Source organism: Rutidosis leptorrhynchoides, chromosome 11 (assembly GCF_046630445.1).
Source record: "Rutidosis leptorrhynchoides isolate AG116_Rl617_1_P2 chromosome 11, CSIRO_AGI_Rlap_v1, whole genome shotgun sequence".
NCBI classification, from domain to species: Eukaryota; Viridiplantae; Streptophyta; class Magnoliopsida; order Asterales; family Asteraceae; genus Rutidosis; species Rutidosis leptorrhynchoides.
The window spans coordinates 370799613-370871701 of record NC_092343.1 but is presented as its reverse complement, the minus strand read 5'-3'; the positions used below and the strand labels follow the sequence as shown (position 1 = coordinate 370871701).

At 35.4% G+C, this 72089-nt stretch overlaps 5 protein-coding genes across 5 annotated transcripts; 2 read left to right on the top strand and 3 right to left on the bottom strand.

The window, feature by feature from the left end:
• Positions 1 to 10304: 10304 nt before the first annotated feature.
• LOC139875937 (F-box/FBD/LRR-repeat protein At3g26920-like) lies at positions 10305 to 11304 on the bottom strand. The gene is made up of 3 exons (XM_071863234.1): positions 11188 to 11304; positions 10917 to 11069; positions 10305 to 10574 (listed from the first exon to the last, which is right to left on the bottom strand). Exons 1-3 carry the CDS (start codon positions 11302 to 11304, stop codon positions 10305 to 10307), a joined length of 540 nt encoding a protein of 179 aa, XP_071719335.1.
• Positions 11305 to 11343: 39 nt separating this feature from the next.
• On the bottom strand, positions 11344 to 12192 carry LOC139875936 (putative FBD-associated F-box protein At5g50270). Its single transcript, XM_071863233.1, has one exon. It carries the CDS (start codon positions 12190 to 12192, stop codon positions 11344 to 11346), a length of 849 nt encoding a protein of 282 aa, XP_071719334.1.
• A 25161-nt stretch (positions 12193 to 37353) lies between these two features.
• LOC139875935 (uncharacterized) lies at positions 37354 to 38115 on the top strand. The gene has a single exon (XM_071863232.1). The coding sequence runs from the start codon at positions 37354 to 37356 to the stop codon at positions 38113 to 38115; it is 762 nt and encodes a 253-aa protein (XP_071719333.1).
• A 174-nt stretch (positions 38116 to 38289) lies between these two features.
• LOC139875934 (putative F-box/FBD/LRR-repeat protein At5g44950) lies at positions 38290 to 39300 on the bottom strand. Its single transcript, XM_071863231.1, has one exon. It carries the CDS (start codon positions 39298 to 39300, stop codon positions 38290 to 38292), a length of 1011 nt encoding a protein of 336 aa, XP_071719332.1.
• A 6278-nt stretch (positions 39301 to 45578) lies between these two features.
• Positions 45579 to 47447, top strand: LOC139875932 (F-box/LRR-repeat protein At3g59190-like). Its single transcript, XM_071863230.1, has 4 exons — positions 45579 to 45733; positions 45790 to 46501; positions 46693 to 46857; positions 47172 to 47447. Exons 1-4 carry the CDS (start codon positions 45579 to 45581, stop codon positions 47445 to 47447), a joined length of 1308 nt encoding a protein of 435 aa, XP_071719331.1.
• Positions 47448 to 72089: the final 24642 nt, after the last annotated feature.

The window sequence follows — 72089 nt, the reverse complement described above, 5'->3', positions numbered from 1 at the left end:
GTGTGCATGCCGTCAACATTCGTTGTAAAGAAAGTTTGTCTTTTAAAAACGAATGCAATGTTTGTAAAATGTATCATATAGAGGTCAAATACCTCGCGATGTAATCAACTATTGTGAATCATTTATAATGCATACGAACGGGTCCTTTCAGTTGGTATCAGAGCGGTGGCCTTAGCGAACCAGGTCTGCATTAGTGTGTCTAACTGATAGTCGTTAGGATGCATTAGTGAGTCTGGACTTCGACCGTGTCTGCATGTCAAAAGTTTTGCTCATCATTTTTTTCAGAAATTACCTGCTTATCATTCTTAGTCTAGACACATCTTATTACATTGATTTCATGAATAGTGTATAGACAAAATTCATATCCTAGCGTATCTGCTAATTCATATCTTAGCGTATCTGTTACTGTAAACTTTGCCTGACATATTTCGTAAATTCCTCAGTAATCTACGAAACCTTTTGCCCTATATAATTAGAATACCACCCGATAGCCGGAAAATCATTTCATATCGAAATATTCTTTATTCAATCGTACGAAATGGAATTCGTCATTAGTTCAAGTCCCTCGGATTCCGAAATGGAATCCCACTCAAGTTCCGAAAGCAGTGTGACCGGAATGGATCAACCAATTAGTCATCATCTATTCTGGATGAATTAGGGATGGGTTCGTAGTCTCCTTAATTATTGGAGACAAGAAGAAGGTGATCCCTTCCATCCACCACATTGCCCTCTTGGCGAAGAACCTGAAACACTTACCGGCGAACCTATCCAAAACACCATTTTCTCTCTTATTTCTAGAGTATCTCGTCACGATTACATACTACACCAAATTCTAGATTTTATTTATCAGCTCGTCCGAACCGACAATCACCCTGGTGTAATAGAAGAAGTCAACGAGCTTCGCGCTCGGGTAGTGGCTTTGGAGAATATGGTGCAAAGGTTACAAACACCAGCAGCAGCACCAGCAGCATAAACAGTACCACCATCAGCAACACCAACAGTACCATCATCACCACCAACAACAACATCCACATCCCACACCACAACATCACAATCTGTATCTCAAACATCAACGTCATACGCCCTGTAAATATCCAGGAATATCAACAACAACAAACGATGAAGTATTAATTCATAAACTTCATTGAAGAGATATCTCTGCGGCAGTTATGTAATCTCCAAAATCTTAGAGATTATTTAATTCTGACCGTAAATCGGATGAGTGAACGGAGATGGTAGAGTAGAAACTTTGATCGAAATGGTGTATACAAGCTAGAATTGTTTTACCAACAGCATCAACAGGACCGTAGCATCATCAACACAGTCAGTATCATCAGTATCGTCAGAATCAATAGCACCTGTAACATCACAAACTCTGTCAGTTCAAGAATCATTGTGGACATCATTACGAATCAACAACAAATATATTGTATCAACGAGTTATGAAGTATTAACTCATTTCCAATCGAAAGATTTATATGTATATTTTATATGTATAAATTTTTAAACCATAATAAATCTTCCCGTACTAAGCTATTATGTGTGAATCTTAACTACTCAGTTAATTCATATTACAAATATGCAATGATGTATGTCCTTCGTTCGCAACTTAACCATCGTTAATTACAATCTCTGTCTCAATTCAATAAAAATCCAATTCATAATAAATCAAGTGTATTATTCGAATATATGTTTGATTTTACACTTTCATCATCGATGTACTCGAAACTTTTCAAATAACATCATTCGTACCTTGCGAAGTTCACAAGAATTTCACGAAAACCAACAAATAACAAAGTAATGATTAATAATTTCAATATTATTGAAGAAATACTTATGCAATTTATAAAGTTTTAGGGATTACTCAATTCTAGTTCCAACCATAAAACAAATGAGTTTAATTTAATATTAACTCATTAAATCTATATTACATCTAAAGAAAATATACACATATATTTTCATAAAGACTGTAATAAACTTCTTTTGTAAAAAATATTAATTGTGAAATTTTTTTAACGGGTAGGTAATACCCGAGAGATATATAATGTGATGACCCGGAAATTTCCGATCAAATTTAAACTTTAATCTTTATATGTGTTCGACACGATAAGCAAAGTCTGTAATCTTGAGTCTCAAAATTTTTGAACTATTATGATGTATGCAATTACCCTCGACTATTCATGACGATTCACGAACAAGTAATTGTAAATAAATGTAGGTATATATCATAAAATAAAATAATAAGATACAATTTTATAATTTAGATTAAGTATGTAAAATAATATACAAAATAATAAGTAGATATTAAAATAAAGCTATATAAAGAAGTATTCATATAATATATGATATAATTATTATTGAATGTAATTGCAAGTTGAAATATTAATATATATCTAATTATAAGATAAAATATAGATAATATATTAAAATGGTTATGGATATCATTATATATATATATATATATATATATATATATATATATATATATATATATATATATATATATATATATATATATATATATATATATATAAAATTTGATACAATTAAATTGTTATACTATTAAGGTTATAAAAATAACCATTTCTATCTAAAAATTATTATCATTATTACTTTTGTCATTAATTTTATTCTTATTGTTATTTAGATATTATTATCATTAAGATTATTATTATTCTTATTCTTATTAGTATAGGTATTATTATTATAAAGACTTAATATTATTATCATAGATTATGACTATTACCATTATTACTATAATTATAAGAAAATAATACAGTTTATTATTATTATCGTTAATATTATTATTATTATTATTATTTTCATGAATATTATTATTGTTATTATTATTATTAATTATTATTATTAATACAGTTAATAATTATTAATATTAATTATATAAATTATATTTATATACAAAGGAAAATCATACGATCTTATTTCCTATAACTATCAAACTGTTCTAGATTGATGCTCCTGTATTTGATTTGGGTACCAAACGAACTCAATTACAGATACAACAAAAATCAGTCACAATCAAGCTTTATTTTCCTATTCTCTTGTTATTTTTTTTTCCTTCTGCTCGTACGAATATGACTCAATGTTGTTACAAGTCTCAATCCAATCACAATACAAAACAAAGTTAGTACAACAGATCGATTAACTTTAATTTTTTTTCTTGTCCTTCTGATCTTGCTGTGAGATATTGTCAACACACATATATTAAATAACAATCAATCGGTTCAAGTTGTTGAAAAGGATTCGATCTCCACCATTATTATCAATCTTTCACTGTTTTTACTTATTGCTATTGATGAATTTAAAACTGAAGAATCATACACTTACACATACATGAAACCAAACCAACCTTACTAATTCACAACAATCGTCAATCTTCAAACCATCTTGATCACAAACAACCACGATCACCATCAAATTGTTTATGCCATTACTTACTGCAATACCGTGTTTTTCTTTTCCTTTCTTCGTAAACAACTTCCAACGAAACCATCTTGCCTCGTTAGCGTACTACTTCCTGTTTTCTCCAAACCAATTCGAATTGCCACCTTCATCACCTCAATATATATATAGATACATATGCATGCTTTACATATGTATATTACCACCACCACGCCTATTAACAGAAGCTGCAAGTGTGCTGTTTAAAAACTTCGATACCCAATTAGACACTCTATTAAACCACTCTTGCTCGACAACTTTTAGCCATCTTCACAAACCATCCAATGCTGACTACAACCTTCACCACAGGCCACCCTACGATCTGCTTATTGCCAATGATTCGAACCATTCATCCTTTTCTGTTTCTAAGTGGACTGCTACTGCCACACTTTTGATATATGAAGAAACAAAGAATTCGATAAGAATATAAATAATGATGAAAAGGAAGGCTAAAGTTTTGGGTGCATGTAATTCCCTTTGTGGCCGACATTCTACAAACCAAACCTCACTTGATTTATTTTTGTGAGGTGTTTTAATGATTGGAAATTCCTTTTGAATCGTGTAAACAAAACATAAAGGAAAACAAATTGGAATCCTATGGTTACAGCGAAAAGTATGGCCGACAAAAGCAATTGAATAATTGATATTATTTTATGATGAAGATAAAGGGAATGAGTTGTACATATTTGTGTATCTATATCTTTCGAAAACTCCAACCCAAAAGCCATCGGAGTATTTTTTTTTTTTTTAAAGAAACATTTCATAAAAATGGGTAGAAATCGAATCTCTCACTTCCTAATTGGGCCATTACTTTTCTGTATCTATTGGGTCGAATTCTAGCTATAATGGACCGTCACTTTCTGTTTACCCTTTTGGCCGTGACCCAACTAAACTTTCTGTTGGAACTGAACCCTGGCCGTAATTATTTTAAGTATAACTGGAGCTAGATGAAGATAATTATGATAGCAAGATGGTGGTGAGATGATATGCGTAACATAATGATGATCCAGGTTATGCTCGTAAGATGATAATGATTAGGGTTAGGTTATGTTATATTGATGATGACGATAGGTAAAATGGGTTTCGAATTCTTTTGATCAATTTAGGAATGAGTAGAATTAGGATTTTGATGATAGAGGTGAGTTTATGATGATGTACATGATGAAGATGCTCGACGATTGTGATGATGATAGTTATAAACGATGATGATATATATATTGATACATGAAATCACGGTGGGTTTGATGATATACATGATCATGAATAGGATATGATTATGAGTATGTCATGATGATAAGATGAAATGATAAAAGATTAAAGATGATAAATTGGATTGGTTAAGTAAGAAGAAGATGAAGAAACAGAAATAGAGTATAAATACAATTAAAATCGCTGATTATAACAGAAAGAAAGAAACAGATGGTTGGTTTGGGAGTGTGTCACGAGAACGAGAGGTTGTAGGTTCGAAACCATGCCATGGCAATTTTATTTTTAATTAAACAGAACTTACATGGGATTGTATCTGGGCCTGTTAATGATTGGGCTAGTGTTATTGAACTTCATTTAGTTATCTAGGGGACTTGTTACTTGGGCTTAGGACTTTCAAGTCCATTAAAGGTATATTGTTTTGTTATTATTATTAATTGTAGAATTATATTATTATTATTATTATTATTATTATTATTATTATTATTATTATTATTATTATTATTATTATTATTATTATTATTATTATTATTATTATTATTATTATTAAAACTATCATGTTTATTATCATTATTACTATCATTATTATTATTTTCATTAACATGAGTTTTATATATAATATTATTATTATTACAGTATTATTATTACTACAAACATAATAACATTATTTACATAAATATTTACGTATAATAAATTTTGATTTAACGATATAATACTAATTATATAGAGATATATATGTATTAGTATAACTATAGGTATAAATATTAATATACAAAATAATTATATATATAACTTTTGAAATAACAAATATATTACTAAATTAAATAAGTAATATATATATAAACTAGTTTGATTATTATTACATGTTGATTATATGTGTTAATATATACATAAATGATATAGGTTCGTGAATCCGAGCCCAACCCTACACTTGTTCAATGTCGTCATATGTATTTTTACTACAAAATACATTATTGTGAGTTTCATTTGCCTTTTTACCCTTTATATTTTTGGGACTGAGAATACATGCGCTTTTATAACTGTTTTACGAAATAGACACAAGTAAATGAAACTACATTCTATGGCTGAATTATTAAACCGAATATGCCCCTTTTTAGTCTGGTAATCTAAGAATTAGGGAACAGACACCCTAATTGACACGAATTCTAAAGATAGATCTATCGGGCCCAACAAGCCCCATCCAAAGTACCGGATGCTTTAGTACTTTGAAATTTATATCATGTCCGAAGGAGGATCCCGGAATGATGGGGATATTCTTATATTTATATTGTGAATGTCGGTTACCAGGTGTTCAATCCATATGAATGATATTTTTGTCTCTATGCATGGGACGTATATTCATGAGAAATAAAAATCTCGTGGTCTATTAAATGATGGAAATGATTATTTTATGTTAAACTAATGAACTCACCAACTTTTTGGTTGACACTTTAAAGCATGTTTATTCTCATGTACGAAAGAAATCTTCCGCTGTGCATTTGCTCATTATAGGGATATTACTTGGAGTCATTCATGACATATTTCAAAAGACGTTGCATTCGAGTCATTGAGTTCATCAAGATTAATATTCAGTCATTTATAGTTAGATATATTATGAAATGGTATGCATGCCGTCAACTTTCGATGTAAGGAAATATTGTCTTTTCAAAAACGAATGCAATTTTTGTAAAATGTATCATATAGAGGTCAAGTACCTCGCGATGTAATCAACTATTGTGAATCGTTTATAATCGATACGGACTTCGTCCGGATGGATTTGGACGGGTCTCTTCAGTTGGTATCAGAGCGGTGGTCTTAGCGAACCAGGTCTTGCATTAGTGTGTCTAACTAATAGTTGTTTAGATGTATTAGTGAGTCTGGACTTTGACCGTGTCTGCATGTCAAAAGTTTTGCTTATCATTTCGTGTTAAAAATTACCTGCTTATCATTCTTAGGGAATCATTTGATTATCATCTTAAGTCTAGACACGTCTTACTGCATTTAGTGCATCGATAGTGTATAGACAAAATTCATATCTTAGCGTATCTGCTACTGTAGACTTTGCCTGACAGATTCCGTAGATTCCTCCGTAACTTATGGGATTTTAGTATTATATATGCATATATAAATTATGTATTGTAGGGTACTAATCTACATCCTATAATCTATTTCTTATCGAAAATCCTTCTTCTGATCGTACGAGATGAATCCCTCAACCAGTTCAAGTTCGTCGGATGCCGATAACTATTCTGATATGGATTTTCACTCAAGCTCCGAAAGCAGTGTTACCGGAATGGATCAACCGATTAGCCATCATCTATTCTGGATGAATTGGGGCTGGGTTCGTGGCCTCCTCAATCATTGAAGTCAAGAAGAAGGTGATCCTTTTCATCCACCACATTGCCCTCTTGCCGAAGAACCTAAAGCACTTACCGGCAAACCTATTCGAAACACCATTTTCAACCTCATTTCCAGGGTAACTCGTCACGATTATATTCTATTGACAATTCTAAACCTTATTCATCCGCTCGTTCCGATCGACAATCATCACGGAGTAATCGAAGAAGTCAACGAGCTTCGCACCTGAGTAATGATTTTTGGAGAATATGGAACAAAATTTACCAGCTTCAGCAACATCATCGGCACCAACCGTACCATCAGTAACAGCACCAGTACCATCAACAATCCATGCCTCAACATCTCATTATGTACCTCGAGTATAATCATCGTTCTACGTATCGTTCTACATCATTTATCTTCGTTCGACATGGCGATTATGTAATCTCTAAAATTTTAGAGATTATATACTCTTGTTCTAACGGTAAATCAAATGAGATTAATATTATATTTATATTAACTCATTAAATCCATGATTACATCTGAAGAAAATATATAAGTATATATATTTTCATAAGGATTGTAATTAAAAATTCTTTTGTACAAATTGTTAATGGTGAAAATATTTTAACGGGTAGGTAATACCCGAGGAATATTTAGGTTTCACATTAATAAGTTACACTGTACATCCTTCGAATCTGATTCAACAGTCATTTACTATCCTACTTACATCCACAGATATACGTATCCGTTCACCGTAGAATAATCAATTTCATTCAATTTCATATTTAGATTTGACCTATCAGAATCCAACAAGTGGCACAATGAAGAAAACATTGGACAAAATAAAATTTGTTAGAAACAAACAAATTAATTATGAGAAATTTTGTTAAGAATCCACGCTAACTGTTCCTAGCTAACTGTTCCTAGCTAACTGTTAATTCCATATTACATTTTAATTATCGCAATTTATTTTATCGCAATTTTAATTCTCACAATTTTATTTATCATCATTTAATTTCTGTTATTTATTTTTACGCACTTTAAATATCGGGACACGTATACAAGGTTTTGACATATCATATCGACGCATTTATATATATTATTTGGAATAACCATAGACACTCTATATGCTGTAATGATCGAGTTCGCTATACAGGGTTGATGTTGATTCTATAATAATATATATACTTTGAGTTGTGATCGAGTCTGAGACGAATACGGGTCACGATACTATTAATTAATTCGAATATTATATATTAAATTATATATGAATTATTGGACTGTCAACTGTGGACTAATAACATTGGACAATTAAAATGAATTAAAATATTGATTATAACATATGAAACTAAAAAAAAAAAAAAAAATTATTCTTCAAGTTTGCCACTTGATTTTCATCTTAAACCTCATTTGTATCTTGACAATTATAATCTGCATTTAAACTTTTCGTGATTCTTGAAAACACCTCAGTCGGGAGGATGAATCAACCGCATTTCATCTACGGAAGAAAAGATTTACGCATATAATTATGCACCTGAAAAACTCTCGGAACCTGTGTAAATTTTTAACACGTATCTGTGCTAGCTTCTTTGACATTGTTATTTCTGAAAATAACAACGCAATTTCTTTTCAAATTAGCCAATTTTGTCACAGCTCCAGCAAGTCAACTTCGATTTTCATTCGGATTAGCCTTATTATAATCTTGATATATATGCGTGCTCTTTTATTGTTACCGGGGATCCTTTTATATCCCACCATATTATCAGTAGACGTACCAGCAACCTCGTTGCTCCTTGACTTAAATCTCTCCGACAAATCAATATATTTATCTATTGAAGTCTTATCATATACTCATCCGCATCCTGTAACAAGAATTGCCATACCAATTACAGGAAATCAGCAATCAGTATTTTGAATCTCATAACATTTCTACATCAACAGTTATATGTATACATATAACATTTATCTCATAGAATTATGAACTTTCATTCTGAAATTCTAAAAAGCACTCTAACTTACGAATCAGATCTTTGAGTTCTGAAAAATGAATCGAGCAAACCATGAAGGAGACCAAGGACAAATACAAGGACCAAACCCTGTATTTAAAAAATCCTGATGATTCTGTTTCTGATGAAATCTTTAGTGAATACCTTACTCCTTAACCGTGCAAGGATTCGGAGCGCCGCGCAAGTATACCTTAAAGAAAAAAAAATCCATGGGTAAAGAGCGTTTCAAATTAAGATAGTAAAACACATGTTGTAGTTGAGGTTACTTGTGACCCCGGGAAGAAATCCTTGATCTGATTAGGATGTAAAATGCACACATACAAACCATTATCTTATGTATTGAGTTTAAATCTATATCCAAAAAAATTCCAACTTGGGTGTGATTTGTTTTTGTGATCCTATCCATTTGTTTATACGATCTACCAGCTTTTTAAAGCCCATGACATTAACCGTATTAAATAACGTCATTACACACACACCTTATTCAATATGCGGATTCTTTAATAACACCAAATAAGTAACAAATAACGCAAGTAGAATAGACGTTTTGAATAAAAATATCTAACAAAGTCAGGTTCGAGTTTGTTGTATCACCATAAGTCTTTCCTTCATGTAAATGAAGATATATGTAATAAATATATAAATTCGAAACCTTCCCTTATCGAGGCATATTATATTGTTGCGTATCTAATAGGATTAGGATATGCCTTGATCCTATTAGATACGCTACATTATATATATATTTTTTTTTTGAACGGCGATTTTTTTTTGATATCAGTAGATCATTTCTTTCAAAGACCCTCATCATTTGCACGTAACACACACGTTCGGACGGAAACCCGAACCCGATCGACGGTACCCGGGAACACATCCATTCGGGCAGTGGTTCCGGGTAGGAGTCCGTAAACGAATCCGGTAAAACCACCTTATAGGGTCAATATATACCACCATTATTGGTGTTCAATTGGTTTAAAGAAAATCATGTCATCCCTAAGGATCGAACCCATGACCTCTCCCTATCCCATGACACAAACTACATGGGGAGAACCATTGGGCTATGCCCGCAAGTTCCGCTACAATATAATATGCCTCGATAAGGGAAGGTTTCGAATTTATAATACTCTGATATTAGGCATGCCATAAAAATTATCTTTCATACAAAAACCAGATCCACATACAAGGTAAATAAGGATGTTGTAAACGATAGTTCAAGTAATCTATAGTCGAAATAAATCTTTAAAATCTAATACAATCAGAAAATATGAGAATTACAATGAGTATCTTGGATAGGCATCAAATAAATTCGATCCGACAAAATTTGGAGCCACGAGAGAACTTCAATATCTCTTCACGCTTCTTATGACAGATGTTAGGAGCGCTTATTGTAAGCGTCTCCAGCTTTTTCGCATTATTAAGCAGATACCTTATAAATGCAAACTCTTCCCAAATAACAGCATCAAAATTAAGTAATACGATTGCTTTCACATTAGAAAGCAAACAAGTCGCCATAGGTGTTGGTAGGTTGCATTTCTGATTGTAAATCTGATCAATACATAGAAGCCCCTAATGATAAACAAACAAAACAAATAATTGACAGTGAGAACACATGCCATTATTGTGAAAACAAACGTCGATAGGTTTTCTTTAGTGGACGAAAGATGTAATTTATGTTACCAAAGGATAATCATTTTTTTGCAAAGTGAACTTGTAGATCTTAGTAATCATATCAGTGGTAGTATTGTGTTTACTCAAACGCATATACGAATTCCAAAAAATAAAAGAATGAGATAAAAATTGTGTCTCCAAAATTAAACATAATAATTAGCATATCACTTATCCTTCTTCTTCTTCTTCTTCTTCTTCGTGTTATTGTTTATATTAAGTTATAGGCGGAGATGAACTTACATCAGAAAAGGTAATATGCTCGAGATTAGGCATACGGTCTAAAAGATCTAGCAAAAAATTCCACTCCCAAGAACCATTGATACCAATCACAAGCTTGACTAAGTTTGGGAATCGGGGTCTGTTCCTGATAAAAATGGGAATAGCAATTAAACCCTGCAGATACCCAACATTAGACGTACGTCATCATCATAAATTTAAATTCCCTACACAGTGGTTACAATATTAAAGATATGTTAGATGGATTCAAGTCTATACAGATATGTGAACGTACCCGCATAGTTTGACAAGTCAATGTTAATATCCTAACTGACGAGAGGCTTGTGATGAGTTCCAAAATGCGAGTAGAAACATTGATGTGAGCTTCCACTAGAGATAACGGCTCCGTCATAAGGTAGTTTGTTTTGACATGATCCAGTATGTAAATGTATTAAAGGTTAGGAGCATCAATGATGACAAAATGATTCGTGACATTATTGATACACAATATCGTTATTCTCTTCAAAGACACTGAAGAGATCTTAAATGTATCAAAGTGATTATCCTCTACAGACACATTCTTCACAAGTAATTCTTCTAGTACAGGACATAGAGAAATTAGGTTCCCCAGGGTATTTTCGTTGGAGTAAACAATAGATATCAGATAGATATTTTTCAACAGCGGAAACAACATGCCATTACTTTCAGGCACATCCAACACGAATTTACCTTTTAATGTTAACTCAGTGAGGTTATTACAGTTGTTCAATATATTCCAATAAATCTTAACACTATAATGACTTAAATTAGCTGCCAACCTAAGCTCTAGTTGTTGAACTTGACAACGAGTAATGATACGAAGCCAATTAAGCACACGATTGCAATCAAAGTCCTTGGATAAACAAAGAAAAAACTTTTGAATTGGCTTACCATGACGAAGAGCTAAAGCCTTATCTACTGAATCATTAAACTTTTTAACTTGTTTATTTGGCGAAGAATCATAGCTATCAATCTCTTCATAAAACTCATTCTCTTGTTTGTTATAAAGGAGAAAAGGCATAACGAAATAGAAAATTGGTAGAATTTTCCAGATGTAATTCCACCTCTTTGATAATATGCACATGCGTTTGGCAGCACGAACATCCGGGATCAAGGATATGATTTTTGTAATGAGATCATTATGTAAATTGCTGAAGATATCTTCATTTTCTTCTTGTTTGATTAAATGTTTGTTATGAGCAGCAGCAGATGATGAATGTTTTGTCCTTTTGGACACAACTTCTCTTGATTGCATATTCATGTGGTTAATTGTTGAAAAACTTATAATTAGGGGGTGTGATTTGATCACTGCAGTTTGTAGGGTAGGGTAGGGTTTGAGAAATGGGGATTTTGATAATTTGATTCTATCGTCTGATCGCAAGATGAAAATGAGATTTTGACAATATAGAAACTTGAGTCAAATGTTGTCTTGGTCGAGTCCGTTATCAAACATGGGCTGTAATTTTAGGGCCCACTTACATCTACGCAAATAGAAACCATTATTGACTCATTTACTTTATGCATATATATGTTACCAAGCAAACAGAAACCCAGAAATAACTGCTGTGATGTTTTACGGATATAAGTAGTGAAGCATCACCAAACCACAGTATAAAAAAACACCCAAAATTGATAATTATCAACAGCATCTGGATGATGCTACAAACGAATTCAATCCAACAGAAATTGGAGCTGCGATAGAAGTTGAATAACCGCTCACGACTCGCCAAAACACTTGAATGATCATTCAGCAAACTACACGACTTGGGCAATTGGGAGCGATTATGGAGGCTGATGAAACCATTGACGACTTTGCGACAAAACTAGCATGGCATGGATTAATAGTCTTATAGCCTCTCTCGATGACAGTTTTCTTGTAAGAAAGCTATTTGATTCGATCCCAGACAAATACCTCATCAATAGGACAATATGTGGACACCATACCATTTAAAGACGCAATTGGACGACTCAAGGCGAATGAAGATCATTTGAAGCTTTGAAATGGTGGAACAAGCATTGAAGGTAGTTTGTCACTTACCAAAAAAATGATGGTCAAGCGTTGCATAAATCTTAAACGAGAGGTTGTCAATTAGGAAGAAGAGGTTGTGGAAACTCAAATTATGATAGAGGTGGCCGAAGTGGAGGTCGTGGTAGAGCAATTGGAAGTTGTATAGATAGTTGGGGATCTTCTCAAGACAATGGTAACAGCCGAATTAAAAATTAGAAACAACTAAAATGTTTCAACCACAAAAATTCCAGGCACTATGCATCTGAATGTAATGCTTCAAAATAAAAGGGAGAAGTAAATCTTGCTCTACACATGAAGATGAACTAACCTTTCTGATAATTATGTTCTGCCACAGTATCCCAAGATCAAATATCACCAAACAAAGTTAAATTCGATGATGGGAAAAGATCTAAAGATCGTAACGTATAAATCTAGATGAATAATGAAGAAAGTGCCACTGAGACGAATGAGACAAGACTTTTCTGACAGTTTCATATGGTGGTACTACGATAATCATATCGAAGAAGCAATAATCGATACTATATTATAAAAGTGAGTTGAAGCTGATGTCATTATATGTTTCAATGAGTTGTACTAAGTGCATGTAAGAGTTGTAAATGAGGGTTTGATGATGTAATATTTAATTAGAAGTTAATTAACATAAAATAACAAAATTTCCTTCAAATTTAATGTTTCTTTAAATTTAATATTTTTAACACACAAGAATTAATGCTCAAATGCACGCCTCTTCTTTCTCTACAATCTAATTACCTATCTCTTTTCTCTTTTATATATAATAACAAAATGTAAATTAGCTCATGATTTGGATTCAGTTTCGTAATCGGTGAGTTTAAGTTTCAGTTTCTTCTATCTTTATATGTTGTTATTCATGATTTGGATTCCATACCACACCTCATTTGGTTGGATAATGATGCTTATTTTTAATTTTTAATCAGGATTTGTGGTTGTGGAATTCTTTTCAAGAATATGTGGATATTCATCAAGATTGTATGTATTCATACTCTCTCAAACATATAAATTATTTAACTATTATTATCTATTTGATTTGTGATTTAAGATTGATGGTTTGTGGGCTGAATGCGCTTCAAACAGGCATTGCAAAAGTGTGCAGATCAAAGAATTATAAGTGGATGAACAATGATCCTATCTTCCATTTCAATAGCCACAATTTCGATTAATAGGTACCATACACAACTGACTATGTACTGTATATATGGCTTATTTAGGACAAAAACATATGAAATTTGGGACAAAAGTCCATTTGGGCGTATGTTAATAGGTGCCATACAAAACTTACTATGTACCTTTCCATTTGCACTTTGGAAATGTATTATACCTGGATTACATCGACAGTTTACATACGGAGGCTTAAGGATCAGTTTATATGAGCCTGTAAGTATATCATCGGTTTTTTAGGTTATGAAGTTATTTAGTGATTCACTGATCCGGGATATATAGGCTTCACCTTTATGTGCTGATCTTGTGTGCCTCAGCTATTGTTAGTGTATTATATTTGAGATTTTTTATTGTACAGGTCAAGGCCTTTTGTGCTGGCGGCATCATCCTCAGTGACATTTCTCTCTTCCAGAAAATCGTTACTGCTTTGATTACAGGTGTGTTATTTGAAATTTCTTCCTACATTGTTGCTTTTTTTTTTTAAGTTAATTGAGCTGATTTTCAACTACAAAATTGATGCAAGATACTACCTTGGTAGCCACACGGAACACTGAATGGGGTGTTGTTTGCTGTTAATATTTGGTCATTAACATGTAATATGCAAATGCGGGATTCGAACTACAAAAATAGCAATAAAATATGATTGTTGGGTTGAACTGTCTAACAAGTTTGTATGTGGAACCAAATTAGACAGATAGACCAATAAAGGTCCATTATGTGATTTTATGGATAAAAATGACCCCTAATTAGCATATATCTCATCCAACAGGTGCTATCGCAATTTCATTTAGTTAAAGTCCGGCTTCAAGCGGAAGGTAAATTGCCAAATGGAGCACCCCGCCGCTACAATGGTGCTCTCAATGCTTACTACACCATACTCAAGGAAGTAAGTTTTTTACTTTACTGATCAACATTAGATTTTTCTACAACTAGATGTAGACAAATGGGTGGGTCGGGTGAGTTGCTTAATGGGTCAAGTCGGATATGGGTCCAAAATATCAAGTTCTTAAGAAAATCTTGTGTGCCTTTTAATGATTCTTACCAATTCATTTTTCACCAATAATCTAAATTGAATAAATTAATTTGAGAGGTTTATGATTTAAAATCACACTATGCACTACTTTCAACCCATTCCCATAAAGATATACCTTTTTACTGTTTAACTGTGACCTTGGTTGACCCGTTTATAAATGGGTTGCAATTGCCACTTCTACTTAGTTTATTTACTGTTTCATGTACTTATACACCATAAACAGGAAGGACTAGTGGCACTCTGGACCGGTCTGGGTCCTAATATAGCTAGAAATGCTATTATTAATGCTGCAGAACTCGCTAGAAATGCTATGATTATCATGATGTATATTCAATTTATAGATGTGTGATTATTTAAATAGCGAAAAAAGTCTTCGCTTAAGTTAGATAATCTATGAAAACTTACGATTTACTTGCTGAAGTGTACTAACATTCAATGAACTGCTTCTTATGTACAATAATAACAGTGTGGCCCTATCTTTGAATTTATGGGTAATTTAAATATATACGAAAGAAATACATCTTTGCAATGGAAGGATCCATCAGTATATGATCAGATCATCAAGAGTTTATCAAAAGATAAAATGAAACTACTTAAAGAGGGAATGGACCGCATGAGACAAGTACCATCTCTAAAGCCTATTTTACAAGAGTTAAAAACAGGTGGTCATGATGCAATAAAGAGGTAGATATAAGCTTTTTTATATCACTGTTTGTATGCATATTTGGTCCAGTTCCATTTTCTTCTAATTTGAATGTTGTTGTTGTAGTTTTTTTATTCGTATCTGTTCATCACATTTAGCATTTTCTTTTGTTTGACTCTTGTGTTTGAGTTTGACTAAAATTAGAGTACTTGAATGACAAAGATTTATATGCAAAGTTTGTTGACGCCTCTGGGATACTTCAAGTTAACAAAGATGGCTTTATTCATGAGGCTGCTAGGTTTTTTTTAATCAAGGTACTTAATCATCTTCATTTGATACTTAACCCATTCATTCACATATGAATGGGTTGATTCAAGTAACCTTTGTATTCCAAATGTAAATACTTACATATGATGTTCAATGGAACAAGTTAAATTTTTATATTTATTTATATTTTCAAGCAATTCTTTCTTACATTCATGAGAATGAAGAGCATCACTGCAATTACATTCTCAGGCTGCGTTATGTGTAATTTGCTTATGTTATGCATTGTAACTTAATGCATGTTCTGTTTTTTTGTCTGATTTTTTAGCCATCTGTTTAATATTATTAGATGGAAAGACATAGAAATCGGAAAGTTAGGCATGGGTTATGGCTTATTGCAACCACCTTAAGTGTCTGAGGTAAAGCAAAATTCAGTTTCTACTTCAGGTTTTGTTGCTGTTAAAGACCTAAAATTGGAGGAGATCAAGTTCATGTAAGTTTGTTTTAACCTTTTGACTATTTTTCGTATCTATTAAGTGAAGGTTTTGAGTATTAAATTGTCAACCCGACTTAATATTGTTACGTTATAAGGATTAAAAATAGGGAGAAACAAAGGAAGAAAAACTTTTAAGTGAAGAAAGATATACCACAATTACCAGTGTCAAGTGGGCACCTGATGGACGACGCATTGCTGTAGGCTTTAACAATTCCGAGGTCCAGGTATGGGGTGTTAATACCGCTACATTGGTACATGTTTTCAGTATCACCAATTTTGTGATTTTGTGAGAATGTAAAGGTATAGATTAATTTAATGTGATGATTAAGTTTATATTAGTTTAATGTTATGAGGGGATGAATTAGTAAAAGAAGTATATGAAGACTTTGTAATTTGAAAGGTGAGTTTTTATTACTTGAAATTGTGTTTTGTGTTTTTGTACATACAATTTGGAAGGCATCAAGTCTATTTATAGGCTTCAATGGAGACTTCCATTTTTATCTAGAATTTTCTGATTTTTTTGTCTAGCTATCCTTCTATCACCTTCTAGTTAACTTCTTCTAAACTATCTTATAATTAATATCTAATGTCACTTTTAATTCTAGATTAGTCTAGAAAAACATTAGTATCTTAACACTCCTCCTTAATATTTTTCGGTGTTACTCCGAGCATGTTGCGTAGGAACTCGAACTTGGGTCTTGGTAGTGCTTTAGTGAAAATATCTGCAATCTGCTCTTCGGTCTTGCAGTACTTTAATTCAATATCTTTCTTGGCTGTGCTTTCTCGCAGAAAGTGATACTTGATGTCAATGTGTTTTGTTCTACCATGGAACACTGGATTCTTTGCCATCGCGATCGCGGACTTGTTGTCGCAGAATATTTTTGTAGCTTCATCTTGTTTCTCGCCCATGTCTTCTAGTATTCTTCTAAGCCATATAGCTTGATTAGCTGAGTTTGCGGCTGCGACGTACTCGGCTTCGGCTGACGATTGTGCCACCGTTTCTTGTTTCTTTGATGTCCATGAGAATACACCAGATCGAAGTGTGAATGCGTATCCGGAAGTACTTCTCATGTCATCCACCGATCCGGCCCAATCACTATCTGTGTATCCATGAAGCTTCGAGTCTATAGTGGGATTGTACCATATTCCATAGTCCATGGTACCTTGCAAGTATCTTAGTATTCTTTTAGAAGCTCCGTAATGTATTTGAGTAGGGTTTTGCATGTACCTGGATAGCAGACTCGTTGCGTACATGATGTCTGGTCTTGTTGATGTTAGATATAGTAGACTTCCAATGAGACTTCTGAATCTTGAAGCATCCGCTTTCTCCGATCCATCTTCTTGTCTCATCTTCTCATTGGCAACTAGTGGCGTGGCTACGGTTTTGCAACCGTATAGTTTAAACTTTTTCAGGAGGTTTTCTGTGTATTTCTTTTGACAAATGAAGATGCCTTCATTTTCTTGACTAATTTCGATGCCAAGAAAATAGCGCATCAATCCAAGGTCGCTCATCTCGAACGTTTTCATCATGTCTTGTTTAAACTCTTGTATCATTCTCTCATTGTTCCCCGTATATATAAGATCATCGACATACAAGGAAATAATGAGAGTGTCAGAGTTACCTTGGGTTTTGATGTAGAGTGTGGGCTCACTTTGACTCCTCCTGAATCCTGAACTTGTGAAGTAGCTGTCAATGCGACTGTACCACGCACGCGGTGCTTGTTTAAGTCCATATAAGGCTTTCTTGAGCTTCAGGACTTGGTCTTCTTTTCCTTTTTGAATGAACCCTTGTGGTTGCTCGATGTATATTTCTTCTTCTAGAAACCCATTTAGAAAGGCTGATTTCACATCTAGTTGGTGAATCTTCCATCTTCGTTGAGCAGCTAGCGCCACAAGTGCTCGTATAGTATCCAGTCGTGCTACAGGTGCGTAGGTTTTGGTGTAGTCGACTCCTGGTTGTTGTGAGTAGCCTTTAGCTACTAGCCTTGCTTTGTGTTTTTGTATAGATCCATCAGGGTTGAGCTTTGTTTTGTAAACCCACTTTACTCCAATGATTTCTTTATTTTCAGGAGGATCAACTAACTCCCATGTGTTGTTTTTCTCGATCATTCTTATTTCTTCGTTCATAGCAGCCACCCACTTTTCATCTTTAGCTGCAACTTCATAGCTTTCAGGTTCTATAGTTGTGAAGTTGCAAGTCTCGTATACCTCGATTAACTTTTTGACTCTTTCAGGTGTTGACTCTGGACTTGATTCGTCTTGTGCTGAAGGTAATGTTGTCGACGGAGAAGTTGGCGTAGTAGGGCTCATTTCTCCTGTGCTTTCCTGTTGTCCAGAATGCTCCGTTTGTAATGGTTGTTCAGTTGGAGTTTCCATAGATATCCGCGGCAGATATGTTTGCTTTTCAACTTTGTCTTTCTCCCAGTTCCAAGAAGCTTCTTCGTCAAACTCCACGTCTCGGCTGATCACGATGTTATTGGTCTTCAAGTTATAGACTCGGTAACCTTTTGATTGTGTGCTATAGCCCAAGAATATTCCCTTCTCTGATTTTTCTTGGAGCTTGTGACGTTTCTCCTTTAGAATATGGATGTAGCAGATAGATCCAAATACTCGCAGATGTTTCGCCGACGGTTTCCTTCCACTCCATGCCTCTATCGGAGTCTTGTTTTCAACTGCTTTCGTTGGACATCGGTTTAATATATATACAGCCGTGTATACAGCTTCAGCCCAAAAACTGTTTGGAAGGCCTTTTCATGTATCATTGTTTTGGCCATTTCCATTACAGTTCTATTTTTACGTTCAGAGACGCCATTTTGCTCAGGGGCATAACCAACAGTGAGTTGGCGTTTAACACCTTCATCTTTGCAAAATTTATTGAATTGTGTAGAGGTGTATTCTTTCCCTCTATCACTCCTTAGTGTTTTTATATAATGGCCACTACTCTTTTCGACGAAGTTCTTGAACTTCTTGAATATTGTAAATACTTCTAATTTTTCACGCATGAAATAAACCCACGTCATTCTAGAATAATCATCGATGAAGAGAATAAAGTACCTGTTTTGGTTAAGTGACGGGGTTCTCATTGGTCCACAAACGTCGGTGTGCACCAGCTCCAGTATACCTTTCGCTCTCCAAGCTTTGTCACGAGGGAAAGGTTTTCGATGTTGCTTGCCCATCACACAGCTTTCACACGTGTCGGTGATCTCTTCTATGTTAGGCAAGTATCTCATCATATTCTTCTGTTGGAGGATTTTTAGTGCATGAAAGTTAAAGTGGCCAAATCTTCGATGACATAGCCATGATTCTTCAACTTGAACTTTCATGGCTGTGTCTTGGATATACTGCCAACGAAGCGGAAAGTTGTGGTTCTCCATTGGCACTTCGGCTATTAATTTATAGTTATTTTTCTTGTCACGAATAACGCATGATTTGTCTTCGAAGAGTAAAGAGTATCTGTGCTCCATCATTTGACCAACACTTAGCAAGTTACTTGCTAGGCTTGGTACTAGAAGAACGTCATTGATAGATCGAGTGACGTTATTAGTTTGAACAGTAATAGTACCTTTGCCTTTAGTATCCACGAGTTCTCCATTCCCTAACTTGACACGGGACTTTACGGAGGTGTTGATACTCTGAAATAGCTTCTCATCTCCTGTCATGTGATTGCTGCACCCACTGTCGATCAACCAAGTATCGTCCCTCTGTTTATTTGTGACATGACAGGCATAGAATAGCTGATTTTTGTTCTCCAGTATATCTTCACTTTCTTCCGTGAAGTTAGCTCGATGATTTTGTTTTAAACGGCAATCTTTTTCTAGATGTCCAAATCTTCTGCAGTTATTGCATTGTGGCTTCCCTTTGTGGAAACAATCTTTCTCCAAGTGGTTTGTCTTTTTGCAGATACCACATGGAGGATAGTTTTTTCTTCTCTGATCAAACCCGGTTCTGGGTTTTTCTCCTCCTCTCGAATTTTCTTCATAAATTCTTTTCCCCTCATTTTTAGATTTTTGAGACCTTAATTTGAGTTTAGACTGAAAGGCAGTTTCGAGTGAGTTTTCACTACGCCGACTCAGTCTAGCCTCATATGCTTCAAGAGAGCCAATTAATTCTGGTACTGACATGATCGTATTTTTCGGTCATACTGATAAATATCTTTTCTACGATCCTTTTGTCAGTTATATTATCTCCATAGGCTTTCATTTGATTTACTATTTCTTTGATTCTAGAGTAGTAGTCTTTAACGGTCTCGCTCTCTTTCCTATTTAAATTTTCAAAATCCCGTCTTAGAGTTAGTAGTTTGACGGATCTTACCTTGACGTTTCCTTGAAATTCTTCTTGAAGGATCTTCCATGCCTCTTTGGCTATCGTAGCTCCCATGATTCGTGGAAAGATAGACGGTGTCAAGGCTTGTTGAATGTACCCAAGAGCAGCAGCATTTCTTACAATATTTTTGTTGTATTTTTCTTGTTCTTCCGCGGACAGAGTTCCGACGTCCTTTGGAGTTGTAAACCCGACTTCGACAATATCCCACAAGCTTTGTGCTTGGAAATATGTCTTCATTCGGATACTCCAAAAATCATAGTTGTCGCCATCAAAGATGGGGACGGGAATATTGTATGTACCAACGGTAGTCATGGTGTATTCGAACAACGCCCAACACGGCTCTTGATACCACTTGTGAGAATGTAAAGGTATAGATTAATTTAATGTGATGATTAGGTTTATATTAGTTTAATGTTATGAGAGGATGAATTAGTAAAAGAAGTATATGAAGACTTTGTAATTTGAAAGGTGAGTTTTTATTACTTGAAATTGTGTTTTGTGTTTTTGTACATACAATTTGGAAGGCATCAAGTCTATTTATAGGCTTCAATGGAGACTTCCATTTTTATCTAGAATTTTCTGATTTTTTGTCTAGCTATCCTTCTATCACCTTCTAGTTAACTTCTTCTAAACTATCTTATAATTAATATCTAATGTCACTTTTAATTCTAGATTAGTCTAGAAAAACATTAGTATCTTAACAGATTTGCACTCTCATAATGACATAAACTAATTGTCATCTCTATAATAACCAAAAGCAGAACCAATTCTAATGTGTTTGTTCTAATAATGATGAAGGGATCCTGAGGTCCAGAGGGTATAAAAAATGAGGGTGAACTTGAAGGGTGATGAAAATATAAAAAGCAAATGGAGTGTCTTTAAAAGTACCCATGTTTCGCAAATCACAGGTATTTCTATGGCAAAATATCTTGACCTGCAATACAGTGAACAAATAGATTAACATTAACCAAAAAAGTTCAAAAGAAAATAGTCTGGAACAATAGATGATTTGGGGAATTCGACATTCATATATTAGTCGTGGTGAAAGCAAATGATTTTTTCATGTATTTCAGTTCAGGTCAAAATGGGTCGGCCTGGAAAAATGAAGGAAGGTCAATCACCTATATTGATGTCAGACATGGTTGTAGAAACGTGTCTTTATTACAAACCTGTTATTATTTGTTTGTCAATGGTAGAAATCTCTCTTTATTAGAAATCTGACTTAATGTACATTTTAGCTACCCTCAGAACACATTTATCCTATTGCAGGTCCAGACCATGAACTTTTGGTCGTGCTTACTTCAAGTTGAATGATAAATATGAGGTTTTAAGCATTTAAAATGATGTGATGCGGATGATAAAGCATCAAACGAAGAAGTACGCGGTATGAGTTTTTTTTTTCTTCAAAATTTCTATCTTTTATAAACGGCTATTGGATCTAATTAAGGTGGTAAAACTGATCTTGTGGTTTGAAAATTTGTTAATGGTTTTCAGTTCTATTTGTTAGTGGCCCAGCCAACATTTTTTTTCAAAGTTATCCCCTTACTATCGTATCCATCCTTTCTCATTTCTACCTAAAGGAAGTCATGAATATTAATTAGATGGGAACTACCCTGGGAACTACCCTGTCTGGCCCAGACAACATATTTGATAGAGGTCTTAAGTTGGATTGAGGTTCGAAAAACTTCAGCCCAAAATTTTTAAGTCGTTATAAATAACTACCGTCACTATAAAATATGTATCAGTTCCAAATTATTTTAATTGTTTTGAATAAATGAGTTAACTTTTTCAAAAAGATTTTATGTACAAAACTACATTTTGGTGGACTTTTAACCTACCTATATGACTATTTTGTTACAGTTATTCTTAAGTTATTTATTCTTATTACAAGAAAATATGCAAATTGCCTTAGTATTAGAAGTTTGCCACGAGCTACATTTGGCTAATATTATTTTGTCCTTAGTTTTTTTATAATTTAATGTTGTTAGTGGTTGACTTAAACCTATACTAGCACATTGTATATATTCGGCTAGATTAGCTTGATGGCAAGTAGACAAATTCGAAAGGTTTCGGGTCAGAGTAGTAGTATCCCTATCGACGATGCAATTGAGGACCGTGTTGATGTCAATGCATTTGTCGTATCTTCGAGGAAAACGGTTGTTAGAAATATGTTAAGATATTGTAAACGTATGTCTAACGTCCTTATTCAAAATTTATCTACGACTGCTCGCCTCTGCGTCTAATACATTATTGCATGAATCGTTCGAACATGTGTGTTGGTGATTTGTCATCCAATCCTACACCAAGTAATTAGTTACATGAATCTATTTTAGTTTAATATTTTCTTATTATAATTGTACTGTATTGTTTTGGATAATACAGCTCGGGTCACAAATGCTATGCCAACAACGATTATTACTGATGTTGACTGTCCACATTCTAATGACACTGGAACCTCAGCCTCTGAAGGTAATACTCTTTGTTCAGAACCAGATGGGTGCTTTTAGATATTCATCGTTGAATCTTTATCGTTTTAAATATGACAGCTCTACATTGTCCGAAGATAATCTTGAGATGACCAACAAAAATCTTGAGATGACAAAGACGACATCCTTTTAAATATGTTTCGAACCAGTTGGTCAACATACATTTACATTTTATAATATGATTTACAGAAGTAAAGTGATGGTATAACTGTAATCAAAATGATGAGAGGTCATTTTGATTTGACCCGTTTGGGCCAAAAAGTGTCAAAATGGGTGATCGTCGGTGTTGACATGTTCACTTTATCGAGTTATATAACTTTTTCAGCTTTAGTGTTTTAAAAATAATTATTATTGGCATATTTTGGTTGAAATAGGACATTTATAAACCATTTGGGTCATACGCGCCTATTTTGACCCATATGTGTGATTTTGAGAAACGAAAGCCACTAACACGTCGGAAATGTCATTATAGACTTATGGTATCAATTAGGTCAGCCCAGATGGGTTGGTACAATTACTGAGTAACTGTACCAGTGGTAACCATGTTAATTACCTTATATAGGGAGGCCATATTTATTTCAGCCTTCTTATAAACTTTAGTATTAGTATTATTTTAGTTAATTAGTAGTGGGAAAAATGGTTTTTATAAAATATTAGCTACAAATAAAGCAGGTCAAATGTTACTATATTACATTTCCATAGCACTCTTCTAACATTTTATGATATGAGACTAAAGTTGCTAGATTTCATTATTCCATCAATCAATAATATAGAAAGTAGGATTCATGTAATTAAGTTCTCATGTTTTGTCATTATGAGTGGTGTTAATATATAACTGATATTCACATTACACATTTGCAATATAGTCCCATCTAATTTTTTTATAAAGAAGGTGATGCATGAGCTTATTTGTTCTCAATTATAGGTTGTTTCTTTTTATGTATCCTTTAAATTATTTAAAGTTATATTCTTTATGTTCATGTTAGGCATGGTCCATATCTTTTATCAAAAATAAAAAATAAAATAAATAAAATTAATTTAAAGACCCGAGTTAAATTATTAGTAGCAAAACTGACTGAGACGTAAACAAAAAATTGCATATTACATTGGAGCTCAAAGACACGTTGGCGTGATCACTCCATGAGAAACGCAGGTAGGAGGTGCCGTAAAATCGAAATCAAAGACCTGAGGTAAAAAAAAAAAAATATCTTACATTCAAATACATTTCACTGCTATCTATTTACCCTTACTACATTTACTAACAAAAAAGAAATATATATATATATATATATATATATATATATATATATATATATATATATATATATATATATATATATATATATATATATATATATATACAAAACAGTGACAATATCATCGAAGTCACTCTTTGGAACGAGAACATAAGTAACTTCAAAATGGCATCTTACGAATCCGTGTCTAAGCCTGTCATCATTGCTATGAGTTCATGCAGGGTGACATGTGATTAACTAAGGACTAAGACTAACAGTAGCACATGTTCAGTTTATATGGTTTGAATACATAGTACTCATGTAAACTATAAATAATATATTTAGTACTATTTTACTTGAATATGATAAAAGTTGTTATTTCTTCACAATTTGCTAGCCGTGGTGTCGAAGAATATAGAGTCAGTGGTTCTTCAGTGGAAATGTTCTCCAGGTCGATATATGATGCTAAACGGAGACCGAGATAGAGAGACAGCGTTATTTATATAAACAATCAAAGGTATGTTATATTACTTTTAACAAATGAGTTTACTTTCATTTTAGTCATTTATTATGAGAATGTAGAAATGGATGGATCTATCAAAGATCTAGAAATGGATGGATCTTGAAAATTCAACCGCACAACGCAAGATGGTGGTTTAGCTGAAGTGTGTAGTACATCGAACTTGAGACCAAATTTTAATGATCAATTCCCGTTTCTTCCGTACGGTAATATCAATTTTGCACAACCAAAATAAATGAGGACTGACACATCATCAACGACTATGCGAGGGTTCTTGGATTGTGCAACGAATTGCAACTTTGAGATGCCTAGAACTGTTTATGATGACAATATGGGTCATGCTTGGAATCATGAACCCGGACCTTCAAATCTTTCCATGATGGATGCAAACACGTACTCTCAACCACAAGTAAGATTTTAAAAATAGGAGTAATATTGTTTATGCATATACTTGAAAATGGTTCGATGTGTTTGTGTTTTATCTTTATAGGGTGAAATGGGTCGAACGTTACCTAAGTGTATTCATATAGCTTTGAACGTCCTGAATTAATATTATTCTATTAAACGAACTTTGTATTCTTTATCCTGAAGATCTAATATAGGATGTAACTGTTTCTATAAAAAAGGAAAAAAATTAATATTGGAGTAGGCAAGATGGGTGGGTCGAAATAGAAGCGGGTTGTTGGCTTAAAACATGAACCTATAGGTTTTCGACGTAACTAAAGTTTTATCAGTGTATGCTTATTTTTATGTGAAAGAGTCACGAATGAAACTAACACCCCTCTTGATGAGATTAAGTTGGATAACTTGGTTTCAACATTTGTTGACATCTTCACAACCCCCATACTTATACTCTAGAGGATGTACATATCTTTTTTAAAGTAAGCAATGTGAATGAACATTTTAACATATTTGTTTTAACTATTTTAATTTATATGTTTCGTGCAGGTCATGACCTGCGTTGTTAAGAGGTAAGGTTACTTTTGTATTTGATTTTCGGATCAAAACGTGTAAGTTGGCAGGGACACGCTAACCCTGTGTGCCGTAGCACCCACCAATCCCACCCCGAAAGAGACATGTGCCGGCATAGTACCTCCTCCCAGGTACCAACTTTTCTATTAATAGTTTGCCACATGAGATATCATCTTGAAAGTTGAACTTTTCTACAAGCTTAGATAAGTAATAAGTAAATAAAATGTTAAGATGTTTTTGTTGGAATAAGGTGTGTGAGGTTTCGGGACATCACCCATTAATAGTATATGTGTGAACATGTTATCTTGAATTCCAAAAGTAGAGTGTATTTATGAACTTAATTGATGCAGAACGTTCCATTTTATGAATATTGTTACTATACAACATATCTTTTGTAACTGTAGATATGCATTTTTTGGTACTACATTGCTCAATAACTATAGAGAAATATTATCTGAATGTCGAGGTTAATACAACAATTGCAAAATAAAAGAATTATTCACATTTACTCACGTAAAACAAATACTTGCTTAATCCAATAAAGTAGCCCCGCGAATTCGCGGGCACTAAGCTAGTTCATTTTTAAAATAAACTAATTCGTTCTCTTCTTATGCATTCCACTCATTATTTTTAATTTTTCTAAAATTTTCAAATTTAATCAGAAAGTGGGTGGAGATCCAAATTATCATCTGGTAATATTTCAGTTTCGATTTGTAATTTTTATGTACTATTTCTTCTGTTTTTTAACAATTGCCCCATTCAGAGATTTTTAGGGTTTAAATTCGTGACATTGTGATTAAAACATTACATATTAATCGTATCTTGGATCTTCGATTCTATATTTCGTAGTTTAAATTCCAGATGTGTATTTTTGATTGGTAAATTTTGGGGGTTTTTTCTTGATTTTGTTAGTTTAGGGATTATAAGGAGATCTTACTTAAATAGGTTTACATTTTATCATTAAATGGTAACGATAAGTGTAATTAGATTGTTAAGTTTCTCAATTTTGTTATTAGGTTTGATCTGATTTATTAATGTAATTGATTTATGAATTATACATCTTCAGTAATATGTTTTGATGATTAATTATTTGCTTGAAATTTGATTGGTAAGAGTTTGATAATTATTATGGTGTCTCTATAAACTTAAGGTTTTCAACTAATCTGATCTTATGATAGTAGTTGTGTTTTTTGACCTCAAAGTTTTAACTTAGGTTGATCAATTTTGAAATACATCAACTTTGAATCATCTTAGTCATAAAGAACCATGGAAGATAGAAATAGTCACAATAGCTTACATTATATTTTTTTTTGTGTTTTTAGGTTCTTTGGCGTAGTGATTCACATTTGTTGAGATGCTCATAGTTTCATTTTATGCTGAAGTTTTGTTGGCATGTTTTTAGAATCTATGATGATTAGTTCTTATCTGTATGATTTCTTCTATCTTTGAAGTTTCCGTTAATAATCTGTATGAACTAGGTCCTAGGGGGAGTTTGCTGGTGCTTAAACGTATAAGTCCCTAGTTCGTAATATATTACGATGTTTGTTCAGTATGTGTATGTTAATAAGTCCGTGTAATATGAACATCAAATGTAAATAAACTTTAGTCATGTTTTTTTGATTGACTTGTATGCTTTACATGTTTATTTATTCCTAATTTGATCAAATATATTCGTTAAAGTTAAATCTAAAGTTCTGGTTCATTCGCACGAATGAACATTTCATTCGTATGAATGAAACTCATCCGCACGAATGAGTGGTCCATTTATATGACCAATCGTAAAAACTGAAAGTTTGGACAGTATAAATAAGAGCTACGAGTTTCATTCATGGGTTAGACTTTTCCACAAACCCTTGCTGCAAGTAAATAGTCTCTAATTGTTCCCAAGCTTTAGGTGACGAATAACAACTTTAGAAATATTCTCATATCATCGTCCTATGAACATATTGTCTAAATCGGTTTCAAACTTAAAGATTATTCGTTAAGAGGCTTACTAATTAGGATTCTGCACTATTCACTAAATAATCTTTCGATTCGATTCGTATACTAAGTCTTACACACGGTTTTCTTAATCACACTACAAAACTTTGGCTAACTTCAAACTAATAAATGACTAGGTAGAGAGTATGTATATATATGGCCCTCTCATACTCCCATACAATTAAACCTAAAGGGCCAAGCCGACACCTATTTGGCGTAGTTCAGCCCAACGGACGTTTTAGAAAATTAAAACATGAATTCCAGTTTAGTTCAATAGACGCGTAGGTTTTCTCTTAGAACTTGAACACCTGCAACAATATATAAGACATATAGTTATAAGACTACGAAATCTATTTAATCACTTTCACATGTAATACTTCGCTGCGAAAGCTTATAATCTCAATACTTCGCTGCGACACCTATTTGGCGTAGTTCGAGTATCTGTTACTCTTGATAGTTTTACTTGGATTGTATAATCGAAATCCTAGATATGATATTGGCACTGCTAATTGCTAAATACTGATCAAGAATTTGATAATTTAGATTTGAAACAGGGAATTGGTCGAGGTCTTATTATACACATAAATGTTTAGCATCTTTCAATTTGTTTAACTAGATCTCGTTCTATATTTATTTGAATATTAAATATTATTTACCAATTTAGAACCTTCGACCAAAAATGTTAATAATCAGCTGAATAACGGCCTGAGAATTATCACTATTCAACAGTTTCTATTGACAAACAATTTTTCCAAAACTAGACTGCTACTAGAAATGAAACTCATGAAATACTTACACAAACCTATATTTATATGCGTGTTTTGTTCATTAGTTACTTTAATTTGGTACTCCACTGATCAAAACAGATTAGGGTTTAAGTGTGTCACTTCTTAAAGATTTGAAAAAAAAAACAGATGAATTTGTTCAAACAACCGTACGGTCTTATTAGGGTTCATGAAATTCACGAAATACTTAAACATACTACTTTTTTTCTTACTATTTCAAAATAGCAATTGGGATTTACTATTTCATAAGCAAGTAGAAAGGCCAAAATAAGCGTCAGTACGTATAGAAGATGAAAATTTCATGTCTCGATATATATAATAAATGAAATTCTCAAGGAAAGAAGTAAATATTCTCAAAAACTGCCTTCGAGAATTATAATACGACCACCAGCAACATATCCCTCAAGGAAATGTACAAGAGGATCATTTATAAACATTTCCAAATCTTAAAATGTGAAAGCTTAAACTATGTTAATATCATAAAACAATACACTTATCGAAAAAGGATTCAATCAATGTAGCGAATAACATGACGACTTCAAACGATCTACAATCCTTTATATATCATTATTAGTTATCAAAGCATCCATGATGAGAAATTTTCCATTTTTGTCCAAAAGGAATAAAAAAAGAAAAAAACTGAGTTTTCAATTCAAACATTAAAGAATTAAAATGCCTTAGAAAAATTCAACCCGGCACAATCCGGAGCCATTGTGGATGTTCCTTAGCTGCTTGATAATCACATGATAATCTTTACCTCCTTGTACCTTAAACGTCTCCAAAGTAAGACAATGTTCCAGTAGATACCTTATAAAGATTAACTCTATCGGTTTGAAAATTGAATATTGTTATCTCCTTCATCTTGAAACTCAAGCAAGCTGGTGGTGACGGTTGTTGCCAACTAATGATGTCTTTATTAGATCCACGTATATGCATCTAACGATAAACAAGCAAATACTTAGAACAATAAGATAACAAGTTTTATAATTAAATTCGGAAATCCCCAAAATCCTTTTGAGAAAATATATATGAATACTCTTAGGTTCCTCTATTCCTAGTTAATTACTTAATGTTAGTTCATGACACGCATCAACTTACTTCAGAAAAGGAGATAATCTCAAGATTAGGCATGCTGTTAAGGATTTTTAACAGTAAATCACACTGTCTAATAGAGGTGATGCTGACCAGTGTTACCAAGTTTTGGAATATAGGCATGTTAAGAACATGAACCCAAGTAAGAGCCTACAAAAGCAAAACAATTGACATTAGTATACCATTGCAAAATACGCACAGAAAGATATCAGCTAGCTATCCAATACTTCTTGGGCAATCTAGAATATTTAGTGGAGTCATGGATAGTTAGTAGTAGATCTTAGGATGTTTACCAGTGGTTGAAAATGGGAGTCATGGTTAGTTAGTAGTAGATCATGATGTTAATTTTACTGCCTTATAAATTGAAATTAGTATTCTCATTTTATAACCTAAATTTGAGTTTAATTAATATCACGAAAGTAATTATCTCGGTTTATTTTGATAATTCGTGGGCTGGCTACAACACTTGATATCTAAGCCGTTTTGGCTCGTAGTAAGGGTTGATTGCAACTTTATGCAAACAAATCGAGAGGAATAAAGCAAGTATCAAGGGTGAAATACGATCAGAAGAAAGTCGCAACAACAAGTTACCACCAGAAGAAATAAAGTTATCTCAAGAAAGCCTATTGGGTTAATCGGTTTACATTCTTAGTTATTCAGTTTGGTTACTATTTATTTGATATTTATCTAATTGTTATGTTAGTTTTACGTCGAATTATAATTATTTAGGAGAACAAGTATTGGATCATGGGATACATGTATTTCCAATTTTGTAAGTTTAGTGGGAGTCTTTTATTTTAATTAGGTAGAATATTTAGTTGCTATTTTATTGTTCTCCTAGTTGCTTGGAGAGAAAGTTTATCTCTTGTATATATTAGCTCTACTTGACCAGCACGTGTTGTAACTAAAGCAACGACTTATCGAAAACATCTCATCTCTGATGAACTTGCTCTAGCCGATTGTCCAGTTAATGATGATGATCTTGTACTCAACATCCTACACTGGCTGGGGAATCAATTTAAAGAAATATGTGAAGCAGTATACGCTCGCGAAACACCAATATCCGATCTATTGCCATCATTAGAGTATATTCAAGGAGATGATCACAACTGAGGGAAGAAACATGGGGAAGGAGTTCTTTGTTGAGAGTCGGATGTATTAAAATAAAATAATATAGAGGAAGGTGAAAGGAAGGGGTGGTGAAAAATAGTACCAATGTAGTTTTTATAGAAGTTAAGGGTTTCGAGACAACATAGCGTGTTATACTCGAAGAAGTCCATTCCCAGAAACTAGTTAAAAATGAAAGCTATGATCACAAGCGTCTTGGAGAGATGCACCATGTGGGATTTCTTAAAATGAAGAAACGGGTTAAGAATATCAAAATTTCGGGGGTGAATGTTGGGTAATGTTGACGGTTTAGTAGTGTCATGTGTAGTTAGTAGATCATGAAGTGTTTAGTTAATGGATGAAAATGGGATTCGTGATTAGTAAACAACAGCTAGTTTATCACTACAAAAAAAGGTCTTATTATTTACGCTTTCATTATTTTTGACGTTTTAAAGCGTGAATAACTTAACATGTTTTTTACACCTATAAGTGTCACAAAGTTTTTGACATTTAGAAGCATCAAAAAGGAAAACCAATGACGCTTAATTCACATTTTTAAGCTTCAAAAGTTCATTCAAAACGTGTTAAAAACACAAGATTAATTCTAGTGTTAGTTATTGGATGAAATTGGGTACTTAGTATGTTAGGAAGTAAAGTTTGCTTTATTATATATAGCAAGTTGTATTCTTTTTTTTTTTTTTTTTTGAACAACAGTTAGTTGGGGATCACCCAGAGGGACTTAACCACTCACGCGAGCATCTTCCGCAGTTGCTATACCCGCCCCCAACTACGTGCCCCGGAGAAAACCCGCACCAACCACTAGACCACATCACAACTTCAGTAAGTTGTATTCTCATTTTTGTAATCTAAGTTAGTTAGATTTTAATTAATATTCAGAAAGTAGTCTCATGTTACAATGATACCATTATCGTTTGCATCAAAAGGTAGCTAGCTTGGTAGCAGGATGGTTTGTGAGTATTTTATACAATAGGGGGTGAGAGAATGTGTGAGAGAGAAAATCTTGAGAGAGAAAGTGAGCGGGTGAGGCATAGCACGGCTAGGGCAGGCACGGGTGGAGTTCGAGGGCAGCACAACGGCAACTATGAGAGCTACAGCAGCAGGTGGTTAAACCGAAACCGACATACATCGTTTATGTTATTCAATTTCCCGGATGACTCGAAAGTTGTTGATTTTTGGAAAATCTTCAAACAATTCGGGATGGTGAAAGACGTCTACGTCCCTAGTAAACGTCTACACAACGGAAAAAAGTTTGCTTTTGTTAGATTTGCTGAGGTGAAAGATTGCTCTAAACTTTTGGCATCTCTTGAAACAATCAAATTTAATGAGTTTGAGGATTCGTTGATTAAGGTGTTCAAGGCGACTGAACGAGCACCTAGACAAAGAGAGTAAATCCCTACAAAGAATGCTCCCAATCCAGAGACTCATGGAGGATTTAATAACAACAAATTCCATGATGGACGTTCGTTCACTAATGTCTTGGGTCGAGGCAAGGATCTACGTGATTCTTTGAATGATAAGAGAAGAATGAAGAATGGTAACGTGGGGTTGGGTAACCAGACTAGCGATAAGGGTTTAGACAAGGAATCTGACAAAAAGGTTATTCATATAGCTGATGAATCCTGTTCGGATAATGAAGACCTTCTTAAGAAAGCAATTGCGGCAGAAGCTAAGAATGCTAATATTCTTGAAAACCTTGAATCGATCTTGGGTAATGAAGGATTTGGGGACATGGAAGTCAAAAGGTTAGGAGGCCTAAGTGTTTTGCTTGTGTTCCCGAATGACGAGGCGGCCAAACTTGCTGTGGAAAATAATCATCCATTTAGAAAATGGATTCACAAAATCTACTTGTGGGATTTTTCCCATTGCCCGGAAAAACGCATGGCTTGGCTATCAATAAGTGGGGTACCGGTACCATGTTGGTCGGAGCAGACATTCTCTTCAATTGCAGAATGGTTTGGTGTGGTGTATTTGTTGGAGAATTGCTCAATCAATGGCAACCAACCACTTCTAAACGGGAGAGTTTTTGTGCAGTTACACGATCCTGATCTTGTTAAGGAGTCCATAAAAATCATCTATAAATCCAGAGAGTACTTCGTCAATGTCACTGAAGAGATTAACGAAGTTAATAAGGATCCTTCAGGGTTAAAAGATAATCAGTGTGTTGATCATAACTGTTGCCACAGGTGTTCTTATTACAACGATTCGGATTCGATCGATTCAGACGATTTCCCTAGTAATATAGATGATGAAGAGGCTAGTCTTTTCAATGATGTTCTTAAAAGTGACGACGATGAAGATTCTAATTCAATGCATTCTGATGATTCAAAAGATTCCGATGAAGTTTTTCCTGAAAAGATGGGTTCGCCGGCGAATATGGGTGGCCAGAAATTCGAAGACGAAGAGTCTGGCAACTTTGGGGCTTGTGGGAATTCCAATGTCGATGAGGTGGTTGCTGATTCTTTCGAGGATAATCAATGTCACAATCCAATTTTCAACACCAAACAAAATGATGAGATTAACGAGGCGCGTGCATCGAATGACCAATCAAATATTAATTGTCCCATTGATAATTGTGAAGTGCCTTTAGGATATAAGTCTACTCGTATTCCTAATGAAGCAGAGGTACCGATTGGGCCTAATGTTGATGGATCGGATCCTATAAGTGAAAGCCCAACTATGGGTACTAATGGGCTGGACAGTGGTATGGGGCTTAATAATAATGAAGGCAGGAAACAGACTGTTAATGGAGATGTGGGGGGGAATTGGGCTAAACCACCAAAGCCCAATTGCGTTAATTCCAATACTGAAAACGAATAGGTGGAGACTAATCCAATACCTTCTCAGCGACTGAGCAAATCGAAATCGACAAGGAAAAATTCAGCAGAGGTTTCCTATTGCAGCGACTGTTACATGATTGCTATGACAAATTGCAGGGCATCGTCGCGAATTATGAGATTTAAGAACAGATTTCGGTGTGCAACTAATTATGGGAAAGGAAACTCCTTCAATTGCAAAACCTGTGGGAGAAGAGGGAATAGGAAAGGAAAAAAATCGAAGGAGGGAAAGACTCCTGCGATGCGGTCAGAAGATCTCAAATCACTATCCATCAATAGTGAAGCGGTGAGACAATATGGGGAACAAATTGGATTGAGGTGGTCTACCTCAATTCCACAGTAAGTTTATTTCCTTTCATTTGTCTTGTTTTCATTATGAAGATACTTTCATTAAATGTTCGGGGTTTCGCGGTAAAAGGTAAATTTGGGTGGGTTCTTAGTATATGCTTGAAAGAAAGACCGAGTATCGCGGTCTTCCAAGAAACTCGAAGTAAGTTAGTTACTGATTCGTGGGTTCAAGCTTTATGGGGTGATCCAAACTTTGGGTTTCTTCAGAAAGATGCGGTTGGCAAATTGGGGGGTCTATTAGTTATTTGGGATAAATCCATATTTGAAGTCGAGAGTTACACTTGTTGTGAGTTCTTTTTGGCCTTTAGAGGAAAATGGAAGAATAATGGGGAGGAGTCTACTATTGTGAATGTATATGGCCCTCATAACGATCGTTGTAAAAAGCGTATGTGGGAGTTGTTAGACAAATTAATTAGGAGTATTGACACTAAGTGGCTTCTATGCGGGGATTTCAACGAAGTTAGGTCTTGTTCGGATCGTTTCAATTCTCAATTCCATCAAAATAGGGCTGATAGGTTCAACGATTTCATCTCTAGGAATAGCTTAATTGAGGTTCCTATTAGTGGGAGGAAGTTCACTCGAATTAGTGATGATGGAGTTAAATTTAGTAAGCTTGATAGATTCTTGGTTTCGGATGGGTTTATGAGTCTTTGGGCGGATCTCTCGGTTATTGCTCTTGACCGTAATCTTTCCGACCATTGTCCCTTGATTCTTAGGGATAGGGTTCTTGACTACGATCCGACTCCCTTCAAAGTGTTTGACGAGTGGTTTAATTGTGAAGAGGTAGATATAATTATTAAAGAGGCTTGGGGACAAGAAGTTCGTGGTACAAGAAAAGATTGCGCTTTTAGGGATAAGATGAAGAACATTAAGATGGCACTAAAAAAGTGGAGTCTCTCTAGATTTGGTTCACTTGATAATGAAATAAATGAGCTTAAGAAAAAAGTGAGGGAGTGGGAAATTAAAGCGGAGGACAATACTCTTAGTGACTCGGAGCGTACTTTATGGCTAGATTGTAGGCGTCGTTGGATGGAAAAGGAAATGGTTAAGTCCAATATGTTGAGACAAAAGGCTAAAATAAAATGGACTCTAGAAGGGGATGAAAACTCTAAATTTTTTCACGCTACTTTGCGACGAAAATACAATAAATGCAACTTCCGGGGATTATTAGTCGATGGTATTTGGCATGAGGATCCAGTGGTTGTCAAAAATTTCATCTTTTCACATTTTCAAAAATTGTTCGCGTGTAACTCATATTACAGGCCAAGGATACTTGGTGGGTTTTCTAGTGGATCGAATCTTAATTTTGCTTCAGTTGGGCCTGTTGTTCCCTTTCAGCGCTGGTGTGGGCCTGTTGGGCCTGTCGGACAGACTCCTCCCATTGGGTCTGTACAGTTCACAGAAGGGTCTGGTTCGGTTTGTCTGCGAATTTCAGAAGAGGAAGCAAGTGCACTAGAAGTTTTTTTTTCGGAGGAGGAAATATTGGGAGCAATAAAGGAATGTGCGAATAATAAAGCGCCTGGTCAGGATGGTTTTAATATGCGATTCTTCAAAAAGTTTTGGGCTATTATTCGGGAGGATTTAGTCGCGGCGGTCAATTGGTTTTGGGATAAAGGTGAGCTCTCGAAAGGATGCAACTCCTCTTTTATCATACTTATTCCTAAAAAAGTGGATCCGGCTAGCCTAAATGAATATAGACCGACTAGCTTGATTGGGAGCTTTTATAAAATAATCGCGAAACTTTTGTCTTAAGGCTTCGAAAGGTAATTCCGAATCTTGTGGGTTTTGAACAAAGTGCGTTCATTAAAGGAAGGAACATCATGGATGGCGTGCTTATTGCGAATGAGTCTTATGAATTTCTTAAAAGAGGTCGTATTAAAAGTATGATGTTCAAGGTAGATTTTGAAAAGGCGTTCGATAGTCTTAGTTGGGAGTTTTTGGATGATATGATGGGTTTATGGGATTTGGTACAAAATGGAGGGGTTGGATTGCATCGTGCTTAAAGTCGGCTTCTATTTCCGTTCTCGTCAATGGTTCACCAACTAAAGAGTTCAAGCTCGGGAGGGAGGTTAGGCAAGGAGATCCTCTTTCACAGTTTCTCTTTATTATCGCGGTGGAGGGACTTAATTGGCTAACCAAGTCGGCGGTATCAAGTAATCTCTATAGTGGGGTTAAAATTGGTAGAGATCATGTTCCGATTTCCCATCTTCAATACGCGGATGATACCTTATTTTTTGGGGAATTGAGTCTAGACAACATTGAGAACCTCATGAAACTTCTAAAATGCTTCGAGTTATGTTCCGGTCTAAAAGTAAATTACAATAAAAGCAATCTTTTTGGGGTCGGGGTAGACAAGTCAGAAATCGAAGACATGGCAACTTTATTTGGGTGTAAAATGGGCTCCTTCCCCTTTACGTATCTCGGGTTACCTATCGGTGCAAATATGAATAAATTTGAAAGTTGGAAACCGGTTATTGAAAAATTTGAGAAAAGGTTATCGGATTGGAGAGCCCGTACGATGTCTCTTGGTGGACGTGCAACTTTCGTGACTTCGGTTCTCAATAGTTTGCCTTTGTACTACTTTTCGCTCTTCCGTGCCCCACCTAGCGTGCTTAAAAAACTTGAGAGAGTAAGAAGGAAATTTTTTTGGGGTGGGTCGGGCGACGAGTCAAAAATCTCGTGGGTTAAATGGGATGATGTCATTCGTCCTTACACGGATGGCGGACTTAATTTTGGGTCTCTTAATTGTAAAAACTTAGCACTAATCGGCAAGTGGTGGTGGGGGTTTCTTACTGAACCCACTTCCTTGTGGGTTAGTGTTATCAAAAGCATTTTTGGGGGGTCGGGTCTTATTTCTTCGGGTGGGTCTATTTCACTTTCGTACTCTAATTCTACTTGGAGTAAAATTGTGAAAACAGGTTATGAGATTGAGGCATTGGAGTCGAATTTTCCAAATCATTTTTGAAGGTGCTCGGTAATGGAAAATCAACAAAATTCTGGGAAGATTCATGGCTTAAAGATACCCCATTAAAAGGTATTTTTAAGAGATTGGTGCGACTTGATTCTAATACTAATGCTATGGTGGCGGATCGTGTTACTTGGAATGGCGAAAATTGCTGTTCAAACTGGTCGTGGGTTCGTGAGATTACGGGGAGAACGCGGGGTGAGCTGATCGAACTTGAGGGGCTGATTTCAGGAGCAAGAATGGAGGTGGACAAAGAAGATTGTTGGTCTTGGAAACTTTGTGGAACCGGTATTTTCTCGACTAGTTCTCTTATAAAGTTCATTATGAAATCGTATTATCCCACAACAGCTTCGTGTATCCCAACTCAAAAGAAATATTTGGTTCCTAAAAAAGTGGGTATCTTCGCATGGAGGGCAAGGCGGAAGAGATTGCCCGTTTTGTTCGAACTTGACAAACGTGGTATTGATCTCCACTCCGTTCTTTGTCCCCTATGCGACGATGAAATAGAAATGGTAGATCATGCTTTGTTCTCGTGCACAAAGGTTCGGGAAGTATGGGATAAAATCTTCAATTGGAGGGGCGTGACTTCGAACCAACTAAATCTCGATGGCATTTTGGGTGGGTCGGTTAATTTGCAATTATCGAAGGTTGGTGAGAAAATTTGGCAAGCAATGATTTGGACGAGCTTATATCTCATTTGGAAAAATAGGAATAATAAGATTTTCAAAAAATCGAGTTGGTCTCCTCCGGTGGCACTTTGTGACATTCAAGCGATGAGTTACGAATGGATAGGGAAGCGGTGCAAGATAAAGAAAGAGATTAAAAACATCGAGTGGCTTACTTGGTTGCACAACCCGCAATCTATTGCTTTGTAATCTATTGTTTTGTAACCTATTATTTTGTAACTTTGTGAGTATCTCGTGTATTTAGTAGATGATTCGCATAGGATTCTAGCTCGGTATCATTATGTGTATCATCATATGCGAACTCGTGTATCATTTGGGTTTTTCTAATATAATTTGCCGTTCAAAAAAAAATAGTTTTTTTTTTTAGATTTTAAAATAAGAGTAGAAATTAAGCGCCTGAAATCTGCTGAATTCACAAAGATTCAAAGGATAAGTAAGCGTACGTACTTTCATAGTTCGAAAATCCAAGTTTAATGTTCTGGTTGCCGAAATGGAAGTGAAGAGTTCTTGAGAGAATCTATCGATACAAAGGTGTGATTCAGCAAGACATAGCATCTTCTTCTTAAAATCGAAACTCGTCCTTTCATTCTTAATATAAAGATACTCTATTTGGGGAGCATCAATCTCCGATTTAAAATTTGTATCCCATTCACTAAATGAAGTAAACTCTAGCCTTAATTTCTTCAATGATGGTGAATACAACTTAATCTTATACAACTCATCATTAACCACATTCCTCTCCACGAACAATTCTTCTAAATTAGGACACCCAGAAATCAGATTCTCAAATGTTCGATCGTGTTTAAAATAAACAATAGATACCAAATTGAGTATCTTTAAACACGGAATAAGTAGACCATCTTCAGGGACGTCTAAAACGAATCCTTTTAAAGTTAATGCAACTAATGTTTTGCATGTCTTGAATAGATCCCAACACAGGCTGACCTTAAATATATTAGATGGAAGTGTAAGGTCAAGTTCTTCAACTTTAAGCTCGACAACAGTACGAAGAGTATTCATCGCACGCATGTAGCTGGACCCAATCGAGCTTTGAAAAAAGAACTTTTGAATTGGCAAACCCCCACGAGAAGCAAGGGTTTTGTCAACAAAATCATGATAATCCATGACTTGTTTTTTTGTTCGACATTTCGGCACCACGAAATGTAGATTTGGGAGTAAAGCCTGCAAATCTTTCCATCTGTTTGATAGGATGATGGTTCGATAAGCATCAGCATCTGGAAGTATAGAGAGGATTCTTGAAAGTAATATTTCGTCGGGTAACTTGCTAATTAAATCTTCATCTTCCTTTTGCTGTTGTTTCTGGATTTCATTTTTTGGCTTTTTGATCCGAGTTCTACCCCATTGCAAAATCATAGCCGGTTGAAGAGATTCAGATGAAATTGTGATTAGGGTTCTCAAAATTGGGGTTTTTTGGGAGGTGATGAAATGGTGTCCAGGGAGGATTGTTATTTTCAGGAAGAGCTAGAATTAATGCTTTATTACAAAGCATTTAAAACATTAAGCATTTAAATCATGTGACATAAGAAGATGACAAACTTTATAATTAATTTCCGTAATAGATCATTATGTGAAGATCTTTACACATTTTAAAATGTGTATTGACTATTATGCCCCTGCGAGTCATCTCGAAACATATCTGTAGTTGAGCTATTTGAACTTTCTGATTGAAGGTGTTTGACTACTTACTGATTTAAGAACAATACTTAATAGATTTTAATGTTTACCAGTTTTGAAATAGGGGCTTGGCCGCTTGGTTCTGTTCAAACCAATAACACGGGACACCAAATACTTTTTGAATTTTCTAATGACAACCTAAGGGTTGTCAATAAGAATTAAATTATGTAGAAAATAATTTTGTATTTTGCTAGTTGAGAGTAATTTTTTGACGGGATAAAACATGCATATCTAAATTTTTTATTGACAACTCTAAGGGCTATCATTATCATTAGAAAAGTTCAATACTTTTTAACCTCTTACAATTTTTTTTGGCTAAATCTCTTTTTTTGTTTAATTGAATCTTAAATGCTATTAATAGATGTACTAAAAATAACCAATATATTAAATGCTCAATTTAAGTGATTATATATTGTGTGAAATGTAATTAACTCCGCATTTGCAATGTCCATTTTTTCATAAATTTTAATACTCCAAACTCCAAAAGTTACGTACTGTATATGTAAATTTAGATGGGCCCTATAACTGCAGCCCATATGAATTGAAATTGTGATTTAGCGCACTTTCAAGACCCCGAGAAATTAATAGAACAATTAAGCAATAAATAAAGACACAAGGATTTACGTGGTTCGGCGTGAGGCCTAGTCCACGGGCGGAAGCAGAGATGGATTTTACTAGCAAATATGGCAAACCCGAGGTTACAATGTATCACTCAATCTAGGCTCCGAAAATACTAACAAAGTATTTGGACCACTCACTAGATTATTACACTTCCCTCACTCTATAATGTTTCTCACAAGAACAAGAGTAATTAACTCTTTCTCTTAATACTTTTACAAGAGTTATTAGTGAACTCTTCCAAGTATGTAATATTTGGGATGGGATATGTGAAGAATGGGATGATCTCTAAATGCATTACATGACATCCTTTTATAGTTGAAGGAATGGCATGCATGCAACCATGAAGTCAACAACCTACCCCCATTCATTTTACACCTACGTATGAAAATAAACCATATCAATCATGTGGCCAAACTAAAATTGTAGGTGGCCTCCAAAAGAATAGTGTATTTGACTTCCTTGATTTTAATGTGCAGCCACACAAAACATGTGGTAATAATACCACCGTCCAACAAATCTCCACCTTGGCGAACATTCCATTCCTTTGCTATCTTTTCTCAATCTCCGCTTCCCGTCAGCCCTCCCGGGCTCATCACTTTCTTCGAACGCCAACCAAGTCCAAACAGTGTTCGAACTTGTTTGTAGTAACGGGCTTAGTCAACATATCTGCCGGATTATCTGCCGTGCAAATCTTCTTGACAATTATAACTCCTTTTGATATGACTTCTCGAATAAAGTGATACCGTACATCAATGTGTTTGGTTCTCTCATGATACACTTGGTTTTTAGTCAAATGTATGGCACTCTGGCTATCACAATGCACTACAGTTTCGTCCTGTTGCAAACCCAGATCACCAACCAAACCCCTCAGCCACTTTGCTTCTTTCACACCCTCAGTTAGAGCCATGTATTCCGCTTCAGTTGTCGACAAAGCAACCGTCGATTGTAATGTTGCTTTCCAACTAATAGCACATCTTCCGAGAGTAAAAACATACCCCGTCTGAGACCTTCTCTGATCCAAATCACCAGCATAGTCTGAATCAACGTATCCGGTAACATTAGTATTACCACCGCTATCAAATACTAAGCCAATATCTGTTATCCCTCTGAGGTACCGTAGAATCCATTGCACCGCTTTCCAATGAGCTTTCCCTGGACAATCCATATATCTACTCACCACGCTTACCGCCTGTGCAATATCCGGTCTAGTACATACCATAGCATACATGATGCTACCCACAGCACTAGCATATGGAACATGTGACATATGCTCTACCTCCTCCTCAGTTTCTGGTGATAACGCCGATGAAAGTTTGAAATGTGCAGCAAGTGGAGTACTAACCGGTTTGGAGTTATCCATCCCAAAACGCTGAAGAACCTTCTCAATATATTTCTATTGTGACAAATACAATTTTTCTTCACGTCTATCTCTGATAATCTCCATTCCCAATATCTTCTTAGCTGCACCCAAATCTTTCATCTCAAACTCACTTTTGAGCTGAGATTTTAACTGATCGATCTCAGACATGTTTTTCGAAGCAATCAACATATCATCCACATATAACAGCAAATAAACGTACGAGCCATCTGGAAGCTTCTTGTGATATACACAACTATCATAATCACTCCGCAAGTAACATTTACTAGTCATGAATACGTCAAACCGCTTATACCATTGTCGAGGTGATTGCTTCAAGCCATATAATGACTTTTTCAGCAAACAAGCATAATCTTCCTTTCCTTTGACCACAAATCCCTCTGGCTGGTGCATAAAGATCCGTTCCTCCAACTCACCATGTAAGAATGCTGTCTTGACATCTAGTTGCTGCAGCTCCATATCAAGTAAAGCAACCATGGCAAGTAACACGCGAATAGATGTATGCTTTACGACCGGTGAGAAAACTTCATTAAAGTCAACTCCCTCTCTCTGAGTAAAGCCTTTTGCTACAAGGCGTGCTTTGAACCTTTCATCTTCTACACCCGGAATTCTATCCTTCTTTTTGAAGATCCATTTGCATCCAACAATCTTCTGACCTTTTGGCAGTTTCACCAGCTCCCACGTATGATTGTTATAAAGAGACTCCATCTCTTCATTCATAGCTACAGACCACTTTGCAGATTCTGGGCCACTTATAGCTTCACGATATGTAGCAGGTTCTTGGACCTCTATATCTTCTGCCATACTCAGGGCATAAGCTACCAAATCTGCATGCCCGAACCGTTGTGGTGGTTTTATTGCTCGTCGTTCTCTATCTCTTGCTAGATTATAATTCTGTAGATCATGTTGTTCATCTGACTGATCTTCTGGTGTCATTTGATCAACACCAGAGTCATGTACATCTTCTACAACGGGCTCGACAGGAGTATCTTGTACTACTCCTTGTGAAACTTCTATTTCTTGCTCCACCTGCTCTTTAACTTCACGATCTTTTCCAGCAACTACTTGTTCCTCCTCTATCTTTTTCAACATAGCAGACTCATCAAATGTCACATCCCTGCTGATGAGAAATCGGGATGATTTACCATCAGGGCACCACAATCTATAACCCTTCACCCCATCTGCATACCCTAGAAATATGCATCTCTTAGCCCTCGGCTCAAGTTTACCATCTTTCACATGAGCATAAGCAGGACAACCAAATATCTTCAAATCACTGTAACTTGCAGGGGAACCTGACCATTTTTCCAAAGGAGTTTGACAATCAATTGCCGTTGATGGAGACCGATTTACCAAATAACAAGCTGTGTTGACAGCTTCAGCCCAAAATATATTTGGTAATTTTGCATTTGAGAGCATACACCTCGCTCGCTCAAGGAGCGTTCTATTCATCCGTTCTGCAACGCCATTCTGTTGTGGTGTAAACCGCACTGTGTGGTGTCTCACAATGCCTTCGTTCTTACAGAACTCATTGAATTCGCCTTTGCAGAATTCCAGTCCATTGTCAGTTCTCAAGCGCTTAATGAACTTTCCAGTCTGCTTCTCTATCATCATCTTCCATTGCTTGAAATTGACAAAGACTTCATCCTTACGTTTAAGGATATAAACCCATACTCTTCTCGAATAGTCATCAATAAAGGTTAACATGTATCTCGCGCCACCTTTTGAAGGAACAGGAGATGGACCCCAAAGATCTGAATGGATATAATCCAAAGTACCTTTCGTCCTGTGAACGGCTGTGCCAAACTTTATTCGGCTCTGTTTTCCGAATACACAATGCTCGCAGAATTCCAATTTTCCGATATTCTGACCACACAGCAAACCTCGTTTACTAAGCTCCATCATTCCTCTCTCGCTCATGTGCCCAAGGCGCATGTGCCATAACTTGGTGGTATCTACATCTTTAGCCGATGAAGAAACTCCAGACGCACCAGTAACCGTGCTACCTTTTAACAGGTAAAGGCCATTACACCTTTCACCTTTCATCACGACAAGTGCACCTCTAGAAACTTTTAATACTCCACCTCGGGCTCGATACTCGCAGCCGATGGAGTCCAGCGTACCCAAGGAAATAAGATTCTTCTTCAATTCTGGAACATGCCTGACATCTGTCAACGTCCTCACCGTGCCATCATACATCTTGATTTGGATCGTTCCTATGCCAACAACCTTACAAGCTACATCGTTTCCCATAAGGACTTTACCACCATTTATTTGTTGATAGGTAGTAAACTAGTCCCTAATAGGACACATATGATAAGAACAACCCGAGTCAAGAATCCACTCATTACTTGAGAGGCCATCGGTAACACTAAGAACATTTGCACCATCAGAATCATTTTCTGCAACTGCGGCAACTTTATCGGCTCCCGCTGCATTCCAAGTCTCTCTTTTTCCTTTTAAGTCTGGACAGTCTCTACGCATGTGACCTTCCTTGTGACAATTGTAACACTTGATCTTTCTAGATCTTGGTTTCGATCTAGAACGACCTTTGTTGTTATTACTTGATGCTCTATCGTTACGTCTTCCTCTTGCCACCAAACCTTCTGCACTCTCTTCCAGATAATCCACCGAGGATTTCTTCCTTAACTCGCTAGAGTTCAAGGTAGATTTGACATCCTCCATGGAAATAGTTTTTCTACTATATAGTAGAGTTGTAACCAAATGCTCGTACGATTTTGGCAAGGAACATAAGAAAATTAATGATTGATCTTCTTCATCAATTTTCACACCAATATTATTCAAGTCCAAAATTATTTTATTAAACTCATCGATGTGATCATTTAGTGAACCTTCTTTCATCCGAAGAGTATACAACCGTTGTTTCATATACAACCGGTTCGTGAGACTCTTAGTCATATATAGAGTTTCTAGCTGTTTCCAAAGTCCAGCCGGTGTGGTTTCTGCCGCAACTTCTCTAAGCACACGATCGGCAAGATTTAGAATAATCATGCCGTGTGCCTTTTCCAGAAGTTCATCCTTCTCTTCATCTGTTAACTTTTCGGGTAGATGTTCTCTCCCTTTCAAAGCTAACAAATAACCTTGTTGGCTCAGTAGAGCCAGCATCTTCATTCGCCAAAGACCAAAATTGTTCTGGCCATTAAATTTCTCTACGTCGGACCTTATTATCGTCATCTTGTATATTTAATCACAACTATAGCTCTGATACCAGTTTGTTGTGATTTAGCGCACTTTCAAGACCCCGAGAAATTAATAGAACAATTAAGCAATAAATAAAGACACAAGGATTTACGTGGTTCGGCGTGAGGCCTAGTCCACGGGCGGAAGCAGAGATGGATTTTACTAGCAAATATGGCAAACCCGAGGTTACAATGTATCACTCAATCTAGGCTCCGAAAATACTAACAAAGTATTTGGACCACTCACTAGATTATTACACTTCCCTCAATCTATAATGTTTCTCACAAGAACAAGAGTAATTAACTCTTTCTCTTAATACTTTTACAAGAGTTATTAGTGAACTCTTCCAAGTATGTAATATTTGGGATGGGATATGTGAAGAATGGGATGATCTCTAAATGCATTACATGACATCCTTTTATAGTTGAAGGAATGGCATGCATGCAACCATGAAGTCAACAACCTACCCCCATTCATTTTACACCTACGTATGAAAATAAACCATATCAATCATGTGGCCAAACTAAAATTGTAGGTGGCCTCCAAAAGAATAGTGTATTTGACTTCCTTGATTTTAATGTGCAGCCACACAAAACATGTGGTAATAATACCACCGTCCAACAAATTTGGCTCTTGCTATTTCCAAGATAACGGACTTTACATAGATCACATTCGACTCAAACTAACATCCCCAATCATCAAACCCTAATTCTCAGTTCTTCAACTAGAAATCATCAATCTGCTATCAGAAGCAGTTATGTCCAAAAGGCCGAAACATTCATCTACTGATGCTGATAACAAAATTGTAATCAAACAAGAAGAAGAAAAAGAAGATTTCTTCAACAAATTACCTGATGATCTCCTCACAAAAATCATATCATGTATTCCGGATGCACGTGATGCCAAACGCACGTGCATTTTATCCGTTATAACAAACGAGCGAAATTGTTTTACCCAAATTCTTATAGGTCTACATCTTCGTCCAATATAAAAGTCAAAAAGTTCCATGATTCAGTAGATAAAGCCTTAGCTCTTCGTCAGGGTATGCCAATTCAAAAGTTTGTTCTTTGTTTTATGGATGAACATTGTGATTACAGTCGTCTCAATAATTGGCTTCGTACCCTTGTTTGTTGTCTAGTTCAACAACTAGAGCTTAATTTGGTTACTAGTAGTATGCATGGTGTTAGTGCTCGTATAAATATATTGAAGAACTGTAATACTCTCATTGAATTAACATTAAGAGGCAAATTTGTGTTGGATATGCCTGAAAGTAACGGCGTGTTGTTTCCGTCTTTAAAAAAACTCAATCTTCATTTTATTGTTTACTATAGCGAACCTCTGATGAAGTTGATTTCTCAATGTCCCGTATTAGAAGAATTATTTGTGGAGAATCGAATTGAATCATATTATGAACGCCTTAACACGTTTAAGGTCTTCTCAACGTCTTTGAAGAGATTAAGGATGTCCTTTATTAATATTTTTCTAAGGAATCCAAATGTTGTCATTAATGCTCCTAACCTTGAATACATATACTTTTCGGATCAAAATACAACAAAATACCATATAATGAATCCGTTATCTCTAGTGGAAGCACACATTAATGTTTCTAGCCACATTTTCGAACTCTTCACAAGCCTCTCGTCAATCAAGAAGTTAATATTGACCCATCAAACTATACGCGTAAGTATACTTATCCGTGTAAACTTGACTCCATCTATGATATGCAATACTATATACACTTACATATGTTGTGTATTTTGTTACTTCTCATATCAGTTATATATGGAGTATATATGTTAGGACTCTATAAGATATGTAAGTAAAGCACAAAAAAAGACATCTTAATTACTTCTAATGGTTGTTTTCTGCAGGAGGCTTTTACCACAAAACACATTTTAATTAGGGAAATTAGGGTCATGCCCCTGTTTCCAAACTTAGTCAAGATTTTGATTGGTATCAATGGTCCTTGGGAGTGGGATTTCTTGATGGTTCTCTTAAATCATATGCCTAATCTTGAGCATATTACCTTTACTCATGTAAGTTAATTTGAGCCTAAAAATTTATTTTTTGTTTAAAATAAGGAGAATATAAGAGATGTGTTAAATATTATGCTATATTTTTGAATTTGGATATGCATGTTGAGTCTCTTTCTCTTATCATTGTGAAATCGAATTTGTGTTTGGATAAACACAATTATACCAATGATATTGTCATTAAGGGCTACATGCATACTTTGCAAGAAAATGTTTAATCCATTGATGATATAAATTACATCTTTATCCTAAAACCTATCTACCTTGTTTACACAATTATGTCCTGTTCTCACTACTAATTATTTGTTTATCATTAGGGGCTTCTATGTGTAGACAAGATCTTTAGGAACTATAACCCACCAGTGATAAAGACACCTCCACCTTCTTGTTTGCTTTCAAACATGAAAGAAATCATAATACTTAAGCTGAAAGCTGTTACATGTGAAGAGGTTGCCTTTATTAGGTATCTGCTTAATACTGCGAAAAATCTTGAGATATTTAAAATGAATGCTCCTAAAATCGGTCGTAAGAGACGTAAAGAGATATTGAGTTTCTCCCGTGGCTCCAAATGTTGCCGGGTCCAATTTGTTTGATTGCTCTACAAGATCTGACTGTGATTCTCATATGTTCTGACTGTATTACATTTTAAAGAAGTATTGTGTCGACTTTATTTCATCTATTAATTCTGGTACCATCTTTAAAAACATCACTTTTAACCTTACTGTCCCGTAAAATGATGCTAAAGTCATGTTATGGGGGTAAATTTTATTATAACTAAATCACATATACTTTGTATGTGGATCTGTTTATGGTATGAATGATAATTTTCATGCCCTGCCTAAAAAACAGAGTATTATAAATCTTTCCTTTCTAACTTAATAACCAGGATTGTAAATTATACGGAGTAATTAAATTTGTAAATATATGTCTTGATCCTGTTCGGTACACGAAGGAAAGACTCATGATGATACATTAAACTCAAAGCCGATTTCGTTAAATATTTTGAGTCATATCGGGTATTCTACTTGCTTTATGTTTTATTTACTTCTTCTTGTGTTATTATGGAATCCACATATTCATTCAGTTGATGCTAGTAATGACGTTTTTACTTATTTAGTCCTTCATATGAATCGTCTTATGGATACGTAATGCCAAGGAACCGAAAGGTATGTCAAATTTACATATAAGACTCATTGTAGTGCGCGTGTCGGTGGGATGGGTGCTCCCAAACACGACTCCAGCATGCTACTAGATTGTTGTGGTGTGCTTGCTCCAAGCATGGAGTGAATTTGAAGCGTGTTGGGATATTTGTGGGTTTTTGTTTTTTGCTATTTATTCACCACTTTTCACTCAACTTTCATTCATATCTAGACATATCACGCTACACACCCAAATCAGTCTTCTATAGGTGTTTTCTTCCGTTTGGTCATTTTTTTATAACTGGTTATAAGATTTACAAATTATTTTGAACAGAGTAAAACGTACCTAATCATATATCAACTTCATTACGTAGTAACAATCCATGAGATCTAATCTACTCCATGTTTTCGTTTGAACCTCCGGCCTTATCGCAAATCAATGGTCAAATTACAAGGAGTTTTTGTTGTCACGAATTATGGAAGCAATCAATTCACAAGAATTGTGTCAGCGGTAAAAGCGAAATCTTTAATAATCTCTCCAAAAATAGTTAATATGGGATGTGTTCATCAATACATCATGATCAAGCTTCCACAAGTAAACAATCGGATCATGGCTATTAAACAGAAATTACACAAAGTTAAGATTTACAAATTATTTTGAACAGAGTAAAACGTACCTAATCATACATTAACATCATTACGTAGTAACAATCCATGAGATCTAATCTATTCAATGTTTTCGTTTGAACCTCCTGCCTTATCCCTAATGGTCAAACTACAAGCAGTTTGTGTCAGCTGTAAAAGCGAAATCTTTAATGAATCTCTCCAAATATATTTAATATGGGATGTGTTCATCATTACATTATGATCAAGCTTCCACAACTAAGCAATAACGTAGACATCTGATTAAACCATTTACATGTTATAAAGAATAAAATACAGACTCAACTTTACATCTTAAAAAATGCAAAGTCCATTATTCCTAAATTAATTGCGTATATGTAGCTCTAGGTGGGCCCTAATACTGCAGCCCAAACTATCAAAGAGTACGGACTTAACCTAGACCACATTTGACTCAGGGTTTTTTATGTTGCGATCAGACAAATGAATCAAGCTATCAAACTCGCGTAACCTCAAACTAAAATCCCCAATTCTCAAACCCTAATTCTCAGTTCTTCAACTACAAATCATGAATGCGCGATCAGGAAAAGTTGTGTCCAAAAAGCCAAAACATTCATTTTCTGCTGCTGTTGATCATAATAAAAATGTAATCAAAAATGAAGAAAAAGAAGATATCTTCAGCAAATTACCTGATGAGCTCTTTACAAATATCATTTCCTTTATTCCGGATGCTCGTGATGCCAAACGTACATGCGTTTTATCGAAGAGGTGGAACTACATTTGGAAATTTCTACCAATTCTCTGTTTCGTTATGCCTTTTCTCCGTTATAACAAACAAGAGAATGAGTTTTATTATGATTTTACTAGGTGTAATTTATCGCCAAATGAACAAGTACTCAAAAAGTTTAATGATTCGGTAGATAAGGCTTTAGCTCTTCGTCGCGGTAAGCCAATTCAAATGTTTTTTCTTTGTTTATCCAAGGACTTTGATTACAATCGTGTGCTTAATTGGCTTCGTACCGTTATTAGTTGTCTAGTTCAACAACTAGAGCTTACATTGGCAGTTAGTACTATCGATTATAGTGTTAGGTTTTATTGGGGTATATTGAAGAATTGTGATAAGCTAATTGAGTTAACATTAAAAGGAAAATTCGTGTTGGATGTGCCTGAAAGTAACGGCGTGTTGTTTCCGTCTTTGAAAAAACTCAATTTGATGTATGTAATTTACTCCGGCAAAAATACTTGCGTGAATGTGATTTCCCAGTGTCCTGTATTAGAAGAATTATTTGTGAAGAAACTCTACTATCAGGGTAATGATTTAATTGAGACGTTTAAGGTCTCTTCGGTGTCTTTGAAGAGATTGAGTTTATCCTTAATCGATTACGACTCTCAGGTCATGGTTCATGACGTTTTCATTGATGCTCCTAACCTTGAATACATTTACATTTTGGATGAGGTGACAAGCGAATACCATATGACGGAGTCGTTATCTCTAGTAGAAGCTCACATTGATACTTCTAGACGCCTGGTAGAACTCTTCACAAGCCTCTCGTCAATCAAGAAGTTAACATTGACTCGTCAAACTATACGAGTAAGTTTACTTATCTTTTTTTTTTCACAACAAACACACCCCCTCCCCCCTCCCCCCTCCCCCCCCCCACCCACCCCACCCTTTATATCCACGACCGGACTTGCACTCACAACCTCAAGGTTTATAACTTCCCTTGATACCGCTAGGCCAGAAGCAATTTTGTGTAAACTTATCATTCTAAGATATTTAATACTATATTCACTCGCATTTGTTGAGTATTTAGTTACTTTTCATATCTGTTATATGTTATAATGAGTCAACAAAAAGGGTCAACTTACCATTTTAGGTAAGTTGACTTTGGGATCAGAAGTGGTCCACTTCATCATATCCCAATTTAGAATATCACATGTCTGCCATGTAGTGACCCGAACTTTTCCATGTTTATATATATTAATTGAGATTGATATTTACATGATTAAATGTTTCCAACATGTTAAGCAATCAAACTTGTTAAGACTTGATTAATTGAAATATGTTTCATATAGACAATTGACCACCCAAGTTGGCCGGTGATTCACGAACGTTAAAACTTGTAAAAACTATATGATGACATATATATGGATATATATATAGTTAACATGATACTATGATAAGTAAACATATCATTAAGTATATTAACAATGAACTACATATGTAAAAACAAGACTACTAACTTAATGATTTTTAAACGAGACATATATGTAACGATTATCGTTTTAAAGACATTTAATGTATATATATCATATTAAGAGATATTCATACATGATAATATCATGATAATATAATAATTTAAAATCTCATTTGATATTATAAACATTGGGTTAACAACATTTAACAAGATCGTTAACCTAAAGGTTTCAAAACAACACTTACATGTAACGACTAACAATGACTTAACGACTCAGTTAAAATGTATATACATGTAGTGTTTTAATATGTATTTATACACTTTTGAAAGACTTCAATACACTTATCAAAATACTTCTACTTAACAAAAATGCTTACAATTACATCCTCGTTCAGTTTCATCAACAATTCTACTCGTATGTACCCGTATTCGTACTCGTACAATACACAGCTTTTAGATGTATGTACTATTGGTATATACACTCCAATGATCAGCTCTTAGCAGCCCATGTGAGTCACCTAACACATGTGGGAACCATAATTTGGCAACTAGCATGAAATATCTCATAAAATTACAAAAATATGAGTAATCATTCATGACTTATTTACATGAAAACAAAATTACATATCCTTTATATCTAATCCATACACCAACGACCAAAAACACCTACAAACACTTTCATTCTTCAATTTTCTTCATCTAATTGATCTCTCTCAAGTTCTATCTTCAAGTTCTAAGTGTTCTTCATATATTCTACAAGTTCTAGTTACATAAAATCAAGAATACTTTCAAGTTTGCTAGCTCACTTCCAATCTTGTAAGGTGATCATCCAACCTCAAGAAATCTTTGTTTCTTACAGTAGGTTATCATTCTAATACAAGGTAATAATCATATTCAAACTTTGGTTCAATTTCTATAACTATAACAATCTTATTTCAAGTGATGATCTTACTTGAACTTGTTTTCGTGTCATGATTCTGCTTCAAGAACTTCGAGCCATCCAAGGATCCGTTGAAGCTAGATCCATTTTTCTCTTTTCCAGTAGGTTTATACAAGGAACTTAAGGTAGTAATGATGTTCATAACATCATTTGATTCATACATATAAAGCTATCTTATTCGAAGGTTTAAACTTGTAATCACTAGAACATAGTTTAGTTAATTCTAAACTTGTTCGCAAACAAAAGTTAATTCTTCTAACTTGACTTTTAAAATCAACTAAACACATGTTCTATATCTATATGATATGCTAACTTAATGATTTAAAACCTGAAAACACGAAAAACACCGTAAAACCGGATTTACGCCGTCGTAGTAACACCGCGGGCTGTTTTGGGTTAGTTAATTAAAAACTATGATAAACTTTGATTTAAAAGTTTTTATTCTGAGAAAATGATTTTTATTATGAACATGAAACTATATCCAAAAATTATGGTTAAACTCAAAGTGGAAGTAAGTTTTCTAAAATGGTCATCTAGACGTCGTTCTTTCGACTGAAATGACTACCTTTACAAAAATGACTTGTAACTTATTTTTCTGACTATAAAACTATAATTTTTCTGTTTAGATTCATAAAATAGAGTTCAATATGAAACCATAGCAATTTGATTCACTCAAAACGGATTTAAAATGAAGAAGTTATGGGTAAAACAAGATTGGATAATTTTTCTAATTTTAGCTACGTGAAAATTGGTAACAAATCTATTCCAACCATAACTTAATCAAATTGTATTGTATATTATGTAATCTTGAGATACCATAGACACGTATACAATGTTTCGACCTATCATATCGACACATCTATATATATTTCGGAACAACCATAGACACTCTATATGTGAATGTTGGAGTTAGCTATACAGGGTTGAGGTTGATTCCAAAATATATATAGTTTGAGTTGTGATCAATACTGAGATACGTATACACTGGGTCGTGGATTGATTCAAGATAATATTTATCGATTTATTTCTGTACATCTAACTGTGGACAACTAGTTGTAGGTTACTAACGAGGACAGCTGACTTAATAAACTTAAAACATCAAAATATATTAAAAGTGTTGTAAATATATTTTGAACATACTTTGATATATATGTATATATTGTTATAGGTTCGTGAATCAACCAGTGGCCAAGTCTTACTTCCCGACGAAGTAAAAATCTGTGAAAGTGAGTTATAGTCCCACTTTTAAAATCTAATATTTTTGGGATGAGAATACATGCAGGTTTTATAAATGATTTACAAAATAGACACAAGTACGTGAAACTACATTCTATGGTTGAATTATCGAAATTGAATATGCCCCTTTTTATTAAGTCTGGTAATCTAAGAATTAGGGAACAGACACCCTAATTGACGCGAATCCTAAAGATAGATCTATTGGGCCTAACAAACCCCATCTAAAGTACCGGATGCTTTAGTACTTCGAAATTTATATCATATCCGAAGGGTGTCCCGGAATGATGGGGATATTCTTATATATGCATCTTGTTAATGTCGGTTACCAGGTGTTCACCATATGAATGATTTTTATCTCTATGTATGGGATGTGTATTGAAATATGAAATCTTGTGGTCTATTATTATGATTTGATATATATAGGTTAAACCTATAACTCACCAACATTTTTGTTGAAGTTTTAAGCATGTTTATTCTCAGGTGATTATTAAGAGCTTCCGCTGTCGCATACTTAAATAAGGACGAGATTTGGAGTCCATGCTTGTATGATATTGTATAAAAACTGCATTCAAGAAACTTATTTTGTTGTAACATATTTGTATTGTAAACCATTATGTAATGGTTGTGTGTAAACAGGATATTTTAGATTATCATTATTTGATAATCTACGTAAAGCTTTTTAAACCTTTATTAATGAAATAAAGGTTATGGTTTGTTTTAAAATGAATGCAGTCTTTGAAAAACGTCTCATATAGAGGTCAAAACCTCGCAACGAAATCAATTAATATGGAACATTTTTAATCAATAAGAACGGGACATTTCAGTTGGTATCCGAGCGTTGGTCTTAGAGAACCAGAATTTTGCATTAGTGTGTCTTATCGAGTTTGTTAGGATGCATTAGTGAGTCTGGACTTCGACCGTGTTTACTTGAAAAATGATTGCTTAACAAATTTTGTTGGAAATTATATATTTTTAACATGTGAATATTATGTGATATATTAATCTCTTAACGCGTTTGATATTATGTGATAGATGTCTACCTCTAGAACAAGTCCCATTGACTCACCTAATAATAATGAATAGTCAAATGTAAATTGGAATGATTCGTGGACTGATTCACAAGTTCCCGAAGAGGAACCGGAAGAAGAGTCGGAACCGGAAGAAGAATCGGAACAGGAAGAAGAATCGGAACCGGATGAAGAAATAGAACCGGTGGGGGAAATAATAAAACGGTTAAGTAAAAGAAAATCCTCAACCAACCGACCAAGGTTAATTATGGTCAATGGTGTTTCCGCCAAGGAAGCAAAATATTGGGAGGATTACCAATTCTCCGATGAATCGGATTCCGACGAGAATTCCGATGATGTTATAGAAATTACCCCAACTGAATTTAAAAAGGCAAAAGAAAATAATAACGGAAAGGGCATAAAAATAAAGAAATCTAATTCCAACCCCGATGAACTTTATATGTATCGTCAACCCCCGAAGTCCTTAAGTTATAACAATGACCCGGGAACCTCTAAACCACCAGGTTTTTCTAAACCAATGTGGAAAACGACGGCTCGTATTAGGGGAACATCATATATCTCTAGAAACTTGCAAAACGAACCAAAATCGAAGAAGAAGAAACAAGCCAGTCGAAATAAGATAGTTGTATTCGTGTGGTGTAATATATGTAATATAATGTGCTTATGCTTTATGATATATGTAAAAATTGCTGGTATTAATAAGTATTTTTTTTTATGAATCTAACTCTTGTCTATTTTACAGTATAAAAACACAAAATGGATAGACAACCCAATATTTTAAGAGACCTACCCGGAGACATGATTGATGAAATCTTGTCTAGAGTCGGTCAGAATTCTTCAGCACAACTATTTAAGGCGAGATCAGTTTGTAAGACATTCGAAGAACGTTCCAAGAATGCCTTGGTTTATAAAAGGCTTTCGTTCGAAATATGGGGGATATCACATTGGGAAATCCATAAGTTACGATGTGTTTACTTTGACGCATATATTGCGGGGAACCCAAATGCTATTTTACGCAATGGGTTAAGAAATTATTTTGACTCAATATATCCGAATATTGGACTTCGTGATTTAGAAAAAGTGGCTAACATGCAGCATAAAGAAGCATGTTATGCTTACGGATTAGTAATGTTTGCTTCTCACCAAAGTGAGAACAAGAACATCGGACTACAACTATTAAACAAAACGTTCCCACAAGTGACGGAGTCGGTAATTGGGGTAAGAAATAAGGTTTTTAGATTGTTACGGGACTGTTGGACATTACGTAACCCTCGTCCCTTTGACGACGTTACAACACGCTGTCTTATCAACGGCCATAACGGTTATGTTCCACAAGACCAAGGATGGGAAGTAATCCTAGTAAAACCAGAATGCATGACTTGTTTCTGGACGTATGAATTACGTGTCTTTATTGCCTTTGCTGAACGACTTGTGTACTAGCTAGAATTATCTTCACAACCATCTTGTATCAAATTTATTGTGTGCTATATTTCATGCTATATGTAAAATAAGCGGTATTGTAAGTTTGTAAAATATTGTATAAAAGTTTGAACGCGAAATATTATTATAATCAGTTTTTCATATAGAATTGTAGTAGTTGAATTGTATATTAGCTACTAAGTATGAACTTAACGGGTAGGTACTACCCGAATTTAAACTTATAAAACGCTAATATGAAGAAAAAGCTTTTATAAATGAGTTCATATTATGCTATGAAATACTATTAACTACTCTTAATATTCTGTATGATTAACTTGTTCCATTTGACTATTTTGAAGGAAATGGCACCGACTACTCGACACACCGTGAATATGAATGAAGAGGAATTCCGTACTTTTCTAGCTTCAAACATAGCCGCAGTACAGGCTGCGCTACATACCAATAATAACCTTGGATCTAGCAGTACAGGAAATCGTGTAGGATGCACCTACAAAGAATTCACTGCCTGCAAACCTTTGGAATTTGATGGAACCGAAGGACCGATCGGATTGAAATGGTGGACCGAGAAGATCGAATCGGTGTTTGCCATAAGTAAGTGTACTGAAGAGGACAAAGTGAAGTACGCTACGCATACCTTCACAGGTTCTGCGTTAACATGGTGGAATACCTATCTAGAGCAAGTGGGACAAGACGATGCGTACGCACTACCGTGGTCAGCATTCAAGCACTTGATGAACGAGAAGTACCGTCCCAGAATCGAGGTCAATAAGCTCAAGACAGAACTTAGAGGGTTACGAACCCAAGGATTTGATATTACCACGTACGAAAGACGATTCACAGAATTGTGCCTATTGTGTCCGGGAGCATTCGAAGATGAGGAAGAGAAGATCGACGCGTTTGTGAAAGGATTACCGGAAAGAATCCAAGAAGATATAAGTTCACACGAGCCCGCCTCCATACAACAGGCATGTAGAATGGCTCACAAACTAGTGAACCAGATTGAAGAAAGAATTAAAGAACAGACTGCTGAAGAGGCCAATGTGAAGCAAGTCAAAAGAAAGTGGGAGGAAAACGGTGATAAGAATCACCAATACAACAACAACAGCAATTACAACAATAATCGCAACAATTATCCCAACAATCGTAACATCAATCGCAACTACAACAAACGGCCCAACAACAGCAACAACAACAGCAACTACAACAATCATCCCAACAACAATAATAACCGCAACAACAACAACAATCAGAAGCAGCTATGCCAAAGGTGTGAAAAGTATCACTCGGGGTTCTACACCAAATTTTGCAACAAGTGTAAAAGAAATGGTCATAGCACGGCGAAGTGTGAGGTCTACGGACCAGGGGTTAATAGAACGAAAGGAACAAATGGTGTCGGAACGAGTAATGGCGGAGCAAGTAGTGTCAGAGCAAGTTATGCCAATGTAGTTTGTTATAAATGTGGAAAACCGGGCCACATTATTAGAAATTGCCCGAACCAGGAGAACACGAATGGACAAGGCCGCGGAAGAGTTTTCAATATTAATGCGGCAGAGGCACAGGAAGACCCGGAGCTTGTTACGGGTATGTTTCTTATTGACAATAAATGTGCTTACGTTTTATTTGATTCGGGTGCGGATAGAAGCTATATGAGTAGAGATTTTTGTGCTAAATTAAGTTGTCCATTGACGCCTTTGGATAGTAAATTTTTACTCGAATTAGCAAATGGTAAATTAATTTCAGCAGATAATATATGTCGTAATCGAGAAATTAAACTGGTTAGCGAAACATTTAAGATTGATTTGATACCAGTAGAGTTAGGGAGTTTTGATGTGATAATCGGTATGGACTGGTTGAAAGAAGTGAAAGCAGAGATCGTTTGTTACAAAAATGCAATTCGCATTATACGAGAAAAAGGAAAACCCTTAATGGTGTACGGAGAAAAGGGCAACACGAAGCTACATCTTATTAGTAATTTGAAGGCACAAAAACTAATAAGAAAAGGTTGCTATGCTGTTCTAGCACACGTCGAGAAAGTACAAACTGAAGAAAAGAGCATCAATGATGTTCCCGTCGCAAAAGAATTTCCCGATGTATTTCCGAAAGAATTACCGGGATTACCCCCACATCGATCCGTTGAATTTCAAATAGATCTTGTACCAGGAGCTGCACCAATAGCTCGTGCTCCTTACAGACTCGCACCCAGCGAGATGAAAGAACTGCAAAGCCAATTACAAGAACTTTTAGAGCGTGGTTTCATTCGACCAAGCACATCACCGTGGGGAGCTCCTGTTTTGTTTGTCAAGAAGAAAGATGGTACATTCAGGTTGTGTATCGACTACCGAGAGTTGAACAAACTTACCATCAAGAACCGCTACCCACTACCGAGAATCGACGACTTATTTGATCAACTACAAGGCTCGTCTGTTTATTCAAAGATTGACTTACGTTCCGGGTATCATCAAATGCGGGTGAAAGAAGATGATATTCCAAAGACTGCTTTCAGAACACGTTACGGTCATTACGAGTTTATGGTCATGCCGTTTGGTTTAACTAATGCACCAGCTGTGTTCATGGACCTTATGAACCGAGTGTGTGGACCATACCTTGACAAGTTTGTCATTGTTTTCATTGATGACATACTTATTTACTCAAAGAATAACCAAGAACACGGTGAACATTTGAGAAAGGTGTTAGAAGTATTGAGGAAGGAAGAATTGTACGCTAAGTTTTCAAAGTGCGCATTTTGGTTGGAAGAAGTTCAATTCCTCGGTCACATAGTGAACAAAGAAGGTATTAAGGTGGATCTGGCAAAGATAGAAACTGTTGAAAAGTGGGAAACCCCGAAAACTCCGAAACACATACGCCAGTTTTTAGGACTAGCTGGTTACTACAGAAGGTTCATCCAAGACTTTTCCAGAATAGCAAAACCCTTGACTGCATTAACGCATAAAGGGAAGAAATTTGAATGGAATGATGAACAAGAGAAAGCGTTTCAGTTATTGAAGAAAAAGCTAACTACGGCACCTATATTGTCATTGCCTGAAGGGAATGATGATTTTGTGATTTATTGTGACGCATCAAAGCAAGGTCTCAGTTATGTATTAATGCAACGAACGAAGGTGATTGCTTATGCGTCTAGAAAATTGAAGATTCACGAACAAAATTATACGACGCTTGATTTGGAATTAGGCGCGGTTGTTTTTGCATTAAAGACTTGGAGGCACTACTTATATGGGGTCAAAAGTATTATATATACAGACCACAAAAGTCTTCAACACATATTTAATCAGAAACAACTGAATATGAGGCAGCGTAGGTGGATTGAATTGTTGAATGATTACGACTTTGAGATTCGTTACCACCCGGGGAAGGCAAATGTGGTAGCCGATGCCTTGAGCAGGAAGGACAGAGAACTCATTCGAGTAAAATCTATGAATATAATGATTCATAATAACCTTACTACTCAAATAAAGGAGGCGCAACAAGGAGTTTTAAAAGAAGGAAATTTAAAGGATGAAATACCCAAAGGATCGGAGAAGCATCTTAATATTCGGGAAGACGGAACCCGGTATAGGGCTGAAAGGATTTGGGTACCAAAATTTGGAGATATGAGAGAAATGGTACTTAGAGAAGCTCATAAAACCAGATACTCAATACATCCTGGAACGGGGAAGATGTACAAGGATCTCAAGAAACATTTTTGGTGGCCGGGTATGAAAGCCGATGTTGCTAAATATGTAGGAGAATGTTTGACGTGTTCTAAGGTCAAAGCTGAGCATCAGAAACCATCAGTTCTACTTCAACAACCCAAAATCCCGGAATGGAAATGGGAAAACATTACCATGGATTTCATCACTAAATTGCCAAGGACTGCAAGTGGTTTTGATACTATTTGGGTAATAGTTGATCGTCTCACCAAATCAGCACACTTCCTGCCAATAAGAGAAGATGACAAGATGGAGAAGTTAGCACGACTGTATTTGAAGGAAGTCGTCTTCAGACATGGAATACCAATCTCTATTATCTCTGATAGGGATGGCAGATTTATTTCAAGATTCTGGCAGACATTACAGCAAGCATTAGGAACTCATCTAGACATGAGTACTGCCTATCATCCACAAACTGATGGGCAGAGTGAAAGGACGATACAAACGCTTGAAGACATGCTACGAGCATGTGTTATTGATTTCGGAAACAGTTGGGATCGATATCTACCGTTAGCAGAATTTTCCTACAACAACAGCTACCATTCAAGCATTGAGATGGCGCCGTTTGAAGCACTTTATGGTAGAAAGTGCAGGTCTCCGATTTTTTGGAGTGAAGTGGGGGATAGACAGATTACGGGTCCGGAGATTATACAAGAAACTACCGAGAAGATCATCCAAATTCAACAACGGTTGAAAACCGCCCAAAGTCGACAAAAGAGCTACGCTGACATTAAAAGAAAAGATATAGAATTTGAAATTGGAGAGATGGTCATGCTTAAAGTTGCACCTTCGAAAGGATTTGTTCGATTTGGTAAACGAGGGAAATTAAATCCAAGGTATATTGGACCATTCAAGATTATTGATCGTGTCGGACCAGTAGCTTACCGACTTGAGTTACCTCAACAACTCGTGGATGTACATAACACTTTCCACGTCTCGAATTTGAAGAAATGTTTTGCTAAAGAAGATCTCACTATTCCGTTAGATGAAATCCAAATCAACGAAAAACTTCAATTCATCGAAGAACCCGTCAAATTAATGGATCGTGAGGTTAAAAGACTTAAGCAAAACAAGATACCAATTGTTAAGGTTCGATGGAATGCTCGTAGAGGACCCGAGTTCACCTGGGAGTGTGAAGATCAGATGAAGAAGAAATACCCGCATCTATTTCCAGAAGATTCGTCAACACCTTCAACAGCTTAAAATTTCGGGACGAAATTTATTTAACGGGTAGGTACTGTAGTGACCCGAACTTTTCCATGTTTATATATATTAATTGAGATTGATATTTACATGATTAAATGTTTTCAACATGTTAAGCAATCAAACTTGTTAAGACTTGATTAATTGAAATATGTTTCATATAGACAATTGACCACCCAAGTTGACCGGTGATTCACGAACGTTAAAACTTGTAAAAACTATATGATGACATATATATGGATATACATATAGTTAACATGATACTATGATAAGTAAACATATCATTAAGTATATTAACAATGAACTACATATGTAAAAACAAGACTACTAACTTAATGATTTTTAAACGAGACATATATGTAACGATTATCGTTGTAAAGACATTTAATGTATATATATCATATTAAGAGATATTCATACATGATAATATCATGATAATATAATAATTTAAAATCTCATTTGATATTATAAACATTGGGTTAACAACATTTAACAAGATCGTTAACCTAAAGGTTTCAAAACAACACTTACATGTAACGACTAACGATGACTTAACGACTCAGTTAAAATGTATATACATGTAGTGTTTTAATATGTATTTATACACTTTTGAAAGACTTCAATACACTTATCAAAATACTTCTACTTAACAAAAATGCTTACAATTACATCCTCGTTCAGTTTCATCAACAATTCTACTCGTATGCACCCGTATTCGTACTCGTACAATACACAGCTTTTAGATGTATGTACTATTGGTATATACACTCCAATGATCAGCTCTTAGCAGCCCATGTGAGTCACCTAACACATGTGGGAACCATCATTTGGCAACTAGCATGAAATATCTCATAAAATTACAAAAATATGAGTAATCATTCATGACTTATTTACATGAAAACAAAATTACATATCCTTTATATCTAATCCATTCACCAACGACCAAAAACACCTACAAACACTTTCATTCTTCAATTTTCTTCATCTAATTGATCTCTCTCAAGTTCTATCTTCAAGTTCTAAGTGTTCTTCATATATTCTACAAGTTCTAGTTACATAAAATCAAGAATACTTTCAAGTTTGCTAGCTCACTTCCAATCTTGTAAGGTGATCATCCAACCTCAAGAAATCTTTGTTTCTTACAGTAGGTTATCATTCTAATACAAGGTAATAATCATATTCAAACTTTGGTTCAATTTCTATAACTATAACAATCTTATTTCAAGTGATGATCTTACTTGAACTTGTTTTCGTGTCATGATTCTGCTTCAAGAACTTCGAGCCATCCAAGGATCCGTTGAAGCTAGATCCATTTTTCTCTTTTCCAGTAGGTTTATCCAAGGAACTTAAGGTAGTAATGATGTTCATAACATCATTCAATTCATACATATAAAGCTATCTTATTCGAAGGTTTAAACTTGTAATCACTAGAACATAGTTTAGTTAATTCTAAACTTGTTCGCAAACAAAAGTTAATCCTTCTAACTTGACTTTTAAAATCAACTAAACACATGTTCTATATCTATATGATATGCTAACTTAATGATTTAAAACCTGGAAACACGAAAAACACCGTAAAACCGGATTTACGCCGTCGTAGTAACACCGCGGGCTGTTTTGGGTTAGTTAATTAAAAACTATGATAAACTTTGATTTAAAAGTTGTTATTCTGAGAAAATGATTTTTATTATGAACATGAAACTATATCCAAAAATTATGGTTAAACTCAAAGTGGAAGTATGTTTTCTAAAATGGTCATCTAGAAGTCGTTCTTTCGACTGAAATGACTACCTTTACAAAAACGACTTGTAACTTATTTTTCCGACTATAAAACTATAATTTTTCTGTTTAGATTCATAAAATAGAGTTCAATATGAAACCATAGCAATTTGATTCACTCAAAACGGATTTAAAATGAAGAAGTTATGGGTAAAACAAGATTGGATAATTTTTCTCATTTTAGCTACGTGAAAATTGGTAACAAATCTATTTCAACCATAACTTAATCAACTTGTATTGTATATTATGTAATCTTGAGATACCATAGACACGTATACAATGTTTCGACCTATCATGTCGACACATCTATATATATTTCGGAACAACCATAGACACTCTATATGTGAATGTTGGAGTTAACTATACAGGGTTGAGGTTGATTCCAAAATATATATAGTTTGAGTTGTGATCAATACTGAGATACGTATACACTGGGTCGTGGATTGATTCAAGATAATATTTATCGATTTATTTCTGTACATCTAACTGTGAACAACTAGTTGTAGGTTACTAACGAGGACAGCTGACTTAATAAACTTAAAACATCAAAATATATTAAAAGTGTTGTAAATATATTTTGAACATACTTTGATATATATGTATATATTGTTATAGGTTCGTGAATCAACCAGTGGCCAAGTCTTACTTCCCGACGAAGTAAAAATCTGTGAAAGTGAGTTATAGTCCCACTTTTAAAATCTAATATTTTTGGGATGAGAATACATGCAGGTTTTATAAATGATTTACAAAATAGACACAAGTACGTGAAACTACATTCTATGGTTGAATTATCGAAATCGAATATGCCCCTTTTTATTAAGTCTGGTAATCTAAGAATTAGGGAACAGACACCCTAATTGACGCGAATCCTAAAGATAGATCTATTGGGCCTAACAAACCCCATCCAAAGTACCGGATGCTTTAGTACTTCGAAATTTATATCATATCCGAAGGGTGTCCCGGAATGATGGGGATATTCTTATATATGCATCTTGTTAATGTCGGTTACCAGGTGTTCACCATATGAATGATTTTTATCTCTATGTATGGGATGTGTATTGAAATATGAAATCTTGTGGTCTATTATTATGATTTGATATATATAGGTTAAACCTATAACTCACCAACATTTTTGTTGACGTTTTAAGCATGTTTATTCTCAGGTGATTATTAAGAGCTTCCGCTGTCGCATACTTAAATAAGGACGAGATTTGGAGTCCATGCTTGTATGATATTGTATAAAAACTGCATTCAAGAAACTTATTTTGTTGTAACATATTTGTATTGTAAACCATTATGTAATGGTTGTGTGTAAACAGGATATTTTAGATTATCATTATTTGATAATCTACGTAAAGCTTTTTAAACCTTTATTAATGAAATAAAGGTTATGGTTTGTTTTAAAATGAATGCAATCTTTGAAAAACGTCTCATATAGAGGTCAAAACCTCGCAACGAAATCAATTAATATGGAACGTTTTTAATCAATAAGAACGGGACATTTCATGCCACATCCAAACAAGTAAACGGCTCAAATGCAGGCTGCCAACAACAGATTTTCCATTAATGTAAGAGTGGTTCCAAAAGCATAATGGAGCCTTACTCAAAAATAGAATTAGCTGTTGTATGTTTTGTGTATATATTCACACTTAGCAAGATGTAAAGAAAAGAATTCAGCTTGTATCAAATAATCACTTATCAGTACAAACGATCAATTTCTTATAATTTGAACATGGTATCAGAGCTGATGGCTTGTTGATCCTAAGATCAGAGCAACCATTTTAAGCTTCAATCATTTACCCAGAAAAAAAAATCAAGTCGCCATGTCAAAAATTGACGGCAACTCAAAAATACAGGAAAAGAGTTTCGAAAAAACAGCTGCCATGTCACTTAATGACGGTAGCAAGTTAAGAAACACTTACCTGAATATCTTGTGTCAATCGTTTGAACAAAAACCAATATCTGTAATCAATACCGAACAAACATCATCAGGATACAGGCAACCAGTTGCAAACCTCCATCAAGCACAAGAAGAGCTAAGATGTGTATATTGTGGTGTATTTAAACACACAATAATTCAGTGTTTCAAGCTCATAGGGTATCCCAATTGGTGGAACAAAGAAAAACAGGGCAAAAAGGTGAAGATGAGAGAAGTGGCGATCGGCGGCAACCCGAAGGTTACCTGCAACGACACTGCAAAAGGTATTAATCGACCTTTAATCTCTTGTTCATTACAGAAATCGACTAAATGGGTGAAGGTTAAACCTTCAAACCCTAATAAATTGCAACAATCGATCAAAGTAATTAGGGTAAACCCTAATCACTGTAAATTGACCGGAGAAAAAGAGGCGAACTATAATCGATTCCATTACTTGCAAGATCTGATGAGTGAAAAAGAGATAAACCCTAATCTGCCAAATAGAATCGAGAATAGAAAAATGGTGGGTATGAACTGTAAAGTGAAACACACTACCCAAAAAGACCAGTCGTATGGCCTTTCAAGAAAAGAAAAGTCAAAAGATGACTTTTTAATAAGTGAGTTGGAATTGGAACGTAAACCATTTAATGGGATAAATTCCAATATAAGTGATAAATCACTACCAAATGGGCTCATGCTCTCTTTTACCCCTAAACCAGTCAAAGCCCAACAAATCCCACCAAAGCCTTTTATTTTGAAAGAAAAAACGGGTAATTGTGAGTTATGTGACACAAATAAGCACCAAACAATTAATTGTTTAAAAAATAAACTAACTAATAAAATTGAAAATAAATCTTGTTTTATCGGAAAAGCTAATCTTATTTCAAACAACATAAAAAGTAACGAATGGATTTTTGATTGTGGTGCTACTCACACCATGACTTTTGAAAAATCGGATTTTTGTTCAAAATCAAAACCTCGGGTTAGTAATATTCAAACGGCTAACGGAGGCATTGTTCAAGTAGAAGGGGGAGGGAAAATCGAGATTACTCCGACTTTGAAATTATCCAGTTGTTTATATATTCCTACCCTGTCTCATAAATTATTATCCATTAGTCATGTTACAAAAGAGTTAAATTGTTCCGTTTTATTACACCCCACTTTTTGTATCCTTCAAGATATCAGGACTGGGGAGATTATTGGGCGTGGTACCGAACGAGGCGGGTTGTACTATGTGAACGAAGTAACCCAACAAGGTACCGTGATGCTTGCTCACGGAACACCTTCGAGGGAAGCTTGGTTATGGCATAGGAGGTTGGGTCACCCATCTGTCGGATACCTACATGCTTTATTTCCGAGTCTTTTTTCATCAAATGTTACCTTAAATTGTGAAACTTGTATTTTGGTTAAAAGCCACCGAAGTACTTTTAAACCAAGTAATACGAGAAAAGATGTTCCTTTTGCTTTAATTCATTCGGATGTTTGGGGTCCTGCACCAGTCATTGGGGGGAAAAGTTTTCGATATTTTGTCTTATTTATTGACGATCATACCCGAATGACTTGGATTTATTTTCTCACCCACAAATCAGAAGTCTTTGAGAAATTTTCTCACTTTTACAAAATGGTACAAACCCAATTTAATAAAAACATACAAATGTTGAGATCCGATAATGGGGGTGAATTTGTAAACTCATCAATGAAATCTTTTTGCGAAAATAATGGGATTATTCATCAAACCTCATGTGCTCATACCCCTGAACAAAATGGCGTAGCCGAACGTAAGAATCGACTACTTTTAGAAATGACAAGAGCTTTATTAATTGAATCCAAGGCTCCGAAAAATTTTTGGCCCGAAGCCCTTGCTTCCGCTACCTATCTTATCAACCATTTACCTACTAAGGTTTTGGGCACAAAAACCCCTAAAGATACGCTTTCCCAATTCCATACCCTTCCGACTTCATTTAGCATTGAACCTCGAATATTTGGGTGCTCGGTCTTCGTCCATATTCCAAAACATGAGCGTACCAAACTCGATCCTTGTGCGGAAAAATGTGTCATGATTGGCTATGGAATAAACCAAAAAGGATATCGGTGTTACAGTCCAAAAAGACGTCATGTTTTTACCACAATGAACTGTGATTTTGTTGAAACTGAATATTTTTACAATAATACCCAACTCACGAGTGAGGGGGAGAATGAAATCAATGACACTCTCAGTTGGATGACATGGGTTCCACATCAAACACAAAACCTTGAACCAACTCAAACACAAGAGCCCGAGCCAACACAAAACCATGAACCCATACAAACTACAACACTAAACCCCGAGCCAATACAAGACCATGAATCCGTAGAAACTATCCCATCAAACCAAAAGGTGGAGATTTGTTGGATATAGTTTTGGTTAGAAGAATTGGATATGGTTGCATAGTATTTGTGAAGGATGTTATCCCACGTAGGTGGGAGGAAAAAGTTGGAGGGGAATTGCTTGGTTATAAAAGAGGAGTTAAGTCTTCATTCCAAATTGCACCAATCAATACACTTTAAGTATTTGATTATTTCTTTCTTTCTTACCCTTGTTTGAAAGTTGTATTAGTTAAATATTTTGGAGAGTGTAGTTGGCTTAAGAAAGTTGTCTTTGTCATTGTAACAATTTGTGATATAGTGTATTTCTCTCTTTGGAGGCCCGTGGTTTTTCTCCTGTTTTGGAGTTTCCACGTTAAATTCTTGTGTTGGGGATTGTTCTTATTTCTTTACTGTTTGTCATTGGGCGTTTGTTGGGAATTAGTGAGGCCGTAATTTTCCAACATGAAGAACGGTGGATTTGAAGTGATGATGGATACCCCTGAAAAAGGCGAAAGGGAGTTGAGTATGAAAAATGGAGAAGGAAGCGTGGGATTTTGGAAGAGTAAGACCTAGAATAAGCTGGAAGAGAAGAAGCGGGGTTTTTAAGGGGAGAAGGGGATGTCATTTTGGGCTTGATGAAACGACACAAACCCGGGTGACAATTAGTATATATAGAAAAGACATAACCCAAGAAAATTTTAACGGTTAGTTTTATAAGAAATTTTAAAAATTATCATTTTAGATTTTTTTAATTGTAGCAATCACACAATCTCAAAGAACATTTTTAACGCGGCGTCAGAGGGGTCCCGTCAGGCACGCTGACGCCCTCTGACGTCCATAACGCAGCGTCACGTGAAATGCCTAAGGGGCGTCAGTCGAAAATTTCACGCGTGGGAAGAGACGCGTCAGAGGTATGTGGCTTGTTCTGATTGGTCATGCTCAAACGGCTCTTTTGACCGTTGGAAGCATTTAATTTTTTTTTTTTCGAAAATTTATTTATTTTACTTATATACTCCCTCCGTCCCACTTAAAGTGTCCACATTTATATGCGTGTTTTGTTCATGAGTAACTTTAATTTGGTACACCACTGATCAAAACATATTAGGGTTTAACTGTGTCACTTCTTAAAAATTTGAAAAAAAAAACAGATGAAATTTGTTCAAACAACCGTACGGTGTTATTAGGGTTCATGAAATTCACGAAATACTTTAAAATACTACTTTTTTCTTACTATTTCAAAATAGCAATTGGGATTTACTATTTCACAACCAAGTAGAAAGGCCAAAATAAGCGTCAATACGTACAAAAGATGAAAATTTCATGTATCGATATATATAATAAATGAAATTCTCAAGGAAAGAAGTAAATATTCTCAAAACTGCCTACACGAACTATAATACGAACACCGTCAACATATCCCTCAAGGAAACATACAAGAGGATCATTTGAGAACATTTCCAAATCTTAAAATGTGAAAGCTTAAACTATGTTAATCTCATAAAACAATACACTTATCGAAAAAGGATGCAATCAATGTAGCGAATAACATGACGACTTCAAACGATCTACAATCCTTTACATATCATTATTAGTTATCTAAGCATCCATAATGAGAAATTTTCCATTTTTGTTCAAAAGGAATAAAAAAAGAAATGAAAAACTGAGTTTTCAATTCATACATTAAAGAATTAAAATGCCTTAGAAAAATTCAACCCGGCACAATCTTGAGCCATTGTGGATGTTCATTAGCTGCTTAATAATTACATGATAATCTTTACCTCCCTGTACCTTAAACATCTCCAAAGTAGGAGAATGTTCCAGTAGATACCTTATAAAGATTAACTCTATCGGTTTGAAAATTTGAAAATTGAATATTGTTATCTCCTTCATCTTGAAACTCAAGCAAGCTGGTGGTGACGGTTGTTGCCAACTAATGATGTCTTTATTAGATCCACGTATATGCATCTAACGATAAACAAGCAAATACTTAGAACAATAAGATAACAAGTTTTATAATTAAATTCAGAAATCCCCTAAATCCTTTTGAGAAAATATATATGAATACTCTTAGGTTCCTCTATTCCTAGTTAATTACTTAATGTTAGTTCATGACACGCATCAACTTACTTCAGAAAAGGAGATAATCTCAAGATTAGGCATGCTGTTAAGGATTTTTAACAGTAAATCACACTGTCTAATAGAGGTGATGCTGACCACAAGTGTCACCAAGTTTTGGAATATAGGCATGTTAATAACATGAACCCAAGTAAGAGCCTACAAAAGCAAAACAATTGACATCAGTATACCATTGCAAAATACGCACAGAAAGATATCAGCTAGCTATCCAATACTTCTTGGGCAATCTAGAATATTTAGTGGAGTCATGGATAGTTAGTAGTAGATCTTAGGATGTTTACCAGTGGTTGAAAATGGGAGTCATGGTTAGTTAGTAGTAGATCATGATGTTAATTTTACTGCCTTATAAATTGAAATTAGTATTCTCATTTTATAACCTAAATTTGAGTTTAATTAATATCACGAAAGTAATTATCTCGGTTTATTTTGATAATGTTGTTGTATTACACGGATCTTGATTAAACACAACGACCTATAGGCGGAAACTATGATCTTTTGATTCGAATACTTGAAATCCTAAGGTTTCGATAACCTAGATGATTAAACCTAGATATTCAATAGCCTAGAACAAGTGTATTCGGTTGTGGGTTGTGAGGGAGTGCTGGAATCGACAGGAACCAAGAAACCAAGTGAAAAATACGTAACCTCAATTAGTTCCCGTCATCTCATATTTATATAAGACCCAGCTACCATCGACTCGATGGTCTTAACCATCGGTCCGATGGTCTTCTCCCTCGGGCCGAGGGTCCCTGACCCTCGGCTGTGTTTCGATCGTCCAACCAATTAAACAATCGTTACACTAGACATTCATTCAATAACATAATCATAAACAAACCATAATAAGGCAAACATAATAATGTATCAATGTTCATTACAACTCGATAATAAAAAGAACAATAAGAACTAGGGATTATGCACCAAAATTTGTTGTTGTATTACACGGATCTTGATTAAACACAACGACCTATAGGCGGAAACTATGATCTTTTGATTCGAATACTTGAAATCCTAAGGTTTCGATAACCTAGATGATTAAACCTAGATATTCAATAGCCTAGAACAAGTGTATTCGGTTGTGGGTTGTGAGGGAGTGCTGGAATCGACAGGAACCAAGAAACCAAGTGAAAAATACGTAACCTCAATTAGTTCCCGTCATCTCATATTTATATAAGACCCAGCTACCATCGACTCGATGGTCTTAACCATCGGTCCGATGGTCTTCTCCCTCGGGCCGAGGGTCCCTGACCCTCGGCTGTGTTTCGATCGTCCAACCAATTAAACAATCGTTACACTAGACATTCATTCAATAACATAATCATAAACAAACCATAATAAGGCAAACATAATAATGTATCAATGTTCATTACAACTCGATAATAAAAAGAACAATAAGAACTAGGGATTATGCACGAACAAACTCCCCCTAAGACCTAGTTCGACAAACGCACAAACAAACTCTAAAGTAGGTCTTCAGTTCTTCATTCTTTACTCTACAGGGAACGGATCAGTCACCAAATTCCTCAACCAGCACAACTCGGCCACTCTTACGTACTGTTCTGCTTGTACACGATTTTCCCTGCGATACATCATTTTATTCAGGTACAACGTGCATATATCTTCTTCACAACAATTACGTAGCCAAATTGGATCCAAAACCCTGATTGTATCATTGTCATCACCATGTTCCTTTTCCAACACAATTACGGCTTCCTCCGAACGATCATCATAATACCACCAACGGAATCTCTGGCTGAAGTGCTGCGGCATTCGTTTAACCCTAATCGTACGCATGTACTTCACCGGAGCATACCTTGCAATCCTACGAACAACACCTGTTCTCTTGTTCGTTCGGTATTTGATCGTCGGGAACTGCGGTCTCCAGACCCTGTCTCCTTTAAAACTCTTAGCAAGGAAGGATCGTCGCACAAAAGCCGCGACCATGGACGCAGTCGGATCATCCTCTTGATACATCATCCTGAGCCTGCCAATCTGAAGAAATTCAAAATACGGTAATGACTTAAGTTCCCAGCCATACTTGATATAGTCCACCCCGTACTCTTTCTTGATCGCATAAGCATTAAACTCCTTTATGTAGGCCCAGGCTATGATCTTGCCCTTGCTCAGCTGGTCTTTCCTCTTAGAAATTGAATCTAACCAGTTCGGTTCCAGGTCCGGCTTCTTAAACCACTTTCTATCTTTAGTAGTCTCTGCCCATTCCTTCTCTAAACCAGCCTTCTCTTCCTCACTTAAAATCTTTGTACCCATCGGTATCTTACCCTCAGCCATCTTCTCTTTACACACACGGTTAATCAATTCTTCACCTTCCCGGAAGTACTCAGCAAACGATGGAAAATCCTCAAAACCCTCGTACTTAGGATAATCCTCTTCCGGTTCATCCTCAATAATCACATCATCAATTCCATTCAGATTATCCTGATCACTAGCCACAGTCTCTACATACTCGTCATCCGATTCACGTCTTGCGGACGACGTTGCTGGTGTAGCGTCAGCAGGTGTAGCGGTTTCTTGCTCTTGACGCACCAGCCATTCAACCGCTTCACTTGTCGGCTCCGGAGGGATTTCCCCCTCCTCTAGATCATCATAAACAGATAAAACGTTCAGCTGATCCTGTGCAGACAAAAAATTAGATAAACGAAAAGCACTAATAGGTACAGCATACAGCGGTTTATCTTTGTCAAAGACTTCCAACGCTTTAGAGTTGTCCGTCTGAGCATCGTCATCATCACCAGATTCACCGTCGTTAACCTCGAGAATCTCACAGTCTTTAAACTTTTCATCCCAACCTTTAACTATCGCCTTCAGATTATCTAACTCAGTGTTCGAGCTAGTAACCTTGTTCTTATACTCAACCAGTTCTTTACCCTGACTGTCAACCTTTTGCTGTAGAGCGTTGACCTGAACTGTTAAATTCTCAATCAACTTATCCTTCTTCTCATTCTCCAACCTCATCGCCTCAATCTCCTTCTGACTCTCTTGCTTCACACTCTCAATCTCTTTCTTCATCTCTTCCTTTACCGACGATTTAAACAGCACTTGCTGAGCCATAGACTCATTGATCAGAATTCTCAAGGAGTTCACCTGATCCAGTGTGACAGATGAACTTCCTCCAACATCTGCAGCTGCCGCTGGACTCGAAGTACCAACTTGTTCTTCAAAGTTGAGTGATGGAGGTGTGTTCAGTTGAGTGAAATGTTGTTCTGTGTGAGTTGGTTGTACTGGTGGACGGATGGTTGTTTGAGTAGGTGGTGGTTGTTGTGGTTGTTGTGGTGGCTGTTGTGGTTGTTGTGGTGGCTGGGTAGTCCTCCTTACCAAAATGATCTTCTTCGGTTTCTTACGTTGCTTAGATCCCCCTGCAACAGCTTTTCTTTTCGAGGCAGTACCAGTTACCTCACCTTCATCTACTAGCCTCTGAGTACTGCTCTCAACAGATTGATTTTGGGTCACATTAATCGGTTGATTGACCTCATCATCACTATTCGTCACTTTGAACTCTGGCTCAACCGCCGACTTGCTATTCTCATTC

Bases quoted from the DNA above. Each gene is read 5' to 3' on its own strand.
- LOC139875937 (XM_071863234.1), bottom strand. From the start codon at position 11,304: ATGACGGAGCCGTTATCTCTAGTGGAAGCTCACATCAATGTTTCTACT. The intron at 11,070-11,187 runs GTACGTTCACAT...GGGTATCTGCAG, and splicing joins TGACTTGTCAAACTATGCGG to GGTTTAATTGCTATTCCCAT. The intron at 10,575-10,916 runs GTAAGTTCATCT...GTTTATCATTAG, and splicing joins AGCATATTACCTTTTCTGAT to GGGCTTCTATGTATTGATCA.
- LOC139875936 (XM_071863233.1), bottom strand. From the start codon at position 12,192: ATGAATATGCAATCAAGAGAAGTTGTGTCCAAAAGGACAAAACATTCA.
- LOC139875935 (XM_071863232.1), top strand. From the start codon at position 37,354: ATGGTGGCGGATCGTGTTACTTGGAATGGCGAAAATTGCTGTTCAAAC.
- LOC139875934 (XM_071863231.1), bottom strand. From the start codon at position 39,300: ATGATTTTGCAATGGGGTAGAACTCGGATCAAAAAGCCAAAAAATGAA.
- LOC139875932 (XM_071863230.1), top strand. From the start codon at position 45,579: ATGTCCAAAAGGCCGAAACATTCATCTACTGATGCTGATAACAAAATT. The intron at 46,502-46,692 runs GTAAGTATACTT...TGTTTTCTGCAG, and splicing joins TGACCCATCAAACTATACGC to GAGGCTTTTACCACAAAACA. The intron at 46,858-47,171 runs GTAAGTTAATTT...GTTTATCATTAG, and splicing joins AGCATATTACCTTTACTCAT to GGGCTTCTATGTGTAGACAA.